This window comes from Pan troglodytes, chromosome 7, assembly GCF_028858775.2.
Source record: "Pan troglodytes isolate AG18354 chromosome 7, NHGRI_mPanTro3-v2.0_pri, whole genome shotgun sequence".
NCBI classification, from domain to species: Eukaryota; Metazoa; Chordata; class Mammalia; order Primates; family Hominidae; genus Pan; species Pan troglodytes.
The window spans coordinates 69,517,356-69,589,444 of NC_072405.2; the positions used below are offsets into that span (position 1 = coordinate 69,517,356).

General features: G+C 43.6%; 1 long non-coding RNA gene and 1 pseudogene across 1 annotated transcript; both read right to left on the bottom strand.

Moving 5' to 3' along the window:
- Positions 1-7,584: 7,584 nt before the first annotated feature.
- On the bottom strand, positions 7,585-9,898 carry LOC100610755 (nuclear autoantigenic sperm protein-like; annotated as a pseudogene).
- Positions 9,899-36,142: 26,244 nt separating this feature from the next.
- On the bottom strand, positions 36,143-37,772 carry LOC746743 (uncharacterized). Its single transcript, XR_010159585.1, has 2 exons — positions 37,597-37,772; positions 36,143-36,480 (listed from the first exon to the last, which is right to left on the bottom strand). It is a non-coding gene; the product is annotated as an uncharacterized LOC746743 (long non-coding RNA).
- Positions 37,773-72,089: the final 34,317 nt, after the last annotated feature.

Here is a 72,089-nt window from a genome sequence, read left to right on the forward strand (position 1 = left end):
TTTCCATTTCTTGTCTCTTCTCGGAATATGCAACTTTCCCCCTCTTGCCCTTACCTGCTTCTCCAGAACATACTCCCAGAACATAATTCCTTACTTCTACATTTATGCAAGTCTCAAAGTTTTTCTTTTTCTTGATTTGGGATAGCACAATTCGTCCCAAATCGCTTTTCGGGAGCAATTTTTAAAATTTGTGGTAAAATGTACATAACATAACATTTTATTTTAACCATTTTTTTTCTTTTATTTTAGGTTCATGATGTACATGTGCAGGTTTGTTACGTGGGTAATTATGAGGCTTGATGTACGAATGATCCCACCACCAAGGTAGTGAGCATAGTACTGAGTACGTTGCCTTCCCACACACACACTGTCTCACCCGCCACCCTCAAGCAGTCCTCCGTGTCTATTGTTTCCATCTTTGTGTCCATAAAACCTAGTTTTCTTTTGTTAATTTTTAATATTGAATTTTAATTCATTAATTAATTCATTATTTTTTAAACGTTTATTTTAGGTTCAGGGGTACATGTGCAGGTTTGTTCACAGGTACATTGCGTGTCACAGGAGTTTGTGTGCAGATTATTTCATCACCCAGCATAGTACATGATAGATAGTTTTTTGATCCTCACCCTCCCCCCACCCTTTACCCTCAAGTAGGCCCTGGTGTCTGCTGTTTCCTTTTTTGTGCCCACGTGGACTTAATATTTAGCTCCCACTTACAAGTGAGAACATGCAGGAAGAAATTGAATCCCTGAACAGGCCAATAATGTGTTCTGAAATTGAATCAGTAATAAAAAGCCTACCAGGCCAGGCGCGGTGCCTCATACCTGTAATCCCAACACTATGGGAGGCCGAGGCAGGTGGATCACCTGAGGTCAGGAGTTCAAGGCCAGCCTGGCCAACATGGTGAAACCCTGTCTCTACTAAAAATACAAAAATTAGCCAGGCGTGGTGGTGCATGTCTGTAATCCCAGCTACTCAGGAGGCTGAGGCAGGAGAATTGCTTGAACCTGGGAGGTGGAGGTTGCAGTGAGCTAAGATTGTGCCACTACACTCCAGCCTGGGTGACAGGGTGAGGCTCTATCTTTAAAAAAAAAAAAAAAAAAAACAGCCTACCAATCTGAAAAAGCCCAGGACCAGATGGATTCACAACTGAATTCTACCAGATATATAAAGAAGAGCTGGTACCATTCCTACTCAAATGATTCTAAAAAATTGAGAAGGAGGGACTCCTCCCCAGCTCATTCTATGAGGCCAACATCATCCTGATACCAAAACCTGACAGAGACACGACAAAAAAAGAAAGCTTCAGACCAATACCCTTGATAAAAATAGATGCAAAAATCCTCAACAAATCCAAATCCAGCAGCACATCAAAAACTAATCTACCACAATCAAGTAGGCTTCATCCCTGGGACACAGAGTTGGTTCAACATACACAGATCAGTATATGTCATTCATCACATAAACAGAACTAAAAACAAAAGCCACATGATCATCTCAATAGATTCAGAAAAGGCTTTTGATAAAATTCAACATCCCTTCATGTTAAAAACTCTCAATAAACTAAGCATTGAAGGAATATACCTCAAAATGAGAGCCATCTATGACAAACCCACAGCCAACATCATACTGGATGGGCAAAACCTGGAAGCATTTCCCTTCAGAATCAGAACAAGACAAGGATGCCCACTCTCAGCACTCTTTTTTTTTCTCGAGACAGGGTCTTGCTCTGTCACCCAGGCTGGAGTGCAATGGCATGATCATGGCCCATTGCAGCCTTGATCCCTTGGGCTCAAGCCACCCTCCCACCTCAGCCTCCTGAGTAACTGGAACTACAGGTATTACACCACCACACCTGGCTAATTTTAAAATTTTTGGTAAAGATGAGGTTGCACTATGTTGCCCAGGCTGGTCTTGAGCTCCTGTACTCAAGTGGTCCTCACACCTTCAGCCTCCCAAACTGCTGGGATTACTGGTGTGAGCCACCATGCCTGGCCCATTTTAGCCAGCTTTAAGTGTACATCTCAGTAGCATTAAGGACTTTCACAATGTTGTGCAACCATCATCACCATCCATCTCCACACATTTTCTGTCATCCCAAGTAGAAACTCTGCCTGTTAGACATGAGCTCCTCATTCTCCCGTCCCCAGTCCTTAGGAGCTTCTATTCTACTTTCTGTATGTATGACTTTGCTTAGTCTAGTTGCCTCATATAAATGGAATCATAAACATTTGTCCTTTTGTGACTGGCTTATTTCACTTAGCATAATGCTTTTAAGGTTTATCCATATTATACCATGTGTCAGAATTTCATTTCTTTTTAAGGTTGAATACCATTCCATTGTATGTCTATACATTTGTGCATTCATCTGTTGATGGACATTTCTATCAGTGATATTGTTTCTATCTTTTGGCTATGTACAAGGCTGCTATTAACATTAGTATACGAGTATCGGTTTGAGTCCTTGCATTTAATTCTTTGGGGTATATACTTAGAGGTCGAAATGCTGGATCATATGGTAATTCCACGTTTAACTTTTTGAAGTCCTTACAAAACCAGATTAGATTTAAACACCTCATCATAGTGCATGGTCACCAGTCATAGGGGCATTGTGTACTTATTTGTGAAAGCAGGACCATTTCCTCTTAGAGATAGGACATTAAGGGTCATCAGGTTCAGTTACCTCTCCTGATGGGGCTGAATAGGACAAGGGTTAGGTACTCCTTGGTGCCAGAAAGGCAGGGCTGAGTTCCAGCTCCCTTGCTTCCAATCTGTAATCTTGGGTTAGGTACCTAAACACTCAAAGCAACCATTTCCAATGAGAAAAATGATATCTACTTTTAAAAGCTATCATGAGAATTAAGTAAGACAATGTGGGAAAATGCTTGGCACAGTTCCTGTTACAGGGAAATCCTCAATAAGTGGTAGCCATTGTTGTTTTTGTGACCACATTTGTAGATGAGGATGCCGAGGCCCAGAAAACATAACAGTTCTGTGGTTGCTTCATCCCATAGCTGGTTTTGAAGTTTTGATGTATATTACCATGATATACAGTTTAAGGTCTAATCCTCCTGTGAATCTTGTTCATCTCCTCTCTGCTTTTCATGGAGGTTGGTGGTTCAATAGTTTGTTGATGATGCTGGTCCAGCTAAAATATTTCAGGAGGCAGCATGACTTTGCACTATCCCACTTGCTACTTACTAACCATGTGGCCTTCAGGAGGTCACTACATCTGTCTAATGCTTGTTTTCTGCCATAATAGAGGATATCGTATCAAATGCATGGAGCTGTGAGTGGAGTTAGGCAAAACAGAAAGTCCCTGTACCAAAGCATTTGCTGAAGGACAATTTCCACAGTCCATCAAAACAAAGACATTAATTGTAAGATGGGCCAACTTAGTTATTACACAAAGTTGAGGTGCCAGGGACTATAAAATGCATCTCCATATCAGAGATGTTAACAGGTGAAGAATACATGCATTAGAACTGATGAAATACGGTAACTGCCATTTGGTGACTTCCTAAGGAGAAGGCCATACAGGGAAAAACAGAAGCTTGGAAACTGCCTCACCTTTTGGAAAAGGAACAAAGGAACTGGAGCAGTTCTGCTTTTCCTGTGATTAAATTGGGACCACATCCGGGTCAGCACTTTTATGTACTCCTGTCCAAAGAATTCAAGGGGAAAAAACCCTTGGAAATGCAAGCTCAGCCTGGCACACAGAATGGAAGATGGAATGTTTTTGGGGAAAAAAAGCTCTGTTATCTTTTTGCTTACCTTGCAGAATGCAAGCAGCGTCATTCACCCAGCAGACTTGGCTGGTGGCTGGTGAACTGAGCTGGGGGGTGGGGGAGTCCCCTTCAGTCTCTCCAGGTTAGCTAAGGTCCCACTACCCCGACTCTTTTTATCCAGAGTATCTTACACGATCAATCCATCTGATGGTGTCAATTATAAGAAGGTGACTAATTTCTGAACCTCTGAAACACCAACTTGTTGGGTTTTGATGCAACTTTGCAGGTGACCTTAATAATGGCCTTGCCTACAAATCACTCACATTCCCATAGCTGGTGGTAGTTCAGGGGGTAGTAGAATCTGGGACTTTCTAATCCCTCCCCAGCATGCACATTGTCTCCCATAATTTTACAAATGAGGTTAACTATCTTGTGAGAATTTGAAGAGGGTTGCTAGTAATATTCCCCAGATTGCTTGGACTCTCAGCTGACTAGATTAACAAAGGTTCTCCTTCCTTTGGTAGAGTTTGTCTCTGATAGCTGCGACCTATTCGAAGTTCTATGGTTAACAGTCTGTACTTCAGATATTCTCTTCACTCCTTAAACTCTTCACTGGCAGTGAGCAAACACTGAGCATTTGCTGTGTTTCAGGCACAGCTGGAAAAACTTTTATGTTTGGAAAGGTCCTATAACATTCCCATTTCATAGACATTGATCAAGCACTGGAGAAACTTGTCCACTGTTATGCAGCAAATTTGAGCTCTGACTCCAGAGACTAACTTTGCAATCCAGGGTTTCAGTGCCTCCCTTGATTGACCTAGGACATCCTCCCCAGAACAAACAGAAGCCTGCAGATGAGAACACACTCAATTTCCCTCCACTAGACTTATAAACCTACCTACATCTGCACCCCATCTTCTTTCTTTGCACTCCTTGCCTGCCTTCTCAGGGACCTCACTCCATGACCATATTTTTTTCTCCTATAATTTCAACCTCTTGTTATCTACTAGCTCCTTTCCTAAGTTAAGTATCTCTCATATTGAAAAGGAAATGCAATGCTCCACCCAAACCCTTGTGCCTACCTCCCCATATGTGTCTTCTACGCTTACTGAATGGGTCATGTCAATTCCTGCATTTGTCTTCCCACCTTGCATCACCACTTCTCAGCAACCTGGCTCCACCTCTGCTACCCCTTTAAATCTGGTCTTTCCAAGGTCACAGTAGCCTCCTTGCTGCTAGATGTAGTGAACACACCTGAGTCCTTATCTCCTTTGCCTAACTGAGCATCCGACAGCATTCCCACTCCTTTCTTATAGAAACACTTCTTTTGCCTTCTCTAGTGCTCCTCCAAAGTCAGCATTGTTTTGGGCTACTGTCAGAGGCATTTGAACCAGAGTGACTCCATCTTGAACAGGGGCTGGGTAAAATGAGACTGAGACTACTGGACTGCATTCCCAGGAGGTTAGGCATTCTAAGTCAAAGGATGAGCCAGGAACTCAGCACAAGATACAGGTCACAAAGACCTTGCTGATAAAACGGATTGTGGTAAAGAAGCCAGCCAAAAGCCATCAAAACCAAGATGGTGAAAAAAGTGACCTCTGGTCGTCCTCACTGCTCATTATATACTAATTATAATACATTAGCATGCTACAAAACACTTCCACCAGTGCCATGACAGTTTACAAATGCCATGGCAACATCAGGAAGTTACCCTATATGGTCTAAAAAGGGTAGGAACCCTCAGTTGTGGGAGTTGCCCATGCCTTTTCAAGAAAACTCATGAATAATGCACCCCTGGTTTAGCATATAACCAAGAAGTAACTGTAAGTATGCTCAGTTGAGCAGCCCAGGCCACTGCTTTGCCTATGAAGTAGCCATTCTTTTTCATTCCTTTACTTTCTTAATAAACTTGCTTTCACTTTACTCTATGGACTTGCCTTGAATTCCTTCTTGCATGAGATCCAAGAACCCTCTCTTGGGGTCTGGATCAGGACTCTTTCCAGTACACTACAGTGACGGTTAATTTTATGTGTCAGCCTGACTGGGCCATGGGGTGCCCAGATATTTGGTTAAACATTATTTCTGGGTGTGTCTGTGAGGGTGTTTCTGGATGAAAGTAGCACTGGAATCAGTGGACTGAGTAAAGCAGGTTGTCGTCCCCAGTGTGGGTGAGGCTCCTCCAATCCATTGAGGGCCTTCACAGAATAAAAGGCCGAGTAAGGGAGAATTCACTCTCTGTGCCTGTCTTCAAGCTGGGACATCTGTCTTCTGCCTTCAGACTCAGACCTTGTCTGGAATTACAACATTGGCTCTGTCGGGTCTCCAGCTTGCCGACTGCAGATCTTGGACTTTTCAGCTTCCATAATCACATGAGCCCATTCCTTATAGTAAACCTCTCTTTCTCTGTATATCTATATCTACATCTGTATCTATCCTATTGTTTCTATTTCTCTGCGAACCCAGTCTAATACAGCTACTTATCTTCTGATCTTCCTCCTTTAGAAAACGAGCCCCTTTTCCTTTTGGAAACTTCCCCTGCCTTACTGGTGGGATTGTACATGAAAGCACTTATCTCCCTCACCAATCCACCACTTGCGCTGGACTGGCCCAAATGCCTGGTTAGGGAGGAATGCTTGTTTCTTGCTCTTTGTTTCCTGCTAATTGTTTCCATGTGGAGGGATTTCACTAGAGCACTGGTTTCCAAAGCATGGCCCCTGCACCAGTGCTGTCAGCATTCCTTGGGAATGTGCTAGAAATGAAAGTTCTCAGGCTTCACCCAAACTCACTGAATCACAATGATTCCCAGTCAGACTCAGCAGTCTGTTTTATCAAGCTCTTCAGGTGACTCTGATGCACATTAAAGTTTGAGAACCACTGCACTACCATAACACTCCTATTTTGTTTTTGTTTTGTTTTAGGTTTGTTGAAGTTTAACTTATAAATTGTAATATTCACCCTTTTAAGATACACAGTTCTATAAATTTTAACAAATGCATACAGTCACGTAATTGCTATTATTAATAAGCTATCTAATACTTCTATTACCCAAGAAGGTCTCTTCATCCCCCCTTGTATTAAATCTCCCACTCTACTCTCAGCCCCTGGCAAAGAGTGATCTGAGTTTTGTTCCTATAATTTTGCCATTTCCAGAATGTCATACAGATGCAATCATCCAGCATATAGCCCTTTAAGACTGGCTTCTTTTTTTTTTTTTTTTTTTTAATTTTTAGCATCTTTATTTGAGAAGTCAATTCTGCAGGTGGGTAACAATTCCAAGTGTTGATATATCTCAATCTTTCTATACAGAAAATAACAAATAAAACTCAACCAGCCAGTCTCCCCACTTATGCTTCCAACCACATCTGGAGTGTCCACCATCAGTCCCTTGGCTACTTTCAAACCAGAACTTAAATGCAGACCGTTTTCCTTATGAATCATTCCCCCGACACAGGTTTTCTTGAGTTCTTTTTCCAGGACAGGATTATAGCCCCAGTTGAAGACTAGGTGGATATAGGACAAGCACCATCCTAGGCCTGGATCACAGCCAAAGTCCATCATCCATTTTCAGCACCGAAGAGCAAGATCTTCACCAAGTCTCATTTTTGTAGCCCCCATCCAGGGACAGCACCACTGAAGGTTTGCAAGATAGCTAGGTTCAGTGAAGTATTTGAAAGCAGAATATAGCACCATTGGAAAACAAAGGCCTGCAGCCACACTTGATCACCTCCACATTAGACAGATAGGAATTAGGATCAGGAACACAGATCAGTACAGAGGCCAAAACAAAACCTTTGGCTACTGTATAAAACCAGGAGTGCTCCAAGGCAGATTCAGCCAATAATTAAGAAAAAAATCATCAAAGCCTCAACCTTTGCTTACAATCTTTATTGAAGTTATACAAAAAGAATCCTCCAAAAGTGAAAAAATACATTATATACAAAAACACTTTCCCTTGGGAGGAGGGCTGTGCCCCCTCTTTACATGCAGTGCTTTCAACTGTAGCTCCAGCCTCCACTGTCCCCTCCACTGCCGCCCGGCTTTCAACCCGATTCTCAGCCTCCTCCTCCATGTTTTCCAAAACTTCATTTCCACTGGGGACAGCATCTACACTGCCTCCGTTCACCTCCAGCTCTTGTTTGGCTTTCTTTGCATCATCTTTCCAGGGACTCTGTTCCTCTGGTTTCCTCTTCTTTCTGACAAAGTGAGAAATATCAGTCACACAATTGGATGAGGAAGCACCATCTGTTGGCTTTCTACTGGCAATCATGGAGACTGAAGGGCCTCCTCCACTAGGAGTGAAACCTGAAGTAGAGCTCTCCACCAGAGTAGCTTTCAGAGCCAGTTCAGCGACATTCCCAGTAGTCTGAGACTCCTTTGCATCTTCTGTCTTCTCTCTAATTTCGGGTAGCAGTTCCTTCAGTTCCTCAATTTCTTTCTTGTATTCAGCAGACGATCCTTCAGCCTCCTTCACCTGCTCGTTTAGTACAGCCATTCTCTTCTCAATGACTTAATAGATTTGCTGAACTGTGCCACTGCCTCATCATACTGAGAGTTGTACCCATAAACCAAGCCCAGCTGGTAGTGGGTCTCTGCAAGGAGATGGTCGTGGGCTTCCAGGTACTGTTCCTACAGGTTTAGGCAGGACTGGAACTCCTCCACAGCTTGCACATAGTTTTCAGATTCAACACCAACTTCGAGTTTAAGATGTGCCTGGGCAACATAAAGCTGGGCTTTTGTTTCTTGCCTTTTAAAAACGATCTTTGCTAAATCCAGCGTATCCCAGGCAAGCTCTAGGTTCCCAATCTCCTCCTCTTCATTTTCTTGAAGAGACTTGTTTTCAAGGACTGAATCATTTGGCATTTCTTCAGTCTTATCATTTTCTTTATCATCCTCTTCCGAGCTTTCAGTTTCTTCACCCTCTTTTATCTGTTCTTCTCTCTCTTTTGTCTCTTCATTAGCAGCTATCTGAACTTTGTCTTCAGGTCATTTCTCAGTAGCTCCCTGGGCTACCTTGGTATCAACCCCATCTCCAGCTGCCTCAGACTCTTCTACAGACAGCTTAGTCTCCTCCTGACTAGGAACCAGCTTTGCCCTGACCTTCTCCTCTAGTCCTGAGCCATCTTTTGTTTCTGTCAGTCTTTCTATAGAAGTCTGTGATTCAGTAGGAGTCTGATCTCCTACAGCTGACGGTCCATTGACCGCACCATCCTTAGGGAGAACTGTAGCCTCCTGCCCAGGCTTTTCAGAGACTTCTGATCCAGCCTCCACAGCTGAGGCCTCTGCAGCCTCTGTTGTCACCTCCGGTGACTCTTCAGCAGGTGGCACTTCTTGACCTACCAGTTGCTCAAGAACCACCTTTCCTGCCTTTTCAGAGGTAACTACCTTCTCCTCTGGCTCATCCCCACCCACATCTACTGACTTGACTGTTGGGTCTAAAGACTCTGCTTCTACCTCCACTGCAGTGCCCTGCTTTTCTAGAGTCACCCCAGGCTGCTCTTCTGAAACGTCTTTTGGCTTCTCCTCTATGCTCACAATTACCTCTCCGTGCTTCTCCCAACCTCCTTTTTCTCTGCACTCTTCTTGGACATCAGTTTCAGAAACTGATTTTTCTTCCTCAGCATCTGGTACTTCCTGTTCTGGCTTCCCAGAAGTGACCTCAGCTTCATTCGGTCCTTCTGGTGCTCCTCCTCCTTTTGTCCCTTCAGAGATTTCAGTTAACCAACCTAGAGTCAAGTCAACTTTTTCCTGTGGCTCCTCTGCAGATTCACTTATATCCATATCTTCTCTTGCACCCTTCTCCATTTCACTGTCCTGTTATCAGTTTCAGGCTTTGCCAAAGACTTGTCTTCTGTTTTTTTTGGCTTCTTCTTTTTCTCCCATGGAGTCATAAACCTGTTCTCTCAACTCTTTCCTTGCTTCCTCATCTATGCTATCATTATTTTCTACCAGAGATTCATCTTCTGTTTTTTCTCCTTCTTCCTCTTCCACATGCACACCATCCAAGGTGTTTCCCAACACACCATTCTCGATTCTCTCCACTTTATCTGCAGATGTAGAAGGAGCAGGAACATCTTCAATTTTGTTGGCAGAAACCAGCTCCGTGGCGATGGCGGCAGTGGCTGTGGACTCCGTGGCCATTGTTCCCCTGAGGTGGCGAATCAGTGAATGGAATAGAGCCTGTGAGAAAAACAGGCAATATGGGATGCCAGAGACTCACTCAGGGACAGAAAATGGCAGATTGAGACTGGCTTCTTTCACTTATCACCATGCTTTTGAGATTCATCTGTGTTGTTGCGTGTGTCTGTAATGTGTTTCTTTTTATTGCTGAGTAGTATTCCATTGTGTGGATACTAGAGTTTGTTTAATCATTCACCTGTTGATGGGATATTGGATGGTTTTCAGTTTTTGGTGACTATGAATACAACTTTTATAAATGTTCACTTACGGATCTTTGTGTGGACATAGATTTTCATTTCTTTTGGGTAAATAATTAGGAATGGGATTGCTGGGTTATATGGTAAAGTACATTTAACTTCATAAGAATAGTCTTTCAATGTGACTTTACTATTTTGTGTTCTTATCAGCAATGGATAAGACTTCCAGTTGCTCCATGTCCTCATCAGTGCTTGGTATTGTCAGGTTTTAAAATTTAAGTCATTCTAATGACAATGTATCTGGGATTCCCCCCCACCTCCATTATTCCGTAGGGGATGGTGGGAGTGGGCGGGAAGGAGGGTAAAGAGGTAGGTAAATTTAGGAGGAGGCATGTGTGGCTCAGCTTCATTCTCCTACTCTTCTGCCTGAAGAGAAGGTGCATTATGATGAGAAAATACGTTAGGATGCCACGTGGCCAGCATAGCTGGGTAGCCTGTGTTCCCAGGATGTGCCCCTGCTAGGGAAGCTGGCAGTTGTCCAGTGTGGCCTATGACTTGGGTAACTTTTATTCTTAGGTGCAATATTAGAAACCTAATTTTTTGCCAAACACCTAAGTCATGTCTCCACTATAGCTCCCCTCCCCATCACCTTTAAATCTGACATGTGGACTCTGTGGACTCTGTTTGCCTTCTACACTTATCTCTCAATTGATTCTAAATTTGGGGTAGGGGAGAGTTGTCCTGGTTTTTTCAGGCTGCTATAACAGAGTACTATAGGTTGGGTGGCTTATAAACAATAGAAATTTATTTCACACTATTCTGGAGGCTGGGACGTCCAAGACCAAGGTGCTGGCAGATGTGGCATCTGGCGATGGCCCACTTCCTGGTTTATAAACAGTATTTCAAACTGTGTTCTCATATGGAAGAAGGGCCATGGTGGCTCTTTGGAGTCTCTTTTATAAGGGCACTAATCTCATTCATAAGGGCTCCACCTTCATGATCTAATCACCTCCCAAAGGCCCCACCTCCCAATACCATCATATTAGAGATTAGGTTTCAACATATGAATTTTTTTTAAACATTAAAATTATTTATTATCAAGGGATTATTGATAACATTTTGGTATATAGTCTTCTAATCTTTTTTTTTATACTTTAAGTTTTAGGGTACATGTGGACAACATGCAGGTTAATTACATATGTATACATGTGCCATGTTGGTGTGCTTCACCCATTAACTCGTTATTTAACATTAGGTATATCTCCCAATGCTATCCCTCCCCCCTCCCCCCACCCCACAACAGGCCCCGGTGTGTGATGTCCGAATTTGGAGGACACACAAACAAAAGGAACTCATCTCCCTGGCCCCTAGGATTGGTGTAAGGTAAGTAAGCAACAGGCAAGGCTTCTTCCTTGAAGATAATATCAGGCTGGATGTGCCAGGAGTTGTCTTTGTCAATAGAGCTTGTCTGAGAATAAAGGCAATGCTAGGAAAGCTGATCTGAGAAATGGAGAGAGGCAGGGGTGAAGATGGCAAGGGCAGGAGAAAGGATGACATTGCACCAATTTCCCCAAGTGTGCCTGAAAGATTATATGTTGTTTGTTCCACCCCTCATCTTTTTAGTTATGGTGAACCTGTAAATTCTGTCTTATGGTTAAGTCAATTTGCACTGGGCTTCTGCTCCTATAACAGAAGGAGTTAATTTTGCTTAAGTGGGTAAGAATGTGGGCTTGGAGACAGCACCTGAGTTGCCATTTACTAGCTGCCTGGCCTCGGATAAGTTACTTATCCTCCCTTTGCCTTAGTTGCCTTATCTATAATAGAAGGATACTAACATAATAGTACTTACCTCAAAGGGGGGCTGTAATGATGAAATGAGTTAACACCTCTTATCCATTTAGAACAGTACTTAGCACAGGGAACATTTTAAGTAAATGTTGGCTACTATGAATACAACTGTATTTCTAGTTTTCCTCCTGTTTCTCTGGGCATTCTTACTCAGAATCTTTTGAGGCTTCTTATCTACTCATGTTGGTGAGTCCTCTAGTTTCTGTCCTAGACCTTCTCCTTGTCACTGCATGCTCTCCCATGGCTTTGGCTACTATCTCTGTGCGAATAATTGCCAATAAACTCCAAGACTGACCTCTGTCTTGAGGTCCAGAGACAATATCCAATTGCTTGTTGGCTATCTCCAATTAGATGCTGTGTTATTTTAAACCAACACATATCTATTATCTTATGGTGTCCATGGGCCAGAAGTCCAGACATGGCTTGACTGGGTCCTCTGCCTCTTCTCATGAGGCTGCAGTTGAGGTGTCATTTGGGCTGTGTGCTCATCTGGAGGCTTGACTGGAGAAGAATCTGCTTCCAAGCTCACTCAGGTTGTTGGTAGAATTAATTTCCTTGTGTCTATATGACCAAGGATCCCAGACTTTTGCTGGCTGTCAGCTGGGGCCATCTTCGGGTTCTGGAGGCTACTCACAGCCCCTTGCCACGTGGCTTTTTCCAATATAGCTTTTGCTTCATAAAGCTGTCAGTAGAGCCTCTAGTTTCAGCAGGCTAAGAAAAAGTCTTATAGGAGTTACATTCTATTGATTATAAAGAAATCACAAGTCCTGCCTCCACTCAAGGAAAAGGGATTATCCAAGGGGGTGAACACCAGGAGGATGGACCATGGGGCCACCCTAGAGTCTGAGTGACACAGATGTCCACCATCAACACCCCCCAAGTGGCACTTATCACCTCCTGACCACTCTGCTCTTCTTCCATGAGTCCCTGCAGGAGGGAATGGCATCACCATTCAAACCAAAGGCCAAGAGGTCATCCCCGATTGCTTTTTTTTTTTTTTTTTGAGACAGAGTCTTACTCTGTCATCCAGGTTGTGATCTCGGCTGACTGCAACCTCTGCCTTCCGGGTGCAAGTGATTCTTCTGCCTCAGCCTCCCGAGTAGCTGGGATTACAGGCATGTGCCACCTTGCCTCACTAATTTTTGTGTTTTTAGTACAGATGGGGTTTCACCATTTTGGCCAGGCTGGTCTTGAACTACTGACCTTAGGTGATGTACCTGCCTTGGCCTCCTTAAGTGCTGGGATTATAGGTGTGAGCCATCATGCCCAGCTTCCAATTCCTTCTTCTAGCCAGCCTTTCATACAATCAACCATCAAGCCCTAATGATTTGCCTCCTAAATGCTTCTTGATTCCTTCATTCTCTCCACTGTGGTTACTACAGCAGCCACCCACTTGCCTTCATTCTTTTCTTCCTACAGCTGAAGGGACATCTTGCTGAAATACAATTCTGATTACATTGTACCCTTACATTCTACTTAAAGTTCTGTGATTACTTTCCATTGATCTTGGGATGTGGTTCAAATTCCTTAACGTGGCCCATGAGATCCTTTGTCATGGGGCTTCCCTCTCCTTGCCAAACTCTCTCACGCTGGCCTTTACATGTTCTGTCCCTTCTGCCTGGAACACTCTTTCCCTCCCTTTGCTTGTTGTTTGCTTCCCTTTCCTTGTGTTTCCCTGAGTTCTGTGAGCTGCCTTCACCCATAGTCAGGCCCCAGCTTCCATGCTTCTTCCTTCAGGAGGCCCTTCCTGACTGCATACCTACATTAGCCACCGCTGGCCCCCACACTCAGCACCCTGGATTTCCATGTTCTCCACACTCAGCACACAGAGTGATCACCTCTTGTTCACTTGTCCTTATTCTCCTCTAAACCGTAAGCTCTGTGAGGCTGGGGGACATCCCCTGTCTCATACTTTCAACACTGTAAGTCTGCAAATAATTGTCAAGTGAAGAAAATGACAGATGAAGCCTTGGATCTCAGCCCACCCTTAAAAATATTTCCACCCTTGCCTTGCAGCAACGTCCAGGGTTCACTCTTGATGGGCTCTGTTCCAGTTGGCAGATCTTTTTAAGTAGAAAGTAATATATTAATAGAGGCACCTTTGTTTTGGGTAATATTTCCTTCCTATTATGGTCAGTCCAGGCTCAAGACCTTTACTTGCTACTGATACACTCCAGCGACATGAGAGCTGGGACATCATCTATTTCCTCCTTATGCAGTGTTTGTCCTTCTGCTGTGTAATTGGAATTTTGTAAAAATAGCTGACCAACTGCAGTACATATAGTTCTATAAACTCGCTGGGAACAGTCTCCTCTGTCCACCCTATGGAGGGGCCCACAGCTGCTCCCCGGACATTCCAAGAGATGCTCTCATCCACTGAGAACAGAGGGAGCATTTGTTCCCTCAGCCCACTTTGGAGGGACAGCTGAGGCTTGGCCTCATCCAGCCAGGTCGGCCTGCCCAGGGCTTCGGGTCTGGTTTCACGCAGCAAGCAATTGAGCTTAATTGACAGGTGTGAAGTGTGTCCTCTCTAACCCATCTCGACTTACTTCTGCCTTTAGGGGTGAGGCAAACTCACTTGGGAGCCCAATTAGCATGTCATGTTGGGGGGTGAGTGTGTGTGTGTGTATGTGTGTGTGTCTGTGTGCATGTGGGAAAGAGAGAGAGAGAAAGGGAGAGAGAGAAAAGAGAAAAAAGGGAGAGAAAAACCTCAGATGCAGAAAAACAGAGAAAGAGAGATGGAGGGAGAGACTCAGAAAGGGAGAGGTAGAGAAACAGAAGGAAACAAAGAGAGAAGCAGAGAGCTGGGAGCAGAGAGATGGGCAGATAAAAGGGCTTTGGAGCTGGTACAGACAGGCACCACTGGTGGCCTTTTAGTTGGGTTAAGTGCACACAAATGGAAAATGAGATAGTGTAGAATGTCAGTCCCATCTGGAGGACCATGTGTGAAATAATGACAAAATGAGCATCTATATGGTCATTAGTGTATTCCTAATGGGCCAGGAGTGAATTCCGGGAGGGAGTTGGGCTGGGGTGGGATTAGACTGGGAGACATGTGTGTCCATGGCAGGAAGCATTACCCTCAATCCCAGTCAGTTCTCGTGCGCACGTGTGAGGCTGAGTAGGTGAGACCACCAAGTCGTCATACTGGGGCCAGGATGGTCTCAGATGTGAGAGCCAGTTCTGCATGGAGTGAAATCATTCTCTGGAATGCTTAGGGGTGATGCTAGCATGCAGAGAGTCTGGATACCCAAACAAAGGCAAAGACAAGGTTTTTTTTGAGTGTTCATTGGCTTCAGAATGCCCTCTAAATGAGGCAAGTCTCCAAGTGTGCATAAAGCATGCACTATTCTGTGCACTTTTCGTTTTTTTTTTTTTCTTTTTTTGAGACAGAGTCTTGCTCTGTCATCCAGGCTGGAGTGCAGTGGTGTGATCTCGGCTCACTGCAACCTCTGCTTCCCGGGTTCAAGCGATTCTCCTGCCTCAGCCTCCCAAGTAGCTGGGATTACCCATGCACCACCATACCCAGCTACTTCTTGTATTTTCAGTAGAGAGGGGGTTTTGACATGTTGGCCAGGCTGGTCTCAAACTCCTGACCTCAAGTGATCCACTGCCTCAGCCTCCCAAAGTGCTGGGATTATAGGTGTGAGCCACTGTGCCTGGCCTCTGTGCGCTTTTCAAATATTGTCAGTTAGTGCTCACAAAACCCTTATGTGGTAGATACTATTATTGCCTCCACAGCGGAAGTTATGGGGTAGAGAAATTAACCAGCTTGCACAATACCCCTCTGCCAGTAAATGGTAGAGCTGGACTTTGAAGCCAGGAAATCTGGTTCCAGAGTCAGTGCTCTTCCCACTTTGCTATACTATGCACTGAGATTCAGCTCTCAAACTAAATCCAGTTCTTTGTTCAGGAGTCTTTCCAGAGAGGAAGAAGAGTAGCATGTAGTAGAAAGAACTGACTTCCTGCCTTGATTCTGCTGTCCCTAGCATTGAGATTTTGAGATAGGCTTTCTAAGCTTCAGTGGGGTGAAATGACTAGGTGCATAGACTCTGGAGCCAGACCCAGCTAGCCCACCTGCCACCACCCTGGCCCTTACCAACTGGGTGCTCTTGGTCTTTTACTTAGCCCATTGAGCCACAGATTCTTTCTCTGTAAAAGGAGGACAAAAACAGCTATCCTTATGGAATTGTGAGGGTTAAACAAGGTTGTGTATTTAATGCAGGTAGTAAGCCCTCCATAAATGTTACCTATCGTTATTATCTATTAAATGGTGGCCCTTCCTATTTGATATACTTATGGTAGGAATGATATAAGATGATGAATGTGAAGTGCTTTGTAAACATTTCTGCATTACTCAAATGACAGTATTATTGTTTTTATGCATGTAAGGTACATGTATAAGGTGGATGAATTAATAGCTTTAGCAGATAGCAAGTCGAGGAGGCTAGGATGGGCAGGGTGGGGGAGGGGCTGGGAGGAGGAGTAGACAAGTCACTGTAATACCAGATTGAACATGGAAGGTCCCACCAAAGAATTCCAGCACCATGCTCTGGAGTCCTGTAGAGGAAAGGATCAGAAAAGACTTAATTGAAAAACTAATATTGGAAAAGGCTGTGAAAATGCATTCATTCAATACATATTGAGTGTCTACCCCTTGCCAGACATTGTGTTGGCTGCTGGGAATATAGCCATGAATAAGGCATAGTCATGGCACTCAGGAAATGGTCTTTGGGATCAGGCTTCAGCTGGGATGGGGATAGTTTGGAAGATCATTTCAACAGGAGGAAATCGGGTGAGCAAAAACATAAAGAGGAAAAAGATAAGCAAGCTTTTTTTTTTTTTTTTTTGAGACAGAGTTTCACTCTTGTTTCCCAGGCTGGAGTGCAATGGCACGATCTCGGCTCACTGCAACCTCCGCCTCCTGGGTTCAAGCGATTCTCCTGCTTCAGCCCCCCGAGTAGCTGGGATTACAGGCACGAACCACCACGCCTGGCTAATTTTGTATTTTTAGTAGATATGAGGTTTCTCCATGTTAGTCAGGCTGGTCTTGAACTCCCAACCTCAGGTGGTTTCCGCCCACCTCGGCCTCCCAAAGTGCTGGGATTACAGGCATGAGCCACTGCGCCCGGCCAGATAAGCAAGCTTTATAGAGCACCCAGGAGTCCACTATCGCTGGTCTGAAGTTTGTTGAGTAATGGAAGGGGAATCCAGAAAAGGTGTTTGAGGTCATACTTGGGCAGTCTTGAAGGACAGTCTGCAATTAACGTGAATGGCAATGGGGAGCCTTTGCAGGGTGGTAGTATGCCTGCAGCCACACAAAGACCACTCTCAGCTAGGAATTCATAATAGTGCAATGTATTTTTACTATTGTAGAGATCATGTCTTAAATATACACGATAGCCTGTCCCAGAAGAGATCTACTCAAAACTTTTTCAGGGCATGAGAATGTACACTCAGTCTTTGAGAGTGATATTAAGTCAATTGCAATAAACCAGCAACTTGCACTTGTCATAGATTTAGTACACACACACTCATGCATACACAGTAATAGATCGAATTTTAAAGTCAGTTCTGAGTTTGAGGGTATTTACATGTGTCATTTTCTCTTTCAGTTTCAAAATTTAATGTGTCAATATATAAAATTTAAGAATAAATGTATATGGCAGGGTAATTGTTCAAGAATTAAACTATATGCCAACAGAACATTGGCAGGCTTTATTTTGTGACATTTAGGGATCTTGTCTTTGCAATTTTTCCTTGTGGAAAAAGAGGTAGATTGGAAATCATTGCAAATCAAAGTGATGCTTTCAACCTCTGAAACAAATGCTAGCTTGTCTTTTTCCACTTTTCATACATTTGCATAGATCTGTCAACTGAATCTGAATTTTTTTAAGGGTAAAGTGTAGTACAAAGTTATGAACACCCGCGTACCACAAAATTGCTTTGCCCCTCTCTTCTTCAGTTCACAGCCCCATGCCCTTCCCCTCACCCTCTCAAGAGCATGTTCCTCTCAGAAGATTTGGAAAGAGCTTAATGAGATGGAGTCAGAGCCTTAATAACAAACTAGTCACTGCCAAACAGAACAGAACTTTTAAGTAGGAGATGACCTCTCCCTGCCACTGTTCCTTACCTGTGAGTTGTTTGGTTTTGTTTTGTTTTTGAGATAGGGTCTCGCTTGCCCAGACTGGAATGCAGTGGTGGGATTTTGGCTCACTGCAGCCTCGACATCCTGGGCTCGAGCCATCGTCCCACCTTAGACTCCCGATTAGCTGGTACTACAGGCGCGTGCCAGCACGCCTGGCTAATTTTTGTATTTTTTTGTAGACACAGGGTTTGGCCACATTGCCCAGGCTGGTCTCGAACTCCTGGGCTCAAGCGATCTGCTGGCCTCAGCCTCCCAAAATGCTGGGATTACAGGGGTGAGCCACTATGCCTGGTCGAGTTTCTGTGTTTAATTGCAGTTCTACAGATAGTCAGAGAAATGTGTTTTCAGAGGTTTCCCAGTGAAACAACCAGGAGTATCTCCTGGCCAGATCCGAGTACTCAGGTGTGCATTCCCCTGGGGGAGAAAATCTGCTCCTGGCTTCAGCCGGGTCAAAAGGCCTCAGAAGTGGGAGGATGCAACCCCCACTGGCACATGCCACTAGCCCATCTCCTTCAACTGTCATTTATGGATCTGTACAGGGATCCAGTGATTCATTTGACTCCGATTGGCTGCCAGCTCTGTTCTACTGGTTGTCAGACACCACTGCAGTTTGCAAGAAAGTCAGCTCTGCTTGCATTTGGGTTACTAACCACAACTGCCAAGGACTTGAAAAGAAACAAAACCCCGGGGCAGGCAGGGTCTTGATTCTGTCTGTGTTTTGTTGTCTGTTATTTTTATTCCAAATTAATAGTGCAGATCAAGCCCACAGTTAAATAACACATCTGCCTGGGGTTTGGGTAGCAATTCACAATATGTTTTTATTCATTATTGCTTTAATTATGGCTCAGAATTCCTTTGAATCTCTCCCAAGTAACAGGTGGTTTTCTGACCATGATAAATGCTAAATGCTGCTCAGGATAAGGCAGCTAAGGCATTGTTTTCCTAGCTGTGGTTACACCTAGGCCCCAGGCAGCTTCTGAATTAGCAGCCTGCAACAGATTGGAATTCCTGGGGGACTTCACTTAACCCTTAGTTCTCCCAAACTTGTTTTCAATGCACTGTTGCGTGGGGGGCTCCTCGTTGCACCCAGCTGTGCGGCAGATGTGCTTTTTGTATTCTGGGAAGTAGCAGGAGGGTTTGGGGTAGGTCAAAAAGTTAATATGTCAATGTTCTGAAGGGAGATGGGAGTAGAAACTTGGTGATATTAAAGATGATTTGAATTTAGATTCTTAAAAAAAGAATAAAAGCATTCTTTTATATATCTGCAATAGATAACAATTAAATAAGTCACACATGAATCATCAAAATTAGAGTGAGGGCAACGACCTATTAGATCATCTAGCCAGTTCCCCAGTGAACACAGAATTATTCCCCGCAGTGTTTTCAGGGGTGCTTTGTACAGTGTCTTTTGAAAGACTTGAGCAATTGAGGCCTTCAATTATTTCCTTAGGGAGATACTTTCCCTTATAAAAGGCCATAGTGTTTTCCTCCTTTGCCTGATAGTCAAGCTAAAAAAATAAATGTCTGTATGGTACATGCAAAATCATTTGCACAATGACACTGATCAGAGGTAGAAATTATACCTATAGGTCTCCCAGAAAACAGTGAGCATGCAGTTGGCATTCTTCCCTGCACTCTCATTTCAGGTTTTTACACTTGAATTTGCATACTTCATGGAGGTGGCAGTACTGAAATATCCCCGGCAAGCCTCCCTGTTTCCGATACCACTATTGCAAACCGGTCAGAGGTAACATTGCACCTCTTAATTTGAAACTAGGGGGGAAAAGCTGTTTTGAATAAATTCTGTTCAGACTGTCCATGTTGTCAGGGTAGAGAATACTCAGTCATCCAGGAAGTAGCAACTGCTTAGAATTCCTCTCTCTTTGGAACAGACTGGTATTGTCTTTCCTGGGTTGTTTGTATTGGAGAGGTCGCCGATTGTACACACACGTGACGGGGGCTGTAGGATAGACAGCCCCCAGTTTTCAGCCTTTGAAACCTGGAGCTGCAGAGCCAGTGCCCGTAGGTGGGGTGCACACAAGGCTTCCTGCTGAGTTGCCATGGCTTGTGTCACAGTGCCCTTAAGGGCAGTTTTCAGTTCAAAGAGGTCAGATTTTGCAGAGTTATAGACAATGGAAGGGACAAACTGTCTCGATTTCCAGAACTCAAGAATGCTGTGACTTGAACACCCCTATCCTAGTCCCCTCCGCCTTCATTAGAGTCCAATGTGCCGGGCAGTGAGTTTGGAAATGGCAAACAAGGAATCAAATTTCCCACCTTGGAGGACCTCATGAGGCAGTCAGGGAGGCTTGGAAATAATTTTGAAGCATTGGAGTGAGGGCTATGAGATAGGTAAGCAGGGTGGCCACACAGTACAGGGAAATGGCACTCAGGAAATCCTGGGTGTTGGAAACTTCCCAGGGAAGCGGAACTGAAAGGACAGAAGGCAGGAAAAGCAGAGGAATGCAAACAAGAAAGGAAGTGACCAAAGCAAGGCAGAGGCATAGGGAGCAGTTCCAGTGGGCAGGGAAGTGGGAGGGTGTGGGGAGGTGGGGCTGAGGTAAAGCACCAGGAAGCCTTGCCTGCCATGCCAACTTCAACACTCTAGAGAGGGGGCTTGCCATCATCAGTTTGGAGGTGAGGACGCTGTGGTTCAGAGAAGTGAGGTGGCTTCTCCGAGGTCACACAGTCCAGTGAGAGAGCTACGATTTAAACCAGGTCCGTCTTAATCCACTGACTGTGCTATATCAGGAGAGAAAGGTATGCTGGAGTGCAAATTTGGGGTGGGCATATTTGTGGCCTCCTGAAGGAAACAAGTGGCTAGAGGAGCTGCAGAGCTCTGCGGGGCTTGAAAGGTGTCCATAACCTTCCATTATCCACCTTGACCAGGACAGAAGCATTAGTTCATGGGAGAGCAGAATTTGGTTCCTGCAGAGTTTATCAATTCTTATAATTATCCAGAATGACTCATGTTGCGGCCAAACCAAGTGCCTTCTGCAAACGGGCCATCCAGACCAGGGTTGAGTCAGCTGCGTCAGTGGGAGCCACACGGGGCTTGTGGCCATGGTCAAGGCAAATATGTAGCTTTGTGGTCAAGGCCTTCTAGCAGGCATGAGAAATATGGGGAAGTCATGGGAGCACTTCATGCTTCAGAACTAAAGGGAGGGATTAGGAAGACAGAGCAGCAGAAGCAGGAGGTGAGCACTGGGGCATATGCAGTGCGTGTGGGTGTTTGGGGTGCTTGTTTCCATGTGGGCACTACTTCTATTGGAATGATAGTTCCACCTCTTTCCTTATGCCTTGCTCATCCCTTACTCTGTTATTTCTGCCACACCTACTGAAATCTGCTCTTATAGTGCAAAAACAGCCTAGACTATATGTATATGAATGAGTATGGCTGTGTTCCAATAAAATTTTTATGGTATTGTTTTAGTCCTTTCCAGCTGCTATAACAAAACACCATCAACTGAGTGACTTATAAACAACCAAAATGTACTGTACAGTTCTGGAGGCTGGGAAGCCCAAGGTCAAGGAACAAGCAGGTTCAGTGTCTGACGACGGCCTGCTTCCTGGTTCATAGATGGTTGGTTTTTTTTCCTTGCTGTGTCCTCACATCATGGAACAGGAAAGGCAGCTCTCTGGGGCTTCTTTTATTTATTCATTTTGTTCGTTTTCCTTTTTAGAGATAGAGTCTTGTTCTTTCACCCAGGCTGGAGCACAGTGGTGTGATCATCACTCACTGTGGCCTCGAACTCCCAGGCTCAAGCAGTCCTCCTTCCTCAGCCTCCTGAGTAGCTGGGACTGCAGGTGTGCACCACCACACCTGGCTTGGGCCTTCTTTTATAAGGGCACTAATCTCATTTATGAGGGCTCCACTCTCATAACCTAATCATCTTCCAAAGACCCTACCTCTTAGTACCAACACAGAGGTGATTAGGTCTTCAACATGTGAATTTTCAGGGATACAAATATTCAGACCTAGGCCCCAGGCAGCTTCTGAATTAGCAGCCTGCAACAGATTGGAATTCCTGGGGGACTTCACTTAACCCTCAGTTCTCCCAAACCAGTTTTCAATGCACTGTTGCGTGGGGGCTCCTCATTGCACCCAGCTGTGTGGCAGATGTGCTTTTTGTATCCTGGGAAGTAGCAGGAGGGTTTGGGGTAGGTCAAAAAGTTAAAATGTCAATGTTCTGAAGGGTGATGGGAGTAGAAACTTGGTAATATTAAAGACGATTTGAATTTAGATTCTTAAAAAAAGAATAAAAGCATTCTTTTATATATCTGCAATAGATAACAATTAAATAAGTCACACATGAATCATCAAAATTAGAGTGAGGGCAACGACCTCTGGGGCTTGAAAGGTGGCCATAACCTTCCATTATCCATTCATTACCATAGCAGGTACTGAAATTTGAATTTTATATAATTTTCACTTGTCACAAAATAGTCTTCTTGTGGATTTTTTCAACCATTATAAACATATAAAAACCAATCTTAACTCATAGCTGTACAAAAACAGGTGGTAGGCTGGGTTTGGCCACAGGCTGTAGTTTGCTAACCCTTGATTTAGGCAATAGTCAGGTTGCCTCTAGCTAGAAAACTTCTTAGATCATTGATCTCATCAAATATGTATTGGTTTTAAATGTAATTATTAGGAACAAACTTATTTTCAATTGGTAAGGTGTATTACACTTTGTTGTCTCTCTTTTTCATGCCTCCTTCCCACTATGTAATAGCTATACCTACCTTGTAGTCCTATATACCTTATATGTGAGGGCTAAATGACATAACATAGTGCCTGGTGCCTAGTCATATGAGTTTTCACTTCCCTTTTCTTCTAAGGTTGTGCTTGGAATCTGCCATCAGCAATGCCGAGGCCTGGCCTTGGTGGAAATGGAGGTGCTGCTTAACTTTTCTTCCAAAACATAGTACAACCCTAGTCATCCTGGTGAGTAACAAGATTGCTCCATAATCCAACCTAGTGAGTAATCCCTTTTGCTGATGGTGAGTGGTATGGAGAGAAAAACATGAAAGTGCCCTGTGGAAATAATGCCAGTAGCTCCCACCAGAAATCCCTTAGGCTGTGCCTATTAGAGCTAGGGTACACATCTTTATCAGTACCCAACATATAGGACCTGTTAACCCTGCTCATGCTTTATGTACACATTGAACGTTTATCTGGCTCTTGATGCCATCTCAAGAAAAAGACTCAACACCACAAAATACTTAAGAGAAATGTATATGATATGGTTTGGCTGTGTCACCATCCAAATCTCATCTTGAATTGTAGCTCCCATAATTCCCACGTGTTGTGGGAGGGACTTGGTGGGAGATAATTGAATCATGGGGGCAGTTCCCCCATACTGTTCTCGTGGTAGTGAATAAGTCTCATGAGACCTGATGATTTTATAAGGGGTTTCCCCTTTCGCTTGGTCCTCATTCTGTCTTGCCTGCTGCCATGTAAGATGTGCCTTTTGCCTTCTGCCTTGATTGTGAGGCCTCTCCAGCTAGATGGAACTGTGAGTCCATTAAACCTCCTTTTCTTTATAAATTACCCAGTCTCAGGTATGTCTTTATTAGCAGTGTAAGAACAGACTAATACAATATATTTTACTGAAGATATTGTGAACATCAACAGGAAGAATCCACAATGCATTTCACACTGCAAAAATACAATAAAACACCCCCATTACACATATTTCTTGATTTTCAAAAAGCATTTTTCTTTACCAGCTTTCTTATCTCCCTTTCTTTTCTTGCTTCAAAACACTCTATTCTCTGAGCAATTCAGCTCAGTGTTTCTTGTTCTAACAGAGCATTCTGCAAGGATCATGTTCCTTCTTCCACATATTCATCCTTTAGATGTTTCTTTCATGAGAAGCTATGAGTGGTAAACTGTCTCGGTTATTGTTTCACCAAAATGTTTTTATTTTGCTGTCATTCTTGAAAGGTAACATTTCTGAGGACACAGTTCTAGATTGACAATTTTTTTTTCAGCCTTTGATGACATGATTCCATTGTCTTTGTGCTTTATTATTTCTGACAGAGGTCTGCTGTCAGACTATAGTCATTTTGTAGTAGATGAGCTATCTTTCATTTCATGTGACTTAAACCATTTTCTCTTTTGCTTTGGTGTTTTACAGCTTCACCTGATGTGCCTAGTGTGTGTGACTATTATTATTATTATTATTATTATCATTTTTTGAGATAGGGTCTCACTCTGTCACTCAGGCTGGAGTGCAGTGGCATGATCTAGGCTCACTGCAGCCTTGACCTCCTGGGCTCTAGTGATCCTCCCACCTTGACACCCTGAGTATATGGGACCACAGGCACATGCCATCACACCTAGCTAATTTTTAAATTTTTTTGTAGAGCTGAGATCTCATTATGTTGCCCAGGCTGATCACAAACTCCTGAGCTCAAGCAATCCTCCTGCCTCAGCCTCCCAAAGTGCTGAGATTACAGGTGTGAGCTGAGGTGCCTAGCTATATTTGGAAATTTGTCCTGCATTATACTTCCTGTCTCTGAGGATTCATGTCATTCATTAGTTCTAGAATTTCCTTAGCCATTATCTTTTTGGGATGTCTCTCCCATTTTTTCTGTTCTTTCTTCTAGGACTCTGGGTGTATGTTAGAACTTCTCATTCTTTCCTCCCTTTTTCTTACTCGTTGTATTCTCTCATCTTTTTCTTGCTGCATTCTGAGTGTTTTCTTAAGATCTGTCTTCAGTTCACAAATTCTTTAGTCATTCATGTTTATTTTGCTGCTTCACTTATCTATTAGTTTATTTATCTTTGCATTCATTCATCTATGTATCTTTCATCTACACATGTACATGCATATATATATATGTAGTTTAATGCATATTATTTTAATTAGATATAGTTTTATTTCTATAAATTCTATTTGGTTCTTTGTTAAATCTGATCATTTTTGATAGTCCTCTTTTTCTTATTAATTTTTTTCTATCATCTTTTATTTCTTTTAATATCTCTCTCTCTATATATAACCATAATAAAAACACAAACATATATATACAAATATATATATACAGATATACACATAAATATATATATACACAAATATATATACATATATTTGTGTTTTTATTATGGTAAAATATATATTTATATTTATGCTTATATTTATGAATGTTGAAGGAAATAAAAAGTCATAGAAAAAAATTGATACAAAAATACACAAGTATATTTGTGTTTTTATTATCGTAAAATATATATGCTATGGTTTGAATGTCTCCACCAAAACTTGGGTTGAAGTTTAATTGCCATTGTAACAGCATTAAGAGGTAGGGCCTTTAAGAGGTGTTAGGTTATGATGGCTCGCTCTCATGAAGAGGATTAATGCCATTATTGTGAGAGGAGGTTAGTTATGGAAGGAGTGGGTTTCTGTTAAAAAGAAATTTGGCCTGATTGGTCTCCATCTTGTGTGCTTGCTTCTGCCTTTTTCCGTGGGATGACCCTTGCCAAATGCCAGTGCTATGCTCTTGGACTTCCCAACCCCCAGACTGTGAGCCAAATAACTTTAAAAACCAAATTACCCAGTCCATGATATTCTGTTAGAGCAGCAGATAACAAACTAAGACAATACATAACATAAAATTTAATATGTTAGCCTTTAAGTATATAATTCAGTGGCATTAATTACCTTCACATCATACGTAGTTATATTCTATATCTGATAATTCTAATATTTGAAGTTGTTGGAGTTTCAATCACACTTGCTGTTTCTGTTGACTTCCACTTATAGTCATTGGCTGTCTTGAGGTTTGGTAAAATTTTTCTCTTTTTAAAACATATTTAATTGAACTTAAACTGTTGGGAATCCTCATGTAACTGTGTAATGAATGCTTTGTTCTGGAGATGTGCACTTCCCTCTGCCAGACATTTATTTTCTGTGTTTGGAGTTTTCAAGATTCACTAGACAGTAAAAATTTGAACCTGAGACCTATGTAAAAGTTGTAACTAGCAGTCTCATAGTTAAAACTTTTCAGGGGAGACCATCATTATTGTTTTTATTATTATTATTACTATTATTATTATTAATAATATTTTTTACTTGAAGCTGTGGTGAAGGTAGATTTCCCTCTGGATTGTTTTACCAACAGTTTTTTTTTTTTTTTCTAGTCCACTTTTTCCCTGGAGGGTGTGTCCCTTTGAAGATCTAAACTATATGTGAGTCTCGGGTTTCTCGTTTTCTTTGTACAGGCCCAAAAGACATCATTTCCCTGAACAACTATTAAAAGTTTTCAGAACGGGTAAGGTGGTAAATATTTTAGGCCTGTGAGCCATATGGTCTCTGTTGCAACTACTTAACTCTGCTGTTGCAGCACAAAAGCAGTCACTGACCATACATAGATGAATGGGCATGGCTATGTGCCAATAAAACTTTATTTACAAAAACAGGTGGTTGGCCTGTATGCTGTAGCTTGCCAACACTGCTCTAGAATCCTGATATTGCCTTTGTTTCCTAAGTAGCCCTGACTCCTGATTTTCTTACTTTTTTGCTCATGGCTTATCTTGTTTTGTCTTACTTTATGTTTCTGGGGATTTCCCTTATTATCTTGAGAGTTAACCAATTCACTTAATATTGCAATGTATCCAGCATTTTAATGCTTTGCAAGGGAGGGATTTTAAAAACAAATAGTTCTAGTAGCAAAACCCAACAATTTCTCTCTTTCTTTTGGCTTACATACCCTCTTAGCTAAACAAAACCTAACAATTAGCTAAATGACAACCATCTGTTTTTCTTTAAGCATCTTCTCTAGTCCTTTAGCATCCTGTCACACCAATTTATAGCTACTCTTCTCTCTGAGAGCTTATGGTCTCAGGGTAGCAAGATTTCAGAATAGAGATAGTAAGATTCTGACCTCCCTTCTGTCATGTCAGAGGATACACAGAAGAGACTTGGGTATTGTGTGTGAATGTGGCCATCTGAGAGCCTTTTCAGTTGTGTTCATTGAACCTCTTTTATATGTCTCTTACTGTCTTACGGCCTAGAATTCACAGGTGGAAACAACCAAAAAAAAAAAAAACAAAAAAAACCCCTGCTCTCTTGGACTTGTTTTTTTTTTTTTTTTTTCTTTTTTTGAGACGGAGTCTTGCTCTGTCACCCAGGCTGGAGTGCAGTGGCACGATCTCAGCTCACTGCGAGCTCCGCCTCCCGGGTTCACGCCATTTTCCTGCCTCAGCCTCCCGAGTAGCTGGGACTACAGGTGCCCACCACCGCACCTGGCTAATTTTTTATATTTTTAGTAGAGATGGGGTTTCACTGTGTTAGCCAGGATGGTCTCGATCTGCTGACCTCCTGATCTGCCCGCCTCGGCCTCCCAAAGTACTGGGATTACAGGCATGAGCCACCGCGCCCAGCCTGGACTTGGTATTTTAATTGAAAGGGACATAAAATAAATAGGCCAGGCGCGATGGCTCATGCCTATAATCCCAGCACTTTGGGAGGCCAAGGCGGGTGGGTCACCTGAGGTTGGGAGTTTGAAACAAGCCTGACCAACATGGAGAAACCCCATCTCTACTAAAAATACAAAAATTAGCTGGGTGTGGTCACACATGCCTGTAATCCCAGCTACTCGGGAGGCTGAGGCAGGAGAATTGCTGGAACCTGGGAGGTGGAGGTTGCAGTGAGCCGAGATCGCACCATTGCACTCCAGCCTGGGCAACAAAAATGAAACTCTGTCTTAAAAAAAAAAAAAAAAAAACCAAAAGAAAACCACGAATAAAATTATAAAAATATTAGATAATGAGAGTGTTATGTTGAAGATGAAAGAAGTTGTTTTAATAGGGAATGACAAACAGGTTTTTTTTTTTTTATTGTTGTGGTTTTAGATGGATAGAGGGCTGGATGAGGAGGCAACATTTAAACCTGACTTGAATGATATAAAGGAACAAGCTATGGAAAGATCTGAGGCAGGGGAGGGGAACATTTTTGGTATTTTCAGAAGTCAGAGAGAATGTGAGTGTGGCTGAGATATGGCATAGCAAAATTGAAACGAAAAGGTCTCAACGAAAAAAGAAAATGAGAATCTGAGAAACAGTGGGACTAGCCTAGGAGTGCAATGAAAAGGAGCCCGGGGATGACAGCTGTGCAGCAGTCTTAGGAAACAATTGGTCCAAATTACAACAGGAGAGCTGAGGGCCCAAGAATGGGTTGAATGAGAAAGGGGATTACATGGCACACCTGATATAATGAAGAACCTGGGAGATTTTCATGATAAGATGGGGACATATGTCTTCTGTTAATCAGAAAATAGTAAGGTAATGGCAATCGTGGGAAAAATAAATATTCAGAAGAAATTTATAGTTTAAATATGAAGTAAGCTGAAATGTGGCATGACAGCAGTTGATTTAATTTAATTAAACAGAAAGTATTTGATCTTGATGTCTGGTACTTCTTTCTATAGACAGTACAGGCTTAGTGATATATGGTATGGTTACTATATTGAAGTTTTTTAAAAACAGCTTTATTAAGATATTGACATATAAAATTGTATATACTTAAGATGTATGACTTGATGTTTTGATACATGTATACATCGTGAAATGGCCACCACAATGAAGCCAATTAATGTATCCATTACTTCTAATTGTTACCATTTGTGTGTGTGTTATGTACTGACTTTCCTATGAGAAAAAGCACACTCCTAAGCACTGCAGTAGATTATATTTATGCAATAAAGGTAGTATTATAGATGTGGTTTCCAACTTCAAAGTTTTAGAGTCAATCTATGCTAACAAAACAATAAAGGCCCAAATATAGTTATAAATAATACAGCATATGGACAAATATAGTTATAAATCTTGATGCTGTAGAAGTGAGCACACAGGTGACCAAGGATGGGAGAATGATGAGCCCTAGGGACGATTATCTCCTCATCTTATGTGGTGGGTCTGAGGGGCAAAGGTTTGAGGGAGAATTTAAATCTTCAATTTTTGGGTATGCTTTAAAACTTTTAAAACTCTTCTTGTATCATTTTTACATGTTTATTTTAGAAAGCATTTTCCTTTAGTTCTTTTATTCTACAATATTTATGGATCATTTTCTATGTCCCATATGTCATGCACTGGGAAATAAGAGGAGAACAAGAGAAAAAAATCCTTGTCCTCATGTAGCTTGTATTCCAGTGGGGGAGAGTGTGCCTTTCTATAGCATCACAAAAAATGCAAGTTAAAGGAATGGGGTATTAGTGATGTTTTTGTCGCATTAAGGAACAAGGTTCTCATTGAGCAATAGGTCATATTGATGGCTCCTAAATCTCTATCTTCAGACCAGATCTTGTTCTTGAGCTTCAGATCTGCATGTCTGAGTGCTTAATGGGCACCTCCAAACCTGATCTTCTTCCAGCATCCTGCAGCTCCATCAGAAAACATCTTTCTCCCTCTTCCACCTTCCTTCTTCTCTCACCCTCACACCACTTCAGGTCCAATCCATGACCAAGACCTGCAGATTCTACCTCCTGCATAGAGCTTGACTTCCTGTGTTGGTAGTGTACTCACCACTCCTTTTCAATTCTGGCCATCATCCCTCAGTTGAATTATTGCAAACACACCCTTCACTGCTCTCCAACCCATTTTCCACATGGCAGCCAGAGCCATGTTTCAAACAAGTCTGAACATCATGTTAATGTGCCTAAAGTACTTCAATGATGTCTTATTCTGTTTTGTGCTCCTATAACAGAATATCTGAGAGTGGGTAATTTATAGTGAGCAGAAATTTATTGGCTCACAATTCTAGAGGCTGAGAAGTCCAAGATCAAGGTGCTGGCATCTGGTGAGGCCCTTCTTGCTGTGTCATTTCATGGTGGAAGGGCCAGAGCACAAGAGAGTGCACCCACTTCCATTTGTATAATGGCATTAATCTATTCATGACCTAAACACCTCCCTTTAGGCCCCACTTCCCAACACTGTCACATTGGGGATTAAGTTTCCAACACGTGAACTTTTGGGACACATTCAACCCATAGCAAACAATTTGCCATGACCCTTAGGAGAAATTTCAAATTCTTTGGTATGCTTGCAAAATCTCTCTGTCTTTCAATCTTATGCACACATGTGTATGCACACTCATGCACACACACACATATACACACACACATAAAATACCCTCCCCATCATCTAGCTCTCCTCTGCCAGGGTCTCCCCTCCCTGCCTGCCTGCCTGCCCAGCTGCCTCTGTTGCTGGTAGGGCACCAGCCCCATGCGTGGCTATGAGAGTCTGCTTGTTTTTGTGTCCCTTTGATAGTGTTTGGGGTGGAGTGATTCTGGAGTGCAGGCTCTGGGGTCTCACCCTCTTGGTTCAAATCCTGATTCTACTACTTCCTCAGGCAAGTTACTTAACTTCTTGTAAGCTCCATGAGCACTGTAAAATGGGGATCACAGTGACCTCACTTCACAGAATTGTTACAAGGTGTGTGATGTGCCCTGTAACACCCAGCACTGAGAAACCCCTAACCCCTTGTGAATGTTAGCTAGCCTCTCCACTGCTGCTGTGACTCTTACTGTGACTCTCTTGATCTGGTCTCAACTTAATAAGGTTCTCTGGCTGGCCTCCCCATGCCCTCTGCCTCTGTGGCTCCCACATTTCCCCTCCATGACACATGTGCCCCTCTATTGTAAGCATTCCTAGACTGTCTGTTAGCATGTGACCTTCTGTTTTCTACAACATTCCCAGGGATTTCTACAGTGTTGGGTACCTGGTAGGGCTCAGTATAAAAGAAATAAATAAGGAATACATGAGATAGATGCCAAATTTAGTTAATCCAATTTGACCCTGGAAAGAACATTCTGACCTTGAGAAGTACAGGACCCTGGAACCATTGAGCAGGACTGTTCCACCTCTGGAAATGCATCTGTCATTCTATAGTTGTTTAGAAGATCTTTAATACGTGAATTTCTTTATTGATTTTTTAAAAAATGCTTGTTTCCCAAGCACGTTTCTAACTTAGAGACTATTAGGAGGTGTGTCTAGATGTTAGAAAGGTGGACCCACCTCCACCGGGTGAGTGAAGAGAGGTGGAGCACTATACTTGCAGAGTGCTGTACGGGCCTCAGTGCAGTGTCTTTCTGCCTGGGAAAGCTTTTCTTTCATGGGGCTGTGTTATTTATACATGCATGCCCTCATGCACACCTTCCACAGGGCCAGCCAGCCCTCCTCTTGCAGGAACCTTGCTCTCAACTGAGGCTGGGAGACTGATGTCCGGGTAGGTGTGACATGAGCTTAGGCAGTAATTTGGCTCTTTTAAGAGTGCAGACAGTCTCCTGGAGTCCCGCAGCTCCCATCACTCTGCAGCCAGGAGCAGAGTCCAGCCGTCCTCAGGTCCCACGGGGACCTCGCTGTGTTTACACGACTCGTCATATGGTAACCTCTTACAGCTCTTGGGCAGGCTGCACTGTTACCTCATCTGCAGTCCCGTGACCTCATCCATGTAGAATGTAGTGAGTGCAAGCTGGGAGTGGAGCAGGCTCAGCCTCTCACTTCAAGCCCAGGAGAAGCTGTCCTCCACGTGGACTCAGGGAATCCACCAGGTGGAGATCTGTCCACTTAGTAATTATTCCCAGCAGGGATCCGATTGGGAGCCAAGAAGATGTGTTTTCCAGGGGCTGGGGCTGGGAGGTGCCGGTGCAGACATGTGTGCCCACACCTGGAAGTTAGTTATCTCATGTGAATTTTGTCGCCTCCAAGAAGGGCTACTGACTCCCAGCATGGCAGAGTTGCTGTCCCTCTCAGCCTGTCAGGTAGGAGCCTCCAAGATGGTGGTGTGCAAACAGGCTGTGAAACGCACCACAAAAGGGACTAGGAAGGCACAGTCTCAGAACGGGGGTGGAAGCATCACTAGGTACTGTTTTTATTGTTTATCACTTTCTTTGAATTATATTTGCTCTCCCCCTGCAAAAAATATTGCACGTGATGACTAGGAATATAAAATAAATTACCTTTGCCATAGGCTGCTGGGTTTATTAGCCTCTTTCAAACTCTTCACAATGTAAAGGACAGGCTGACCTACAGTGGCCTCCTCCTTCCAACAGGCTCTCCCTCTCTCCCCCTCACTCCCTCCCTCCCTCCCTCTCTCTCCCCCCTCTCTCTCCCCTCTCCTCTCTCTGTGTAACAGGAGCTCTATTTGTGCATTTAACTGCTTAACCTTTTGAGTTACTTCAGAGCTCTGTATTTCTTCTAAGATTTCTTTGGGATACAATTAAAATTTTTCCACCTTTATTAAGGTATAATTGACAATTAAAAATTGTATATATTTACGGTGTACAACATCATGTTTTGATATATGTATACCTTGTGAAGTGATGACCAGAGTGAAGTTAATTAACATAGCCATTGCCTCATGTCGTTATCGTTTTGTGAGTGTGGGGTGAGAACATTGAAGATCTACCCTCTTAGCAATTTTTAAGGATACAATACAATACGATTAACTATAGTCATCATGCTGTCCAATAGACCTCCAGAACTTAGTCATCCTGTCTTACTGAAACTTGGTACCCTTTGGTTAGTCATTTTAAATTTTAGGTGCTGATTTAGCTAATATATATATATATATATATATTTAAATTTAGCTACCTTACATATTTATATTTAGAAAAAAGGCAAAGATTAAAAAACAAGCTTAGGAAACAAAAATGGCAGAAACAACACAAAAGTTAAATACCTCCAGAGGTCAAGAATTTATTTGGGGGCTGGGTGCAGTGGCTCGCGCCTGTAATCCCAGCACTTTGGGAGGCCAAGGGGGCGGTGGATCATCTGAGGTCAGGAGTTCAAGAACAGCCTGGCCAACATGGTGCAACCCCGTCTCTACTAAAAATACAACAATTAGCCCATTGTCGTGATGGGTGCCTGTAGTCCCAGCTACTCAGGAGGCTGAGGCAGGAGAATTGTTTGAACCCAGGAGGCAGAGGTTGCAGTGAGTTGAGATCACATCACTGCACTCCAGCCTGGACAACAGGGTGAGACTCCACCTCAAAAAAAAAAAAATGTATTTGGAAAAGCTCTGGCAATGAAAATACTCCTGAGGGGGAGAATGCTAATTTTAAGGAGCAAATGTTAGTAAACTGACAGAGTCAGTCATCCCCCTGACTACGTGGACATCAGTGAGGAATATAGGACTCGTTGCTCCTGGTCTGTAAATGTGGAACAAAACCCATTCTTAAGAGTGGGATCTTAGTCTTCTTGGGGTGAGAGGCAAATGCTTGGCTATAATGAGCAAAAGAGCTGGGGTCATTATTTTGATAGTGTGTTTGCTGCCTACTTTTAGTCATGCACCTGAGACATTCTTATTAGCAAGCTTGGAGCAGCAGTGGAGTGTTGAAAAAATTTCTCTCAAACCTGGGCTCTAGGACAGTCCTCCTGCACACAGATGAATGCCCCTGTGAGCAAATTGCCTCCCCAGCCTGTTCAGAGTCACCTACACTGCTGGCAAATGGTTTTTCAGAGCAAGGTAAGCCCTGCAGAGACCCAGAGGCCTGTATATTTAAACAATTATGGCCTGTGTGTGTCTCAGCCTCCTGCTGCATGCTCCTGAGCAAGATGGTGTAATATGTGCATTTTACATATCAATAGCAGAGGAGGCTGTTTCCAGATGGCTGTACCTATTTCAAAGCCACCTTTTTATGCAGAAGGAAGACTGTGTGACCTCCCTCCAAGTAAATGTGTTTTGTAAGTCCTGGGAATGAATGCTTAAAAAATGGTCGTGGGCTATATTTCATGTCCAGTCCAACATGTTGTGTGTGCACAGCTGTTCGGGGCTGGCATGTGGTAGCATATTAAAAGGAAGATTACCATTTCCAATTTTTTCCCCTTCTGAAAGCTTGATATGCATATATGAAACTTGTGGAAAAAAATATGCATAATGAGACAGGGATGCTGGGTCTCAAGGCACTAGTCGGTGCACATCTGGAGTTTCTAGCATTCTAGAGATAGTTACTTATTCCCAGGAGCCGCTGCCGGAGTGGGAATGGTAGCCCGGTATCCATGGTGAGCTTCCCTATCTCACCGTGCCAGGTGTGCGTGTGTGTGTTATTTCTTGGAAAGGCTGTCCTCTGAGGGGGTGGGGAGGGAAGAAGGCAAGAGAGGAGAGGAGGGAAAAAACAGAAGGGAGGTAATTAGGCGCCACCTTGCCCAATGGAGCCTGCTCAGGTGTCTGAAATCAAGGATGGGGATTGGAAGGGAGCTGATGGAGTCTGATGATTCCTCCTGCCTGCCAAGTCCACGCTTGTTTCTATGGGTACAAGACCAGGGGAAAGAAACCCTGGGGTCAGAAAAGAGGCATGGATCACAATACCAAGCAGGATGGGCCTTGCTACTTGCCTCTTCTGCAATGTGGTATTAGTCTTGAACTGACAATCTGAATTCATGCCGATTTTTCCCCCCAGTTTAGACATTGGAAGTGTTTCAAACTTCGTAGGCTGTTATTTAGAAAAAGCCTTCATGGGATAGCATTTTTTTTTTTTTTGAGATGGAGTCTCCCTCTTTCGCCCAGGCTGGAGTGCAGTGGTGCGATCTCAGCTCACTGCAAGCTCCGCCTCCCGGGTTCACGCCATTCTCCTGCCTCAGCCTCCCAAGTAGCTGTGACTACAGGCACCTGCCACCACACCGGGCTAATTTTTTTTTTTTGTATTTTTAGTAGAGACGGGGTTTCACCGTGTTAGCCAGGATGGTCTTGATCTCCTGACCTCGTGATCTGCCCGCCTCGGTCTCCCAAAGTGCTGGGATTACAGGTATGAGCCACCGCGCCCGGCCGGGATAGCATTTTAACTGGATAGCTGACTGGCTGATTTTATATTCCCACTTAATGGATAGAGAAATTGAGGCATTAGGAACCATATGGACCTGCCTTACTCTGAGAGGGAAATAGGAGCAGGCCTGGGAAGTTCTCCCAGGAAAGAGAGTTTGTTATAGCTTCATAGATTCATGGGATGCATGAATTTTCTTTTTCTTTTTTTTTGAGTTGCAAGATTGTGAGGTTGCAGATGCTCTGTGTAAAACAATGCCCCACAGGGAGGGAAGTGTGAGGTCCGGCCCGAGGCCACCCTTAAAAAGGGCTATAAACAGCAGCTGCTTCTATTGTGCGTGCCAAGTGCTGCCTATTAGTTTAGGTTTCCAGACTCCTTGTTTCTTTCTCTTGAACCAGATGTGACCAAGCAAGAGTTTGTCAATTCAGAGGTAGACCCCAGATGGTGGGAATCAAGGGAGGGAAGTGAGGGGCACACGGGCCTCTGGGGGCTGAGGCAGGAGACAGCTCTCTGCCTTTCTCAGGTACTCTGTTTTTCTGTCTTGGTGTCTGATCAATCCTTCCTTCTCCTCCGGGTTTGGCAGCTGAGGCAGAGTGGGGAAGAGTGTCTGTGGTGTCTGATCTTCAAGCTCACACATGAGCTCGTGGAGGGCTCAGGACACAATGGAGGGGGATAGATGACAGCGGAAGAGCACTCAGGAACCCCATTAGGCACCCCTGATGGAGGGCAGGGAAGGGGCAAACAAAAGAGCCCCAGGCCGCTGGGCCACACAGAACCTGGATGATGAAACAGGAGGATGCAGGCAGGAAGACAGAGCCACCTCCCTCTGCTGCCCCTGGTGAAGGGGTGCATTCGTTCCCTGGTTGGTGGGGGAGAGACGCCAACCCAGAGCCACGTTATTTCTCATTCGTGGTGCGTGGCATTTTTATTTACCATTTATGAAACTGCGGGTTCAGATGTGTGTTTTTGTTTTTTTGTTTTTTGTTTTTATTTTTGAGACAGAGTCTCTTGTCACTCAGGCTGGAGTGCAATGGCATGATCTCGGCTCACTGCAACCTCTGCCTCCCAGGTTCAAGCCATCCTCCTGCCTCAGCCTCCAAAGTAACTGGGATTACAGGTACCCACCACCATGCCTGGCTAAGTTTTGTATTTTTAGTAGAGATGGGGTTTTGCCATGTTGGCCAGGCTGGTCTCCAACTCCTGACCTCAGGTGATCCGCCTGCCTCAGCCTCCCAAAGTGCTGGGATTACAGGCGTGAGCCACTGCGCCTGGCCCCAGTGTTCTTAATTAATCTTTTTTATTTCTCTTTCCCTCTTTCTTTCTTCTTCTAAGGTAGAGGACCTTTGGAGATGTGAATGAAAACAGCTGTCTGAACAAGTTGTACCCTAACTAGCACAGCTGTGAATCTGAAGCTTGAAATGGGGAAGTTGGTCAGCATGGGTGAAGCTATGCAGCCCAGGTGAAGGGATCCTCAAGCAGCAGCCTCTGCCTTTTTGTCTTCTCCTTTTCATGGAGATGACAAGAATCACCCCAGGACTTATCTTCTGAGGTGCTCAGCTGTGGTCCCAGAGCTGCTTTGGTCACTGCTATGGCAGGTGGAAGCAGGATGGGTGAAGTCATTCTGGAGAACAAGGTAAATTATAGCCAAATTATATATTTGCATATGCCATGACCCAGCATCCCAATATATGCCAGAGAAACTCTTGCACAGATTCATGTGGAAATAAACATAGTAAAGATGTCCTACATATCTTTCTGGGTCCCAGGGAGTTGGAGGGAACTTAGGTACCCATCATTTGGGGAATAGAGAAAATGTGGTGGGAACTTATGCTGGAATACCATGCAGCAGCTGAAGTAATGAATGAACACAAATCTTTAGCAAGACTGTTGAATGAACATGTAAGAAATAGGACAGTATCTATAGCACGATGTCATTTTAATAATGTTAACAGAAGCATACACATACAAACAATATTGTATTTTTACGTTTCCAGGCACAAATTTCTTATACATGACATTGGGTGGAGAGAGAGGAAGGAGACATGCCATGGGGATCAAGGTTAGAGGGAAAAAATTCAAATAAAATTAAAGAATAGAGGGGGTTTAAAATGCCCAGTTATGATAATTAACATGCCATGAACTGAAGAAACGACTCAGTTTTGCACTTAAATTCCTATGTATGGAAATGGAAATTCTCTTTGTCTCTTTCTCATCTATCTACATATCTATAACATACCATAGTTTCTGTGATAAAAAGTATCACAGAAATGCATAAATGCATATGAAATCTCACTGTCAATAATCGACCATCAAATACTCTTTAAACCTATACTATGGACGTAGTCCTGCGCTAGGTCTGATGGAACATGCAAGAGCATAGGGTATTGTCCTTGTTACCATGCAGATTGGAACTTACATATGAAACAAGAGCATGCAATTTAAAATAGCATATAATGAATGCCCAAACTGTGTAAGACATACACAAAGAGGTGCATGAGAATGAAAAACAAAGATGGCTGGTGAGGACAGGAGTGGTCAGAGAAAACTCACTGGAGAAAGAAGCTCTGCACTGGGCGGTGAAGGATGGTGGTACTGGCTTGGCAGAGGGAAGGGGAACGGAAGCCGCATAGAGACATAAATCGTGAAGCTACCAAGGGGACGACGAGTGCAGTAGCCAGACCCCAGCAGAAGGGGACGGCTTGAGGTGTGGGTGAAGCAGGGTGCAGTGCATACTTACCCTGTCGTCTGCGCAGCATTCAGCTTCTGGGAACCATGTGTGGCTGCCTCTGGCTCCTTTATCCCCAGGGCTTCTCGGAAGCTATTTGTACAGACGTTTTCAGGCCTCTCCTGCCCACGGCTCAGGGTGTGGGTGCTGAGGGTGGGATTTGGGATTTGGCCAGGAGGAAGCATCTGCCACCACTGGCATCCCTTTTGCTTTCTTTTCCCTCTTATGAGTACTCAGGGCTGCCTCCTAGCTTTGCCTAATTGCTCTGTCCATGGACCAATGAGAGCGGGTGATGTTTTAAAGTGACAATCCTACATTGATAGTATTTTCTAGAAAATTCTCCACACACCCGTGGACTAATCTGCCAGAGATCATTTAATTTAATTTATTTATTTAGAGACAGGGTCTTGTTCTGTCGCCCAGGCTGGAGTGCAGTGGTGTGATCTCTGCTTACTGCAGCATCAAATTCTCGGGCCCAAGCGATTCTCCCACCTCAGTCCCCCAAATCGCTGGGACCACAGGCCTGCCCCTGGCGAATTGTTATGTATTTTTTTGTGGGATGGTGTCTCACTATGTTGCTCAGGCTGGTCTCAAACTCCTGGGGTCAAGTGACCTCCCACCTTGACCTCCCAAATTGCGGGGCTTATAGGTGTGACCCACTGTGCAAGGCCGGGCGCAGTGGCTCACGCCTGTAATCGCAGCACTTTGGGAGGCCGAGGCCGAGGCCGGCGGATCACCTGAGGTTGGGAGTTCGAGACCAGCCTGACCAACATGGTGAAACCCTGTCTCTACTAAAATACAAAAAATTAGCTTGGCGTGGTGGTGTGCGCCTGTAGTCCCAGCTACTAGGGAGGCTGAGGCAGGAGAATCTCTTGAACCCGGGAGGCAGAGGTTGCGGTGAGCTGACATTGCCCCACTGCACTCCAGCCTGGCCACAGAACAAGACTCCATTTCAAAAAAAAAAAAAAATCAGATTCATAACCTGTATGAGTTTAATCAATATTATTAACAATAACTAATATTGTTATGTTTGTTAAGAAAACTAGGGCTGGCATGGTGGTGCACACCTATAATCCCAGCACTTTGGGAGGCTGAGGTAGGCAGATCACTTGAGGCCAGGGGTTCGAGACCAGCCTGGGCAACATGGCAAAACCCCGTCTCTACAAAAAATACAAAAATTAGCTGAGTGTGGGGTCATGTGCCTGTAGTCCCAGCTACTTGGGAGGCTGAGGTGGGAGAATCACTTGAGCCTGGCAGGTTAAGGCTGCAGTGAGCTGCAGTCATGCCACTGCACTCCAGCCTAGGTAATAGGACAAGACCCTGTTTCAAAAAAAATAAATAAATAAAATTTAAAAAAAAATGAAAGAAAAGAAAAAGAAAACTAGGAGGCCAGGCATGGTGCTATGGATGTTCACAAAGGGGGTCCTAATGCATGTGTTCTGAACAAACATGTATATTACATACAAGCCATGTTCACCTTGTGGTGGAGACAACAATGAAGTGTATCACAATCAAGCTCTATACGTCAAAAGGTGAAGCAGGGACACCAAGGCACTCAGTGTACAGCCTCTGTAATCCAGCCAGAACCAGTCTATAGTCAGTGGTCTCTTATCAGGAGAAAGTTACTGAAATAAGGCTCTTGTCCAATCAAAGCTGTAGTTATGGCTGTAGAACAGGGGTTGGGTGTTAGTCAGGCAGTGTCTGGTGGCTGGTGAGCTGCAGTTGTTTCAATATTGCTTATCTCAGGGCCACTGCTTGTTTGGCTGCCAGAGAAAAAGAAAAACCCTGTAGCCATTAGGACATAGTATACTCTTTAAGTGTAGGGGTGCATGACTTAACCCTTGCCTAGCATGGCCTTAGGTTCTGTTTCGAATTCGGTATCTTACTGCCACAAAGAGTCTGTTCTGTCAGCCTTATGATCTCTGTTTTAACATTAGTGCTTGTCAGTGGTTGTGTCTAAACCGTAAAAGAAAGGGGATATACGTGTTTGACGTCCTATCCCATCATGGCCAGGAACTCAGTTTTTAAGTTTTCTCTGGGATCCCCTTGGCCAAGAGGGGGTCAGTTCAGTCAGTTGGCAGGGGCGGGGGCTGTTAGGATTTTATTTTTAGTTCTTATTGATTTTATGTTGACATATTTTGGATATATTGAATTAAATATAACGCACAGTCAGCCCTCCCCGTCCATGGATTCAGCATCCATGAGTTTAACCAACCTAGGATCAAAAACATCCAAGAAAAAAATTAAAAATAAAACAAATAAAAAAGCAATACAGTATAACAACTATCTATAGAGCCTTTACATTGCATTAGATATTATAAGTAATCTAGAGATGATTTAAAATATACAACAGGATGTGCATGGGTTCTATGCAATTACTACACCATTTTATGTAAGGGGCTTGAGCATTCATGGATATTGGTATTTGAGGGGGTCCTGGAACCCGATATATCAAAGTCCCCTCCCCCGATATATCAAGGAGCAACTGTATTATTAAAATGAATTTGCATTCTTTTAAAAACTGTGATTACAAAACATTTAAAATTACACACGGAGCTCACATTCTGGTTCTGCTGGGGAGGGCTGCTCTGGATTAAAGTTGTTCTTGGTTTATTTATTTGGTTTTCCATGCACTTTTCAACTCTGATTCTATGCCTGTGATCTGGATCTCCTCTTGAGATGTGGATTCACATCCGCCATTCTGTCTCCTCATCTTCTGAGAGGTCTGCCCTGGAGCCCTCTGCTGAGCTCTCCTCAGGACCGGCTGCTGGTCATCCTGAGATCCCTCTTCACTAATGTCCTGGGAATTTCCTTTATTGTTCTACTGTGTTGAAGCCTGTTTCCTGGATCTCATTTCTTCCTCCTTGGTTAATTCCTTTGTTTTATGAAACATGTTCTCCAGTTTCCTAAGAAAAGTGTGTGGGAGGTTAATTTTTTGCAACCTTATGTGTCTGAAAATTTGTGTGAAAATCACGTGCCCTTGATGCACAGTTTGGGTAGGTGAGTCCAGGATGGAAATAATTTCTCTAAATTTGGAAGGCATTGCACCCATGTCTTCTATCTCCCTGTATTGACATTGAGAAGTTCTAAGTCATTTGACTTCTTAACCTCTGTACATGACCTTTCCTTTGAAATCTCCATTCCCTCTTGCAGAATCTTCTTTTTCTCACCAATGCTGTGAACTTTCATGATGATGTGACTTGGTATATATCATGCCATTCAATTCTGGGAAATTTCCTTGAATTATTTTATTGGTGATTTCATCCCCTCTATTTCTTTAGTTCTCTCTCTTTGGAACTCTATTATTTGGATGAAACAGATAATTGTTAGTCTGCACTGGTCTTCTAATTTTTTTATCTTTTCTCTTTTATTTTCCATCTCAGTCCTTTGCTCCTCTTTCTAAAAAGTTTCCTCAACTTATCTTCCATCTCTTCAGCTGAGTTATTTATTTATATTATTATATTTTAAATGTCTAACAATCTAGCAACTTTTTTTTTTTTGTTCTTTGATGACTTGTCCTTTTTTTTTTTTTTTTTTGAGACAGAATCTGACTCTGTCACCCATGCTGGAGTGCAGTGGCACAATCACAGCTCACTGCAGCCTCGACCTCCTTAGCTCAGGTGATCCTCCCACCTCAGCCTTGCGAGTAGCTGGGACTACATGCGCCCACCACCACACCCAGCCAATTTTTCTGTATTTTTTGTAGCGATAGGGTTTCGCCATGTTGCCCAGGCTGGCCTGGAGCTCCTGGGCTCAAGCCATCCTCCTGCCTTGGCCTTCCGAAGTGCTGGGATTACAGATGAGAGCCACTGTGCCCGGCCTACTTTTCCTTTTTAATAGCATCCTGCTCTTCTTTGTTTTGTGGGTGCAGTATCTTCTACATCTTTGTCCCCAAGGACAGTAATGCTCACTTTGATTTTAACTTTTCTCTTGCCTGCATAGTGTCTGTTTCTTCCAAATCCCCTTTTTTTCTGTGTATTTGGTCTCTCTCTTTCATGATAAAGGCTTCCTGAGGTGCAGAGTAAACCTGGGTTGTTTACACATGTTTATTGGCATGGGGGTTGCCTGCCTATAGCTGGGGTCCTGTGAAAATGAGCCTCTCAGCAGGGTGGCTGTGAGGAATCCCTGAGTGAGTTGCTTTAGGTCTTCTAGAGCTGTTCATATTTCCCAGAGGAGAATTTGCCAGTCTCCTGCCCAGAGGGTAATACCTTGGCTGCCAGCATTCTGAGAACTGAATCGAGAAGACAGTTTGGGATTTCAACATTCAGGAAGTATACATCACTCCCACCCCCACCTTCCCCCTTTTCTCTTTAAGATACCCCAGGCTGCTACTGGCTGCCTCTCTCAGTTTTCTATTTTTGTGTAACAAACTACCCCAAAACATTATGGCTTGCAAGCAATTGTATTTGCTCATGATTCTTAGGGTCAGGAATTTGGTAAGCTCGGCTGGGTGGTGGGTCTGATCACGTGGCCTCAACTGGTGCAGCTGGGATGGAGGGTTCACTTCTATGCTGGCTTTGTCATTCTCATGGCTGGTGTGCCTTGGCCTCTCTGTCTCTGTCTTTGTAACTGTCTTTCTCTCTCTCTCTGTATGCTGTCTCACCCATTAGGGCCTCTCTGTGTGACTTGGGCTTCTCACAGCATGGTGGTCTCAGTGTGGTCATGAAACTGCCTTTGCAAAAATCATAACAGTGAAAAAATTATGACAGTGAAGGAGATCTGACCAACTCCATCTTGCCTTTAACCTCCAAAGTACCCATGGTCATTCCTGGGCATGGGCCAAACTAACCCTGGGAAAAATTTAGTGCATAGTTTAAATAATAATAGCCCTCTTCAAACTAAACTTAAAAACTTAAAATTAATAAGTTTATTAATTTTAAAACTCATGAAAAGACACCAGGTTAGGAGGATGAGAGAGGCCTGAATTCCCTTAAGATATAGGTATAGTTAAGTGATTACCAGCCATTATTCTGGAGGTCGTGAGATTAGCAACTTCTCCAATTATTCCTGTAAATAACATTATTATTGTAGACCTAAGGTTGGCCTTTTGAGATGTCTTTTCAGGCTTTTGCATTTTTGATGACCAGATGGCCCTACCTGGACCAGCAACTCCTTTGTGGCCCCCACCCATAAGTGGACTCAGTGCAGGAGGACCGTTTTCCACAACACTGTGATTGCAGCCCCAACCAATCAGCATTTCCTCTTCACTAGCCCCATGCCCATCAAGCAATCCTTGAAAAACTCTAGCCTCCAAAAATTCAGGGAGGCAGATTTGAATAATAATAAAACTCTGGTTTCCCTTTTAGCTGGCTCTATGTGTATTAAACTCTCTGTATTGCAATTCCTCATCTTGATAAATCGGCTGTGTTTGGGCAGTGGGCAAGATGAACCCATTGGGTTCTGACTTCCAGCTGCTGACTTCCAGTGGGCAGGAGGCGAATGCTGCCAGTGCTGGGGTGGTTGAGGGCTATGCCCAGAGCTGGCACAGTGTTGCTTCTGTTGGTCAGAGAAGTCATGGGGGTCTTTCCAGATTCAAGGGTATGAAGAAAGAGATTCCTCCTTGGGTTGGAAGAGAAAGGACCCATTGCAAATGAGCATGTGGGTTGAAAGATTGGCCATCTTTAGAAAATTTAACCTGCCACACTGCGCAAGTTAAAGTTGATTTAAGAAAATGTTTAGTGAGCATGATTTTCATTGGTTAGGAATATTTATCAGTTGTTTTCTCCTTATGCAAAATTAAAGGTTGTGTTAAACTTACCTTCTGCTTTTGGAAATAAGTATATTTCAGAGATAAACATTTGCTATGAGTTTCCAAAATTTTTTTCTGTTTGTGTACTTGATCTTTTCATATTGTCATTGATGATGGGTATCTGAGTTACTGGTGGCTAATCTGTATGGGTCTGTAGCAACCTCAATTCTTGCCTCCTCAGAAGAAAGAATTCAACTGAGGGGCATAAGGCAGAAGAAGAGACCGAAGCAAGTTTTAGAGCAGGAGTGAACATTTATTAAAAAGCTTTAAAGCAGGAATGAAAAGAAAGTAAAGTACAGTTGGAAGAGGGCCAAGGGAGCATCTTGCAGGTCAAGTGTGGGGTTGCCTTTTGACTTGGGGTTTTATATGTTGGCATGCTTCTGCTGTCTTGCATCCCTTTTCCCATGGAATGCCCCCGGAAGGTCATATACCAGTTAAACTCTTTTGCCTCATAATGCTCATGCTCGAGCTCACTCGCCCAGCTCCTGAGATCTTACTGGGAAGCTGCTGATCGCCAGTTTCAGGTGTTTCCTGTCACCTGATGGTCACCTGACTCTCCTGGGTGGGGGAGGTGGAGGGTGGAGGCCCTCTCCTGTCCTGTTCATGTCTGACTAGCTGCCCACTGTAACAAGATGATCTGTAATTTTATTTTTATTCTTTTGATTTGCTTTTTCCTTTGGAAGGAGATCTATATTTATTCAGTTTGGAGACTTGAGATGGTTTTGTCAGTGATTGTGTTGGTTCCTGTTCTCTTACTCCCGAAGGGGAAATTTTATGTTTTTATTTATTTGGCAGTTTTATTTTCCTTGTGTAGGGATATATTCAGCTGGGAGAAGTTGTTGGAAGGCAGTTTTCCCTGAGGAATTCACTGCTTTTTTTCAAATAGTTTTTTTTAAGCCTCTGTGGGGAGGTGAGATGGGGGCACTCCCCAAGTCTCCCGCCTCCACGAGTCCCTCCCGGAGGCCAGCAGCTCTGTTTGTGAAGCCCTGGTGGAGCTGCCAAACTGCTCTCATTTGCCACCCTCCAGAGTCCCATCCTCTTCCATTTCAAGTTTGAGAACTTCCCAGATCTTTGGGGAATCACCTACTTGATTCCCACAGGTACTTCCTTTGTGAGTATTGAACAGGGCTGTCAGTACTTTGATCCATCCCTTCACAGGCACCAAATTACACAAACATTGACTTCCTCAAAGTTTCTAGCCCATTGATACCATGCTTATTTTACCTTGATGTGATACAGTTTTCTCCCCACTTAGTATGACTCTCTGATTCTTTCAGTGGAATTTGGGAAGGGAAGGACACTAAACATGTCAGCTTAAGTGTCATTGGCCACTTTGTTTTTGGTTTTAGTCAACTGGTTTATTAAGAATTGCTCCAAAGAGAATGGCATGAACCTGGGAGGCGGAGCTTGCAGTGAGCCGAGATCGCGCCACTGCACTCCAGCCTGGGCAACAGAGCAAGACTCCATCTCAAAAAAAAAAAAAAAAAAAAAAAGAATTGCTCCAAAAATTTGTTGATATTTGAAAGAGTGAATATTTTATTTGTTATGGCTTAGAAGAGAGACAAACATCTACAGCAGTAGCTCTCAATCCTGGCTGCACATGAGGATCAGCTGGAGGGGGCTTGGATGAACTGCTGATGTCCAGGGCACACCCTCAGAGGTTATGATTTGATTGGCCTGGACTGGAACCCAGTCATCAGCTTTGAGAAAAGCTCCCTGGATGGTTTTGGTACTCAGAGTGCTGAGAACCATGGATCACAGGGTAATGGGTGCATATCCTAAGCCTGTGAGTGCCCTTGGAATGGGGAAAAAGGAGGAAAAGGAAATAGCAGGAGTAAAAAGGAAGACATCATAGATGAGAGAAAAAAGCACAGGATTTAGAACCTGTGTCTGATTCCCAGTGCCACAGTTGAATGCCTGCATAATCCTGCATTACTTTTTTGAGCCCCATTTCACTCTTTGTAAAAGAGCACTAATGTTGCCTACTTCATGGCACTGATGCAAGACAAAATTGCATTTCTGGGAAAGCAAGTGTTTGTTATTATTTTTAAAAACTAGGGTTTTGTAGTGGCATTTAAGTATAGGATCTTGAGATGAGATTATCTTGGTTTTAGGGTGGGTCTAAATCCAACGACTGATATCCCTATCAATCAGAGACTGGAACTGGCAAACAGACACACAGACACACAGAGGAACAGGTCAGGTGAAGATGGAGGCAGAGGTTGGAGTTATGCTGCCACAAGACAAAAATTTCCTGGAGCCCCCAGATGCGGGAAGAGGCAAGGCAGTATCTGGAGCTTCAAAGGGACCATGGCCCTGCTGACACCTTAATTTTGGACTTCTGGTCTCTAAAACTGTGAGAACATAATTTCTTGTTTTGAGCTGCCAAGTTCGTGTTAATTTTTTATGACAGCTCTAGAAAACTAAGACATCCTTCCCCACCCCCTCTTCCTGCATTGTCTTCTTCCTCTTTCACATTAATTATAATATTTAAGAAATAATTATTGTTCTTAAGAGGGAGCTAGTTGTGCTGGAGTAAAGAACCCATGTCCCAGCAGAACTTAAATGATGTGAAAGTTAAATGGTCAAGGAGGACCATAATATGGAGATGCCACAAGCCACCAGGAGCCAAGCGCTAAGTGAAGAGTACATACAATAAGTACAAGGAGGCCGGGGGCTTCTCTGCCCTGAGACCCAATGTTTCTCTTGATCAAACTTTCCTTAATTTTGAAAACTCATTTTCTCTTTTGATTCCCTAGAAGATGTACCTCACTGAGTGCCATCACTTTGATCTTTCAATTCTGACCTTCTAGCTTTAAATTTTTTTCCAATTCAAGTTACCAGCATATTTCATACTTTTCCTGCCTCCTAAAGGAATTTTTAAAGAATATCTGTGACTTAAAGATGGCAGACAAAAGTCACTGGGTTGTTTAATCCCTGATGAGAGACTATGAAAAAGTGAAGACCCACATTGAAAAAATGCTTTTTCATGTTTGGGAAAACATGTACTTTGAACTTGGAATTAATAATTACTTTCTCTATCTTGTTTCTTTTCTTTCTTTCTTTTTTTTTTTTTAGAGACAAGTTCTCACTCTGTTGCTCAGGCTGGAGTGCAGTGGCATAATCATGGCTCACTGCAGCCTCCACCTCTTGGGCTCAAGCAATTTTCCTGCCTCAGCCTCCTGAGTAGCTGGGACTACAGGTGTTTGCCACCAGCCCTGCTGTCTATCTTGTTTCTAAATCAAAATTAAGCACTACTGGGTAATGTCATGGGAAGACGGTGGAGTAGGAAGCTTTAGGAATTTAGGACTTGAGCATCAGCTAGGAACGGTCTGAATCAACTATTTTGGAACTCTGAAGTCTAATAGAACAATTGAACATTCAGGTGAGAGCTTGATAAAGAGACTGGCAATTTTCAGTGAATTTCAGCTCTTTGTCTAGCAGTGGCTACCGCCCTCATCCCCTAGCCCTGCATCTGCTTGCCATGGGGGCGGTGGTATGCATTCCTGATGCGGCTTTCTGCCGCCCAGTGGGGCAATAGAAACTTTATCCTCCAAAAATTGGGGTTGTGTGTTTTGATTGCTGATCACTGCTTTTGATTGTGGAGGGGCTGGCACAGAGGTTGGCCATTGTTTCAACCCCCATGGGCTAAAGCAGCTCCCGAGGGGATTTAAAGAGACAGGATCTATTCCCTACCTGCTAGTTTCACTCCTCCATCCCCTCAGACACTTTTGGGAGGTAGACAGTCTGGAAATATCTGTCAGTCATTGGCTGACTGCAGAGGCAATGGAGCAGAAACTTCACTGACCACAAAAAACAAGTAATATACAATTGCAAAATTTGTTTAGAAAAGTTCAAAATGGTTGACCCTAGTCCTCCAAAAGCAAGATTTAGCAATTCCTGAGATGTGGGAGAATTAAATCTCTGGAGTTACCATAACATAACACTCAAAATATTCAGTTGCTAACAACAAAAATTCAAAATATACAAAGAAATAGGAAAATATGGTTCATTCACAGGAAAAAAATAATTTGACAGAAATCATCCCTGAGGAATCTGAGACACAGGAATGATTAGTCAAAGACAGTAAATCGACAGTCTTAAATATGTGAAATCAGTTAAAGAAAACCATGCCAAAGGAACAAAGGAAATCAGAAAAATAATGTATGAACAAAATGAGAATATCAACAAAGAGATAGAAATTATAAAAAGGAACCAAATAGAAAAGTTGAAAAGTGCAAAAACTAAATGAAAAACTCACTAGAGGTGCTCAACGGCAGATCTGAGCAGGCAAAATGAACTTGAGACAATTGAGACTATCCAGTCTAAGGAGCAGAAAGAAAAAAGAATGAAGAAAAATGAACTGAGTATGAGTGAGGTGTTGGGCATCATTAAACACACCAACATACAAATTAGGATTTCCAGATGTAGAAGAAAGAAATATTTGAATAAATAATGGCTGAAAACTTTCCTAATCTGAGGAAATACATGAATACATAAATCCAAGAAGTTCAATGAACTCCAAGAGGCATAAACTCAAAGAAATCTACACAGAGACACATTATAGTCAAATTCTTGAAACCAAAGACAGAGAACTTTGAAAGCAACAAGAGAAAAGCAACTTGTTCTGTACAAGGAATTTGCAATAAGATTAACAGCCAATTGCTCCTCAGGAATCATGGAGACCAGAATTCCTTATGTAAAGTCCTGGAAGAAAAAACTGGAAACCAAGAATTGTATATCTAGCAAAACTATCTTTTAAGAATAAAGGGAAAACTAAATATTTCCAGATAAACAAAAGCTGAGGGAGCTCATTACCAGTAGGCCTGGTACAGAAATGTTAAAGGGAATCTTTCAGGCTGAAAAGAAAGGACAGTAGATCTTAATAGTAAATTGAAGCCATAAGAAAAAGAAAGAGCACTGGCTAAGGTAGCTACATAGGTAAATATAAAGTCCAACATCATGCTTTTGATATGGTATGTATCTTCTTTTCTTTTCCTAGATAATTGAATAGGCAAATGCATAAAACAATGATTATATGTTAATGGGCATGCAATGTATAAAGGTGTAATCTGTGAGAAAAACAATATAAACAAGAAAGAATGGAAATATATATGAGCAGAATATTTGTATATTATTGAAATTAAGTTGGTTTGTTGAAACTAGGTTGTAATAAGTTTAAGATGTTAATTGTAATCCCAAGGTAACCACTAAGAAATAACTAAAAAAGGCCAGGTGCAGTGGCTCATGCCTGTAATCCCAGCACTTCGGAAGGCCGAGGCAGGCGGATCACCTGAGATAGGGATTTTGAGACCATCCTGGCCAACATGGTGAAACCCCGTCTCTACTAAAAATGCAAAAATTAGCCAGGGGTGATGGCACCTGCCTGTAATGCCAGCTACTCAGGAGGCTGAGGCAGGAGAATTGCTTGAACCCGGGAGGTGGAGGTTGCAGTGAGCCCAGACCACTGCACTCCAGCCTGGGTGACAGAGCGAGACTCCATCTCAAAAAAAAAAAAAAAAAAAAAAGAAATAACTAAAAAAATACAGGGAAAGAAAGGAATAAAAATGGTACACTATAACACTATAAAATCAAGCAAACTAAAACCATTCCAAACTGTTTCAGAGTATCTTCTAATGGTTTTATTAGTGGATTCTCACAATCCAGCCTGTGTGAGAGGAGTCACCTACATACTCTATATTTTGACAACTTGAAAAACTTAGCTGTGAGGTAGCACATTGAGCTAGTTTTACAAGGCCAAGTGTAGACCTTATGTTAAAGAAAGAACATAACAGAGTGGAGACAGCATTGGACTAGAAGCCAATAGGACTGGGTTCTAGTTGCCTGAGTTATTTGTGCTAGCAAGCCAGGTGACATTGAACAACTCTGTTTTCTTATCTATAAAGGGGGGTTGTTGAACTAGACAGTCTCAAAGGTCCCTTCCAGTCAGAAGATGAGCATCAAGGTTTGCACACAGCTCCCCTCGATGGGGCCTGCCCTCTGAATTGAAGAGTCTGTGTAATCAAGACCTCTTTCTACTCATTTCCAGCACAGATGAGCACTCTCTGAGGCTAATTTTAAAAGAGACAAAAATATCGTATGGCTGGAGGGAACCTTGAGAAATGACTTAGTAGAAGAGCGACAACATCTGCAGCAATACTGATTCCTCCTGTCTTATGGAGAGTTTCAGAATTATCTCTAGAGGCATCCCTCCTGGTATCTGCTTTGAGTGTTGAGTCAGGTAAGGCAGACATTCAACTGAAGTAAACAACTATGTATTGAGGGTTTTGTGTGTGTGCCAGGCAATGTGCTCAAATCTGCACACAGAAAAATAAGAGTGAGTCCTGCATTTAAGGAGCCCACATGGTCCACCAGCCCCAGGTGAGGAAGTGGTGCTTAGAAAGACAGTTTTGTGAATAAAATTACACAAGAAGAGTTGTAGCTGGGGTGGGAAGGCAGGTCTGATTTCTAGGGAGAGGTTGTCACACTGTCAGCCTGCCTGGGTTCAACCCATGCACCCTTTTCATGAGGTCCAGAAGAGGTGATTGTAGAACTCTTTTGGAAAATAAACTCTGGTCCAGTGCAGTTTACTATAGGGATTTTGTTCTAATCACTATCAGGTCGAAGTTAGCACTTACTTCCTCTTGTTCTATTTAATTGAAAAAGACATGATCTCTGCCCCTTTTCACTTCTGGTCAGCAGCGTAAGTTCCTCATTCAACACTTTGTAGAAGACATAAATACAACACCCTTGGGGCAGGATGAGAGGCTTAGGAGGGAGAAGTAGAACTGCTGACCCAAGCCCTGTGAGATCTTCAGGGCTCAAGAACTGCACAAGTTCTAATGGCCGGGTTTGCAAAGCATGTATTTTATTCATCTAGAGGCAAACAAACAGTCCTGTGTCCTCTTCTAGGTCTTGGTGAAAACTTATAAGGCTTTGCCTTTTCTTTTACCATTACCTCAATCCTTAACTAATTATTTTAATGAGCTTTGGCATGGATGTGTATTTAATTTAATTTGGTATCAATCTTGTCACATCTTTGAAAGCATTTTATGTCTCTATGTCATAAGACTCAGGGCTAGAATTGTATGGTCAATAAAGAATTAAGCATAGAAACGGTTGTGGGTTCAATGCTGGCCCCAAAGATATCTGGTTCTAATTCCTGGAACCCATAAATGTTACTTTATTTGGAATAAGGGGCCGGGTGGGGTAGCTCACGCCTGTAGTCCCAGCACTTTGGGTGGCCAAGGCTGGCGAATCACCTGAGGTCAGGATTTTGAGACCAGCTTGGCCAACATGGTGAAACCCAGCCTCCACTAAAAATACAAAAATTAGCTGGTATGGTGGCACATGCCTGTAATCCCTGCTACTGGGGAGGCTGAGGCATGAGAAATTGCTTGAACTCGGGAGGTGGAGGTTGCAGTGAGCCGAGATTGCACCACTGCACTCCAGCCTGGGTGACAGAGTGAGACTCCATCTCAAAAAAAGAAAAAGAGAAAGGGTCTTTGCAGATGTGATTAAATTAAGGACCTTGAGATGAGATCATCCTTTTGATGGACCTTAAATGCCCATCCAAAAGACTCAAGAAAGCACCCTCATAAGAGAGAGGCTGAGGGAGAGGACACACAGAAGAGGAGGAGGCCATGTGGGCACAGAGGCAGAGACTGGAGTGACACGGCCACAGGGGGAGGGATGCAGAAACCACCAGCAGCTGGAAGAGGCTGGGGATGGCTTCTCTAGAGCCTCCAAATGGAGGAGGGCCCTTAATTTCAGCCCAGTGATGCTGATGTTGAATTTAAGAGAATATATTTCTGTTGTTTGAAGCCACCAAGGTTGTAGTAATAGTTGCAGCAGCCACAGGAAATTAACACAGGAACAAAAAAGCTTAGGTCTCTACTGTTAGAGCCATCTGGCAAAGCCTATGGATTCCTTCTCAGAACAATGGTTTTAAATCACACAATAAAATACATAGGAGTATGCCACAAGCCAAATATATTGAAATACAGATGCTAGAACATAAGAAAATGAATTTATGTAGCTTTGAGCACATGAATCAAGATGGTGCATTTCACATATAGGCAAGTTAAAGATGATTTTATTTGTGAAAGATATCAGCATGTTTCAAAACAGGCTGCTGCTCAGCTTGACTCAGCACACTGAACTGTGTGGAGTGGCCTGCAGGAAGAAACGTGGGGATCACGTGTTGTCCACGGAGGGGACTCATACTCGCTGTTGCTTTGCAGGCATGAAGATAGACAGTGTTCCAGGATAGTTATAGTAACTGCAATGTCATTGTGCAAATATCTGGTGTTCCCTGGTGGCTAAGATCTGGGGATTGCTGATGCTCTGTGGTTTGTTCTATATTCATAATTGGAGGAGATGCTAAATTTTAGTTCATGAACCTCTGAGTGGCAGAAAGTACAGAGGAACAGCAGCTTGAGCGGCCAGGGTGGGTGTGGAGTCCGGTCTGCAGGGAGGCCGAGGATGGCAAGCCTTGGTGTTTGTAAGGATGGAGGCCTGTGCAGGAGCGGGACCCCTCATGAGGGCACCCTGCGAAGCAGGAGGCGCGACGAATTAGACGGGGTGTCAGGCTGACTGTGAAATATGACAGATTAACAGCCAAGGCTGGTGGTGTGACCTGCTTTCAGACACTTCATTTAGAAGTTATCATTTTGCTGGATGCTTCCTATAATTTGTGATGATGCTGATTGTGATAAATCATGAGTTTCTGGCAAACTCCGCCAGCCTGCTCCAATGGCTGAACAGAGAAAATGTGTAATTCTGTCGGAACATTCATGCCACGAATGAGAGCAAGGGTCTGGCCGTAACAACAGAATGCTCAGTCAGTGAGCAAAGTAATTAAATCAAGCTAATTAAATCACAATAAAAATAATTTTAATTTAATTAATTTCTTTGCACTGATTGAACATTATGTTGAAACCAAGAGGCTTTCTGAACACTAATAGAATTTAGGAGCTGGGACACCAAAGTTGTGGTCACTGGTGTGGTACATGGGTTATTGTTGAGGGAATGAAATTAAATACATTTAACCAGATGCTGGAATGTTGACTGAAGCACAAATAGAAAATGATTTTGGAATCAAGATAATAGGGTCTCTTCCTTTCTCAGTTAGATTTCTGTACTAACTGGGCCAATAAATGTCAAATTTGGTAATCCTTTAAAAGGCCTATGTAAAGTAGACAGCATATAATTGCCTCACTGTGCTGGAATTGGTGAGAACCTTTAGGTCAGGATCTTGGTGGTGAGTGGAAGTTCTAGGACACTTGCCTATTGTCACCACTGCCCCCAGCCCCTGATACCTAATAAAGACCCTAGAAGCATTAGAACTGGAATCCTTGACTAAACAAGTGGCAGTGAGGTTTTTAACTGCAGCCTGAAAGATCTAGGTGAGGCATCTAGAAGAACTTCCTGTCTGGGACAGATATTACCCAATAACCAGTTACTACTCCTTGAAAATGTGATGCTGGGCATGGTGGCTCATGCCTGTAATCCCCAGTGACTCAGGAGGCTGAGACGGGAGGATGGCTTGAGACCAGGAGTTTAAGGCTGCAGTGAACCACAATCACATCCACTGTACTTAGCCTGGGTGACAGAGTAAGAACTAGATTCAAAAAACAAACAAACCCCCCACGCCCCAAACTGAATCATGCTCTGCCTACCCCATCCCCAGGGCTAAGCAGAAAGACTTACGCTAGCTGGTACTCATATAATTATTATTAAATTGAATTATTGAGGTCTCTTAAGGAATTTCTTCCCTGAGGGCTTGAAAATTAGGATGGATACTCTGTTTCCGGGGATATTTAAACATCGTACAGTCTATGAGCAGGAGGATGCTCACACAAGACACCTCTCAAGGTCACCTCTCTGAGACTAATTTTGTCACATAAGCAACACTGGAATTCTGAGTGTGTGTTAGCAGGCGCTCACATAATTACCAACTGCGATTTCAGAGGAGTTCTGTGCTTTGGATCCCAATATTATTTATCATGCATGTTATTTTAATTAATATGTTGTATGTGTGCCAACATTTGAACCAGACCTCATTATGAGTATTCGGGGCACTGCATTGTTTGTTGAGTGGAATTGTTTTCCGGGATGCAGCTGGTTTCCCTCCCCAGCAGCCAGGGAGGGCAAGGGAACCAAGGAGCCAGCATTTGCAAAAAGGCTTTGCTGCCACAGAGGTTTTCAATGATCATCTGTCCTAGACACTAACCAGCAAGGAATTATTTCTCCATCCAAAGGATAGGGTGTGAGGTGCCCCCAGGGAAGACTCTGGAAGCTCAGTGAGGTTTTGCAGGGAGAAGGGAGGGAGCATCAAGGTTTTTGATGTCTGAGTGCTGCACCCAGTCCCAGGAAAGAAGCATATCCAGGTGCCTTGGCAGAGGGAATTGGCACCTTTGCTGTGTTGTCTGTTGTTACGTAATTGTGCACACAGTGTGAAATCCGTGGAAGCACAATGACCATGAGCTGCAGCTGGCAGTTCATCTCTGCCTGAACAATAACCAGAGACCCCCACTTCCTCCTACAGCCTGGTAGGACTTTTGGGCAGGTCTTCCTTTTCCTGGTAGAGCTACCCTCCCACAGCCCCCACCAACACCTGCCCTGCCCTGAGGTTCAGAACATGAACATTTTCCAGAAGAAGGATTTTCCTTTTTGGAAAGGAGAACTTCTGGCTTGACCTGCATTCCAGCCAGTTGGGTTGGCTGCAGCCCCAGCCTAGCCTGTACCCTGACCCTGCCCCCAGCACCTCCTGGGTCCCTCCCTCCCCTGCTCCTTCCTCACCAGTGGGAAAGGGTGGTGAGGATGACCCTGGAGGAATCCCTTTCTCCCTAGGATATCTTTCTCATTCCAGCACCTGCTTTCCACCTGTATGTAGCTTCTTGTCCCAGTATTTGCTAATGAGAATTAAGACCCTATTGTCTTTAACTGCTTGTCCTCACTTACAAAGAGTCAAAAGGTCTAGTTTTTTTTCTTTTTTTCCTCTTCTTTTTTTTTTTTTTTTGAGACAGAGTTCCGCTTTTGTCACCCAGGCTGGAGTGCAATGGCGGGATCTCAGCTCACTGCAATCTTTGCCTCCCAGGTTCAAGTGATTCTCCAGCCTCAGCCTCCTGAGTAGCTGAGATCTGAGATTACAGGCGTCCGCCAGCATGCTCCGCTAATTTTTGTATTTTTACCAGACATGGGGTTTCGCCATGTTGGCCAGGCTGGTCTCGAACTCCTGACCTCAGGTGATCCATCCACCTCAGCCTCCCAAAGTGCTAGGATTTCAGGCGTGAGCCACCGTGCCTGGCCCATAAAGTCTAGTTCTATTCACACCATTAAAAATGCTTCAACTAATACTACCTTTCATCCAAGGTCAAATATGTGCCCAGCAGTGTGCTAAGCATGGTACCCAGATCATCACATTTAATTTTCCTAGGGACTCTATGAGGTAGATGCTATTTTTATTTTCTTCTTGTAGATGAGGAAATGGTGGCTTCAGAAGTTAAATAACTTCCCCTAGGTCACAGCTAGGAAGTGACAGAGCTGCTCCTGGAATCGAGGTTCCTTTCTTTCCCAAATCCCTCCTCTTAACCCCCTTGCTGCCTCTGGAATGAATCAGTGGTGGAGAAATATTCTGTAAGTGTTCTGCAAGCCTCTCAACACAGCGCTGCCCACCCATACACATGAGTTCATTTGCACCCTTTGCCCAAGCGAAGTCCTCTCCAAATCCTCTTTTCCAACCCTGAAAGCTATTTTACAGAAGGAAGATTTCGGACCAACTAAGAATGTTAAGGCTATTTTTTCTTCTCTCAGAAAGTCAATTAACTACACACTGTGCATCTATATTGGTCCAAGGATTCTGTCACGGGAGGAAATCTCTTTAAAAGGTTCTACTCAGAGACCTCAGGACACCTCCAACATGGGGCTTTCAATCCGCTGTGAGTCCCCAGCTCCTGCGCATGCCCAATGTCCACGGCACACAGCTGTGCCAGACCCTGCTGTTGGGATAACTGGCACCAGCCACAGGCAATAGATGACCTCAATCTACCAGCCTGAGAGCTCCACCTTGATCGCCACTGGCCCTCCTCTTTGATCTCTTTCTCTCTTTCTGCTCATTGTTTCTCTTTTTCCCTCCAAATGGACTTTGTCCACTCTGGTTCCCATCCTTCTGCCGGCCCCTCCCTTTCCTGTCATCTTGACTCTGTGCAGTTGGCTCCACACTACGCTCGTTCAGGTGGCCTTTGCCTGCCTCATAATTCTCTGCTGAAACAGAGTAATAATAAAAAACCCAAGAAAAGAAAATATTTACCAGTTCTGAAATGGCTTGAATTAATGAAATAATGTTTTGGGGCATTTAGATTGAACCCGTGTAATTGTAGGTTGCAAAGTATAATAGTAGCTCATGCAGGGATATCATTTTGTGCTGTTTTACTTTCAGGTTTTTGTTAATCCAGTGGGTTTGGTGGAATTAGAGGGCTGCTGTGAAAAAAAAAAAAAAAAAGCCTGAGCAACCTGCTGGCGAGAGAACAGCTTTGTCAAACTAGCAGGTAGCTGCACGTTTAGCCTTTATCCGGCATACAATAAGGGCAATCACCAGGGCCTGTAGAAAGAGTATTGAACTGTCGACACAGGACATTTTTGTTGAAAGTAGTCCTTTTGATTTCATCTTCCCAGACTAATGTAATAAAAACAGACATTATGGAACACATTCATCTCAGTTTGATAGGGACCATCCTGAATACCCAGCAATGTGTGCAGTCATAAAGGTTATCCAACTGCTGTAAGTAACTTGGAAGACGATTGTAGATGCAAAGGTTATGAAAACCTCTTCCTAGATAAGGATGGACAGCTGTCACAGGGGCAGGCCAGTGTGCAGATAGACTTGCCACTTTGTTTCTACTAGAATGTTAAACTTTGAAAAGATTCTAAATTTCAGCCACAAGCCCATTTTCTCTAATTAACAAAACCTTGAGTAGTTATCTCCAAGGAAGAAGAAAGGAAAACAAAGTGAAGAATCTTGAACTTATTTTTGCTGATCGGATGGCTGTTTCTATGGAAACAGAAACAGAGGCAGGAACCAGCCATGAACAGCCAGGGTCAGAGGCCTGGCTTGTGTCAGCTTCTCCCACTCTCTATATTCCCGAATTCCATACTCTTTGACTTTTGGAGTTTATGACCTCAGTGGGGACCATTTGCAAAGCAAAGAGCTTCACATAACTTAAGAACTTAGGAGTTTTCTCTCAAGCAAAAAGCTCGCAGGAATTGAGCCAACTCTGGAACTGCGGAAGATTAGAATTTATGTAACCTTCTGATTAACTACCTGAAGCGTTCCAAATTTGTTGTTAACATGGTAAACATCACTCCCAACATTTATGTGTATGCTTGCTAAGGTGCTATTTTTCATGCACTCACTAAAGGGCACTGAAAGGAACTGCTTATCCTCCATCAGTTATATCCTGCCATAAGCTTATGGGTAACATCGTACTGGGCATTAGAATGAGAACAGGTGGGTAATTGCAGATTGAATTTGAAACAGTATAGTAGTATCGTTCCTCAAACTGAATAAGAGGCATGACTTGATATTTCTTTGAGACTAGAAAGGCTTACGTGTCATTGTACTCATCATTGCTGTTGAGTTCACTGTAGTTTAACCTATTCATTTGCTCATGCATTCATTCAGTAAGCTGCCATTGAGTAGCCACTGTGTGCTAGATATCAGATTCTGGGAGTTCAGACAGAAGACACAGTCCCTGCTCTCAGGCAAATGACAGTCCAGAGGCATTTCTAAGACAAAGCAGATGATTACAATGGAACGTGATGAGCGCTGTGATAGGGAGATACCCAGGGTACCGGAGGAGCCGGGAGGGGAGCCACATACCCAGCTTTGTGTGTGTGCATGCTCATGTGTCTGGAAGTGCATAGTTAAGAGTGGCTTCCTGATGGAAATGATGTCTAAAATAAATCTTGAAGGATAAATAGAAGCTAGAAAATGAAATGGAAATGGGTTACGTTGCAGACAAGAGCAAATGACATCCCAAGAACTACCAGTCACTCTGTGAGAGCTACAGTTACTTGAGTTGTGATGGTTGAGTCTGGAGAGATTGGCAGTGCTCTTGAGTTTCATGCTAAGTTGCCCGTTTGTTGGAGGAAGGAAGGAAGGAAAGAAGGAATGATAGCAGGGAGTCACTGAAGAATAGGAAAGGATCTAAGATTTACTTTCTGCTTGGGCCTGGTGATTTAAACAAATAAATGATATCTTTCAATAGTTAACCTCTGAACCTCCATTTCCTCATTTATGAAAAAAATGTATCCTTACTTTACAGGGATGTTATGAGGGTTAAATGAGATACCGATATCAGGCACTGAGCACAGTTCCTGACACTTCATTCATGCCCAGTAACAATGGTCATCATTATCGTGATAAGCATGGAGGAAAGAGGATGTAATAAAAGTGCCAATGAGAGCCAGTGTGGTGGCTCGAGCCTGTGGTCCCAGCTACTCAGAGGCTGAGGTGGGAGGATTGCTTGAGCCAGGAGTTCAAGACTACAGTGAACCGTGATCATGCCCTCCAGCCTGGTGATAGAGCAAGACCAAATCTCTTAAAAAAACTTAAAAAATAATAAAAGTGCTAGTGAGAGATGATGGTAGTCTGAAATGGGGTGGGGAGTGAGCCAGGAATCTGAGAGACATCTGGGAAGGTAGGATTTGCAGGGCTGGTGAGTGGCAGATGTGAGGGAGAGGAGAGCCAAGAATGACTTCTGATTCCTGGTTGAGTGTGTGGCTGTCCCCTCACTGAGATGGATGCAGAGTGAGCAGAGAATGTTCACTAAGAGAAAGACCATCCAACATCAAAACCCAACTCCATTCTTGAACTGGAGAGCTTTTCAAAAAAGGACCCTGTAGAGACTGGGGGGTGCAGAGACATCTCCATGCGAGTGGTAGGGGGAGAAGTAAGTAGCAACCCAGATGACCTCTCCTCAATGCTGAGAAGAGGAGGTGCAGGTAGTCTTCCCGGCCTGCCCACCTGCCAGATACTGGTGCCTGGGCCAGCTTCTCTCCAGCTCCCAGACAACCTGTAAGAATCAAGCTGCTCCCGTGGGCCCGGGTTCCTCATTAGGACATATGACCTGTGATGCCGGTGACCTTTGATATTCCCTGCACACCAGAACCAGAGTCATTCTATGTAAAACAGCTGCTGAAAAAAAAAAGAGTTATGAATTCTACTTCTTAATGTGCTAGCCAGAGCAATAAAATTTATTCTCAATATTAATTCTGCAATTTAAATTTATTATCTTTGTGCTTTACAGTATCCATAGCAGTAAAATCTATTCCCAAGAGTATGATTACAATTTCCAACTACTTAAGAAGGAATTTTTTTTGTTTATGTTTTAAAACCACAGCAATAAAATTTAACACCAACAATACTACTCCAACTTTGTATGCCTTAAAACTTGCCATAAATGATAATTGTGAAAAGAATGTAGGGAAACATGTAAATGTTTTTTCCAGGAGAAAGTAGCTTTTTTGGTTTGTCTTATAGAGGTTCAGATTCTTTTTTGCAAAAGAGTCTTGCTCTGTCATCCAGGCTGGAGTGCAGTGGCATGATCAAAGTTCACCACAGCCTTGATCTCCCAGCCTCAAATGATCCTCCTGCTTCAGCCTCCCAAGTAGGTGAGACTACAGGTGTGGGCCACCATGCCAGCTAATTACAAACAATTTTTTTTTAGTAGAGATGGGGGTCTCCCTATGTTGCTCAGGCTGGCCTTGCCTGAGCTCAAATGATCCTCCTGCTTTGGCCTCCCAAAGTGTTGGGATTACAGGCGTGAGCCACTGCCCTAGCCCCAGATTCTTTTTTTTTGTTTTCTTTTGTTTTGAGATGGAGTTTTGCTCTTGTTGCCCAGGCTGGAGTGCAATGGCGTGATCTCGGCTCACTGCAATCTCCACCTCCCGGGTTCAAGCGATTCTCCTGCCTCAGCCTCCCAAGTAGCTGGGATTGCAGGCATGTGCCACCATGCCCAGCTAATTTTTTATATTTAGTAGAGATGGAGTTTCACCATGTTAGTCAGGCTGGTCTTGAATTCCTGACAGGCGATCCACCCACCTCGGCCTCCCAAAGTGCAGATTCTTAACAGAGCATTGGAAACACACTCCTTTCCACTTAGTCCACAAGTTTTGTTGATTCCACCTCCTAAACATTTCTTGAATTGGCCCATTTCTTTGTCTACGTGACCCCTGAAGCTATGTGCTATTGCTCTAGTCTGGGGGCTACTATCTTGTGCCAGGGCAAGTAACGTGGGCGTTTCAATGTCCACTCTCCCACTGTATAATCAAATCTCCACAAAGCGGCTAAGAAAAAATTTTCAAAACAAATCTTGCCAGTTTTCAGGAAAACCTGGGAAATAGAAAACAAGTTATATGATACTGCAAGAAAGCAGTCAACTAAGTGCAGAATGTGGACAGTGTTCAGGACAGATGACTTGGTTTCTCTACTAAATCTATGGCATAAAAGAGGCAGAGGAGGCTGGGTGCGGTGACTCATGCCTGTAATACCAGCACTTTGGGAGGCCGAGGCGGGCGGATCATGAGGTCAGGAGATCGAGACCATCCTGGCTAACACAGTGAAACCCCATCTTTACTAAAAATACAAAAAATTAGCCTGGTGTGTTGGCAGGCACCTGTAGTCCCAGCTACTCTGGAGGCTGAGGCAGGAGAATTGCTTGAACCCGGGAGGTGGAGGTTGCAGTGAGCCGAGATCGCGTCACTGCTCTCCAGCCTGGGTGACAGAGCAAGACTCCATCTCAAAAAAAAAAAAAAAAAAGCAGGAGGAGGAAACGATGGAATGAGAGAGAACTAAGAACTATGAACACAATGTTCAGGTATCATCGGTGGATTTGTGTGGCTCCTGCTAATTCCAACAAGCTAACTGTGTAAAGACAGTTTTGCCAAAATCAGGGAGGTCTGATTATGGTCTGGACAATAGATGCTGCTAAAGAACTGCTGTTAATTTTGACGGCACACGTTTATGTTATTAAAACAAAGCCTTTATCCATTAGAGGTGCTCGTTTGGGTATTTACAGATAAAATGACATGATGTCTTGCATTTGTACTAAAATACCTCAGCCTCTTCTTCCCCAGGGTGGATGGGTGGTGGGGATGGGCAAGGATCAAGATCACCAAAATGTGGAAATTTGTTGAAGCTGGGATGAGTACCCAGGAGTCTATTATGTCTACTCTGGTGAATGTTGGAAAAGTGGCAAAATTAAAAGTAAAAAATTTGAGAGAATAGGATAGATGAACCATTTGTTCTTTTTAATGGTAACTGATGTTTTCAACAAAGATGCTTATTCATCACCTATATTAATTAACAGGGTTTTTTTTGTTTTTTTTTTTTTGAGACAGAGTCTCATTCTATCACCCAGACTGGAGTGCAGTGGCATAATCTTGGCTCACTGCAAGCTCCGCCTCCTGGTTTCAAGCGATTCTCCTGTCTCAGCCTCCCGAATAGCTGGGATTACAGGCACCCACCACCACGCTTGGCTAATTTATTTTTGCATTTTAGTAGAGACGGGTTTTCACCATGTTGGCCAGGCTGGTCTTGAACTCCTGACCTCAAGTGATCCACCTGCCTTGGCCTCCAAAGTGCTGAGATTACAGGCATGAGCCAACGTGCCCAACTAATTAACAGATTTTTTTACTGAATACCTATCTTATGCAAAATTGAGTAAGATGCAGCTTGTGTTTCCCAGAAGCTTACCATCTGGTAGGAAAGGAAAGACCTACATTGGTGAAAAGCTAAGTAATATTAATAATAACAATAATAATACTACTACAAGACATAAGTCAACAACATGCAAAATAGTCAAGAGCTAGCACAAAAAAAATTGAAGTTACAGAACACTGTGCATGGTATGCTACTTTTTGTATATGTAAAGAGGAAAAAAAATCTCTAGTCTTGTTTGCTCTAGTCATATGTGTATAGGCAGAAAGGGCACATGTAAAACTGAAAAATTGTTATCTATTTAGGAGAGAGGAGAACCAAGCCAGAAAATACTTTGTACTGAATAGCTTTTATACTTTCTGGTTTTGGAAAACATGTGAATGTGTTGCATATTCACAAATTTAAAGTGAAAAATACTCTCATCTCCTTCCTCACAGCAGATCCTTATCAGATCCAGATCCTATTACCCTTGGTATATAATCAGAAGTCCTTTTCCTGGCTTTTCAGGACGGCCACAGTCTGCTTCTGTGTCCTCTTGTCTCGTGCCTGTCAGCCCTTGAGCTCTGAGCTCCCCAATGCTGGACTCTGAGACTCTGAGCTCTGCCATGCTCCCTCTAATGTGGAATTCAGCAAACCAGGACCTCTGCTTGGCTTGTTCTCTTTCACCCTTTGGCCTGATCAAGCCCCACTCTTTTTTTTTTTTTTTTTTTTTGATATGGAGTCTTGTTCCGTTGCCCAGGCTGGAGTGCAGTGGCATGATCTGGGCTCACTGTAACCTCCATCTCCCGGGTTCAAGAGATTCTTTTGCCTCAGCCACCTGAGGAGTTGGGATTATAGGAGTGCATCACTGCACCCGGCTAATTTTTGTATTTTTAAGTAGAGATGGGGTTTCACCATGTTGGCCGGGCTGGTCTTGAACTCCTGATCTCAAGTGATCCACCCGCCTTGGCCTCCCAAGGTGCTGGGATTACAGGCGTGAGCCACCACACCCGGCCTCCTGCTGCTTCTTTAGGTTCCTGTTGAGATGCCACTTTCTCAGAGCAGCCTTCCCATGCCATCCCCTGGGCCCAGTCAGCTCCTTGCTTAAGTCCCTTTACTATATGCTCTCAAAGAATGGCCCATGTCTCTTCTGGTAAGGTAATATGTCCAATTTGTAAGAATTGTCTGACTTTATATTTTTTACTCATCTGTAAACTCCATGAGAGCACAGTTATGTCTCGTTTTTTTTCCTGTGTTCCATCACCTATTTCCAAGCTTCGTATTGAGTGGAGTTTAATATAGAATGCTTAGGAGAGGGAGCCGCAGTTATAGGAAATAAAGAGAAGATCATTTTGCCTGTGCATGATACATAGACTTCAGGAGGAGATGGAGTTTCCCTGAGAAACAAAGAAAGAGAAAGACTGCTGGAATGATCAGAAAGAGGTGGATGAGACGTAAACAAGAGGAGCCATCTGAAGCAGAGGTCTCCCTCGAATCAATGTAATGGAGACAAACATTTGTACTGGAGAGAAAAAAGCTTCAGGAGTTTATTCAAAAGGAAAAGGAAACAACTAGGATAGGGGTTCTTAGAGAGTGTCCCTGTTTGGGAGGTCAGTGAAGCTCTGGCAACTGCACAAAAGCTCCATGGAGGTATCTACAAGCATTTTTTTTTCCTGAGTAAACTCGATTGCTTTTTGAGGATTCTAAAAGTCTGGAGATTTAAGAACTAAAGATCTTGTCAGGCTTAGGCAAATTAAGAAGAGCAAAACATGACCCGTGAGACAGGGAGAAGTGGGAGGTGAATTTGAGAAGTGTTTCAGAGGAAAGAGCAGCAGTGAAGGAAGGGGAGGTGGTCTGGAGGGCATTAGGGAAGGTCATGGAAGGACAGTGAAACTCAGTGGAGGAGCCCTGTCAGGGCCTGGATTGCCAGCAGGTCATTCGTTTCCTTGAACCTTGCTTTTACTGTGAGGAAGAAGAAAGGGGGCTGGAGCACTAAAAAGCCACCTCCTTATCAGCCTCCTGATGTGGCCATGAAGGGATGAGAAAGAGCCCTAACACCTGGAAAACAGTGGGGCTTGTTCTTGCTTTAATTTGTTCTGTCTGTCATTTCCACCACACGTGGTGTACAGATGATGACGGTCACCACTGATTGGTGGGAGGGGCTGCCCCCAGCCCAGCTTGCTCTCTAGATCTCAATACATTTCTGGAACTGTGAAGAGAGACTTCCAGCCTCTCCCCACCCTACACAATCTAGTCTCAGTTAATGTCTATACTGCCAGTGTGGAATGGCTCTATACTTCATTTCTGTCATGTCTCCAGTGTGGAATTTGGCTCTAGCACCCGGCACTCTAGAAGTGGTTTCAGACAGTGGGAAGGAAACCTGTGGGCCCCCCTGTGTTCTCATCTGTGCTTCTCTTGCTGGCTGGTGTCTCTGAGCCAATCGCTTCACCTCTGTGCCTCAGGCTTCTCATCTATTAGATGGGCATAACAATCATCCTGAGCCCAGTGGGCTGTGGTGAGGATGATCTGGTTTAATACACAGGAAACCCTTAGGGGAGCCCTAACCACATAAGCTGCTTGATAGTTGGCCCTTCTGACTGCCTCCCAGCCTGGTGGAAAGGCAGCTCCTCCTGAATAGCCAAGATGGGTCAGCCCTAACGTGACCCATTGCACAGCGGCTAGCACCGCCTCTTACTGACCTCCCCCATCAACCATTTCTCTAGAGCTACCATCGGGTGGCAGGTTTAAGGTGATGCCTGCCTGTCCCTGGGGCAGGCAAGTTTTTGTCCAGTGCTTCTCCTGTCTTTAGGGAGCTGGGAGATGCCATTTTCTTTTCAAGGCCATGGAGTGAAAGTCAGAAGATGTGTTTTTATTCTTTCTCTGCCCCCTTGTGATTTTGAGATTCTGAACTAGTTCCTTTCTGTCATGGAGCCTTTCTGTCCTTGCTCCTAAACTGAATATGTAGGCTGTTGGGAAGGTGCATTAGTCTGCGAGGGCTACCATTATGACGTGTCATAGACCAGGTGGCTTAAACAGCAGAAATGTGTTTCTTCACAGTTTCGAAGGCTGGAAGTCCAAGGTCAAGGTGTCAGCAGCATTGGTGTCTCCTGAGGCCTCTCTCCTTGGCTTGCAGTTGGCCATCTTCTCCCTGTATCTTCACGTGGTCCTTCCTCTGTGTATGTCTGTGTCCTAATTTCTTCTTATAAGGACACCAGTTGTATTGGATGAGGACCCACCCTAATGACCTTGTTTTAACACAGTTATCTCTTTAAAAGCCCTATCTCCAAATACAGTCACACTCTGAGGGGGTTAGGACTTCAATATATAAATTTGAGGGGGACATAACATAACAAAGGGTTGAACCAGAAACTGTATGTTAAAACTTGGCATAAAGCAAGCATTTGGTAAACAGCAGTTAAAAATATTGATGCATGTCCCCGCACTGTGTTTTGCTAAGCAAACCTGTGGTCTGTGAAGGAGGATGAAGCTGCTACTCTGACTTGGCTGAATTAGCAGTCAGGCCCTATTTTCTTCTGTTTCACAGGGCAGATCTCTTACAACAATGCCTCTCTACCTGATGGGCTACCACTGGCAAGGGGTAAATGAGTGGTGAGCTGATAACATTAAAAAAAATTTATTTTGGCTTAGGATTGACTTGGCGATGCGGGCTCTTTTTTGGTTCCATATGAACTTTAAAGTAGTTTTTTCCAATTCTGTGAAGAAAGGCATTGGTAGCTTGAGGCTACAGTAACCAAAACAGCATGGTACCAAAACAGAGATATAGATCAATGGAACAGAACAGAGCCCTCAGAAATAATGCCGCATATCTACAACTATCTGATCTTTGACAAACCTGAGAAAAACAAGCAATGGGGAAACGATTCCCTATTTAATAAATGGTGCTGGGAAAACTGGCTAGCCATATGTAGAAAGCTGAAACTGGATCCCTTCCTTACACCTTATACAAAAATCAATTCAAGATGGATTAAAGACTTAAACGTTAGACCTAAAACCATAAAACCCTAGAAGAAAACCTAGGCATTACCATTCAGGACATAGGCATGGGCAAGGACTTCATGTCTAAAACACCAAGCAATGGCAACAAAAGACAAAATTGACAAATGGGATCTAATTAAACTAAAGAGCTTCTGCACAGCAAAAGAAACTACCATCAGAGTGAACAGGCAACCTACAAAATGGGAGAAAATTTTCTCAACCTACTCATCTGACAAAGGGCTAATATCCAGAATCTACAATGAACTCAAACAAATTTACAAGAAAAAAACAAACAACCCCATCAAAAAGTGGGCGAAGGACATGAACAGACACTTCTTAAAAGAAGACATTTATGCAGCCAAAAAACACATGAAAAAATGCTCACCATCACTGGCCATCAGAGAAATGCAAATCAAAACCACAATGAGATACCATCTCACACCAGTTAGAATGGCAATCATTAAAAAGTCAGGAAACAACAGGTGCTGGAGAGGATGTGGAGAAATAGGAATACCTTTGCACTGTTGGTGGGACTGTCAACTAGTTCAACCATTGTGGAAGTCAGAGTGGCGATTCCTCAGGGATCTAGAACTAGAAATACCATTTGACCCAGCCATCCCATTACTGGGTATATACCCAAAGGACTATAAATCATGCTGCTATAAAGACACACACACACGTATGTTTACTGCGGCATTATTCACAATAGCAAAGACTTGGAACCAACCCAAATGTCTGACAATGATAGACTGGATTAAGAAAATGTGGCACATATACACCATGGAATACTATGCAGCCATAAAAAATGATGAGTTCATGTCCTTTGTAGGGACATGGATGAAATTGGAAATCATCATTCTCAGTAAACTATCACAAGAACAAAAAACCAAACACCACATATTCTCACTCATAGGTGGGAATTGAACAATGAGATCACATGGACACAGGAAGGGGAATATCACACTCTGGGAACTGTTGTGGAGTGGGGGTAGGGGGGAGGGATAGCATTGGGAGATATACCTAATGCTAGATGACGAGTTAGTGGGTGCAGTGCACCAGCATGGCACATGTATACATATGTAACTAACCTGCACAATGTGCACATGTACCCTAAAACTTAAAGTATAGTAAAAAAAAAATTCTTTTTTGGCTGCAATGCTATTGAATGGAAAAATCTATTTGGTAAATCTCCTTAGCCTACATATTATTAGGGTTATTATGACATCATCTCTTTTGTCTGGATTTTGCTTTTACTGGTCACATGCCCTGTGTCACTGGAGCACGAGCTCACAGTTGGCATCTTATGAATAAAGGAAAGTCTGCCTGAGCCATTTGGGTTGCATGCAATATCTTTACAAAATGGCTTTTCAGTATCTCTTCAATTAAAACAAAAGCAAGCCAACAGCAGCTATCACAACAACAAGAGAATGAAGACAGTGGGAGAAGGAGCTACTTGGTTCCAGATATAAGAAAAGTGGAAATTTCTCTTTTAGCTGGATCATTCTCTTGGACCCTCTACCACCAGGCCCACCTTGGACAGTTTCAGAACGGTAGCTGAGACTGCTATTGGGCCTCTATTCTCTTTCTTCTTGTTCCCAGGTTCCCAGGTGATGAATGCCACCACCAGTTATGTATTCCTTTGTGTGGTTCTCTGGTGGCTCTCTGTCACTCAAAATGTCCCTCTAGCTGAGGTTAATGACTGTGAGCAAGGACTTGCTCATTGGCACCTACCCTTCTTCAGGAGAGAAGAACACAGAGGCTTTCAAGCCCTGCGCGATTGCCTGCAACCTCTGACTCTCCAAGGCCTCTACATCCTGACCTTCTCTGCTCTTTTAGTTAATGACAATTATAATGTTCAAGAGGCACACCACTGAGGCAAGAGGCCTCAGCTAATTGGACTACATGATTAAATGGAGGTAGATTCCCACCCTCACCCCTGTCCCCACCTTAGTACACAGCAATGTATATTTCAAGAGTATAAATAATGAAATTTAAAAAAAAAGATCTGAAACCTAATAGAGGTTTAAAAGAAAAAAATTTAAATTTGGATTTTGGGAAAAAATATTCCTGGTTGCAATTTTTGATTTTCTTGATGGATGGATTTGCTTCAGGTGGGGGATGTCAAAGGCTCAGGTGTGTGTGGCGGGGGATGGTGGACTGCAGCTGCAGTGCGGAGAGGCCAGATGGCTTGTAAGGAAGGAGCGAAAACTCGGGGAATTCTAATGATGAGAAGCCCTCAAAGAGCTTTCAGAGAGCGGGCAGACATGCTGGGAATCCTGGGAGCTGTCGCAATTAGCATCTAGAAATGATTGTAGGACATCCTTGCCTAAAATACAGGTTTACAGCACAACACAGCCTCAGCATCTGGAGTGTGTGCTGAGAACAAATACACAGACCAGCCAACTATATACATATTTAGCATCTATATGCATGCACATATATTTATAGATCATATACAAATCATATATATACACATATAAAGGTTGTACACATTGTTAAATCTATGCTGATTAGAATGGAGTCAAATAGGGGGAGGGTGGCTGACCACAAGGGTTCACAGTCTCCATCTGTCATGAACTCTCCTATGTCGCTATCAGGAATGAGTCCCTGGCTGCCTTTCTGGGAAGGGACTGGCTTCCTGTGGTGATGAACGATGCCAGCCAAGTGCAGGTCGAGGCATGCTCTCCACCCTCCCTAGAAGCTGTGCCACCAACGAAAGGTGAGGCTGCCACCATCACTCAGGCTGCAGTGCAGCTCTCTCTTGAGCTGAGAAGAGCCTAAGACTTTTTTCTTTTAAACAGTACAGGATCACCTTGAATAACCAATGTTCTAAGATTCAAGTGGAGTTCACTCAAAAAGGTCATAGCCCTCTTGGGACTCTTTCTAGTCCTTAAGGTGCTTGTGTGTGTGTGTGTGTGTGTGTGTGTGTTTGTGTGTATGTGTGTGTTTGTGGAGGACGGTGGGAAGGTTGGGAACAGGTTGGAAGGAAGGCGTCATCTTCCTCTTTTTAAGAAAAACAGATGCACCGAGTTTGTGATTTGCCCGTTGTCTCTCAGAAGAAAGGAACCCATGTGTGGACTCGTATTTGAGTGCTCCCTCAAGGAGGATGTAAGACAAAAGGAGAAAAGCGCCTCGTCCCACTCTTTTACTGACAGTGCTGGGGCTGGTAGTTGGCAGCGATTTGAGAGCAGGACATGCAGAGGGAAAGGAGGGGTGCTGAGTCAATGCTGGAGGGCTGGCTGGCAAGTCCTTACCCACACCCTACCTACTTCCTGCCTATCCCACTATCATCTGCCACTTCAGCCCCCTCAGCCTTATTCAGTGAACTTATTTGACCTTGATTCCACTGCCACAATGTCACACCGGAATACCCGACTTAAGTTGCATATGAAGTGTTTGCCCTGGTGGTGAGGGGTAAGGGGTGAGGGTGGGGGCGTCCTGTCTTCTCTGTGGCCATGAGAGCCTGCCTGCCTGTTTGGCTACCGTCACACTTGGTGACACAGGAGATGGATTAGGGGACAAAAAGAATTCCTGCTGAGCTTGGGGGTACTGTAGGAATTCCATTTACTTCCCCCACCCCCTGCCTCTGGCTAATTTGTGCCTTTTAGAGCAATGCTGCATTTTCTGCTATTTGGATTTGTTCCGGGTCTTTGGAGGGGAATAAATATGACCCTGAAAGTCTCAGTTTAAAAAGGAAGAATCCACAGCAAAGCAGTGTATTTGTATTTGTATTTTTTGCAGCTTTTCCCTGCACCTGTAGTAGAGGTTTGCTGAGCATCTCACCCAGTGTCAGCTGAGTTGCAGGTAAAGTGGCTTGGGCTGCCGGACTCTGTCTGCTGGGATTTTCTTTCTTCTTTTTCTTTTTTCAGTATTTATTTGCCCCCAGGGAGTGCTACAAAACACATTGAGGATGAGAAAAAAAGAAGCACAGAGATGAGCCTCCCAGGTTTTACAGCCCAGAGTGGTTTGAGAACCCAGGAGACAGTCCTGCCATTGAGGGCCAGTGTCTTGGGGTGTGATGGGCATGTGTGGGATCAAGGCGACAGAGGATGGAGTGCAGGGTGGGAGAGGACTAGTGATAGCATTTGAGATCCAAATCTCACTCTAAAGCCAGCTCAGAGCCAAACCAGGGTGTTTAGCTCTAAGACGGAGCAAGACTTCTAGCTGGTTAATTCCCTTCAGCTTAGCGTGCAGTGCTACTACTGGCTGGCAGTTACTGTGCAAAGGAACATGGGCAGAGAGCCAAGAGAAGAGGAAGCGACCTGGGTAAAGCTGAACTGAGCAGAGGCCTGGGGAGAGGTGTGACAGGCCAGAAATCAGAATGAGAACATGGAATAGTATTTGATGAGGAAGTGAAACAGTGGGGTATGGTAGAAAGGCATTGCTCTCTGGGGGCAGAAGACCTGGCTCTGACCTCTGCACTTTATGAACTGGGAAGCCTTATGAAAGAGATTTACCATCTGTAAAATGGAGCCAGTGATCATCTCCACCCTGCCTACCTCACAAGGATATTGTGAGAATTAAATGAAAACATTAAAGCCCCACAACCCCAAATCCATGCCAACATACCACCTGGCCAACTGTGATCACCTAACAAATTTGTTTGAATAAGTAAGCAGTATAAAACAGAAAATAGATAAAAGGTGATTAATAAAGCAAGAGGGAGCTAGGTGGAGAAGGTAAGAAAGAACCAAATGGTGATGGTGTTGGCAAAGGCATCAGACTCACTCAAAAATGGCGGAAGAGAGTGGCAGTGTCCAATGGCTGTATAGCAGTACTCTTGCTGTGAACACCTGGAGTACCAGCTACTGTGCTGATGGGTGGGAGGGAGGTACAGGGAGAAAGGTTCACAGGGGAGAAACGACTGGGTGAAAGCGGGTAAGAGAAAGTCTAACAACTTTCTGTTGTCTGTTTTAGGGAGGCTGAAGGGATAGGCAGGAAGTTGCATAATAATCAGACAGATGGAGTTGGCTTGGATGGGTTAGAGTTGAAAGTGAGGAAGAGCTGCATCTGAAGCCTGAGGCAGGTCACCTTATTTGAAATTCAAGATACAGGAGTTCTTTATTCAAAATGGCAATCTAAGGAAGAGACTAACAATTTTCTCAGGAGAGACAGTATTCACTGATTTGCTCGGAATCCAATGATTTGGTTCAAATTGGAAGTTAAAGCAAACATAAAAGAGACCAGAGAAAGAGAGTCCCATCTCTAACTGAAGAGAGGGCAAGTCAAGCTTCTGTAATTCAGTGTCATGAGACGAAAAGGAAAGGATTTCTGGAAGGAGGTGACAACACTGTTTCTCCTTTCAGGAAGGGAGCCAGTGAACATGGAATGATTGTAGTTGATTTAAGGGGTAAAAGTTGAGAGGCAAAGGACAGCTAAGGTTGAAAGGGCTTCTCTGAGTAGTTCTTTTGTTCATGGGCAAGATGTTGCTGCTGACGGGTTCAAGGGGAGTGGGAGGGCACAGGAGATGTGAGAGGGATGATGGATTGCCGACGAACCTATGAAGAATGAGGCAAAGCAGCATGAAACCATTTGTTTGGGCTTTATAGATTTTCTAATAAAAACGTCAAAGATTTTTCACACCATTTTGAAAATGTCATCTAATGCAAAACAGTTCTCCTCATGCTTGTGACAAAGGCTGAATTTCCAATGGTAAATTCCAGCTCAAGATGTAATAACAAACCTTGTGAGGTTTTCCTGCAAGTCAAGCCAGGGGTCAGGTTTGGTCCAGGGTCCTTCATCAGGGTGACCTTTGACCCTTCACAGTGACTGAACCCTCCCAGTAGAACCCAGAACTTTCCTAGTTGTGAGGTATTTGGCAAGTGATTGAGGGTTGGTGTTAGCCCAGTGGGAGCATCAGGGAGTCCACTTCTGAACCATATTTGGGGAGTGGAGTTCAAATCTCTGAGCCTCTGACTCAGTCAGGTTCTTCCTGGTGCAGCCATTAAAAACACCTTTCAATGGACTTTCTTGTCTGTAGTCTCCCCAACTTGCAGTCTACCTCACACACCCCCTTAAAGTTATTATCATTATTATTTTAGAGCATCTCTCATCAAGTAACTTCCCAGCTCAAAAACCTTCAATGACTCTCCTGTGGCGCCTTTTGCTGTTTCCATTTCATTACATTTTTTGGTCTTATTTTTGAGTTAGGGTCTTGCTATATTGCTCAGGCTGGTCTCACTTGAACTCCTGGGCTCAAGTGATCTTCCTGCTTCAGCCTTCCGAGTAGCTGGGACTACAGGTGCACACTGCCATGCCTGGCTCCCATAACATTTTTATTTAACCCAAGAGATCCAAAATGCTATCATTTCAAAACATAATCCACATCAGAATGATGACTAAGATATTTTCTATCCTTTCTTCATACTGAGCTTCAGCATCCAGTGTGTGTTTCACCAGTTACAGCACATCTCAATGTGGAGATTACATACTTAATCTGTATTTTGCTTTCATAAGATTTACAGGTGAAAGAGAAGATTCGCAAACCAAGTTGTCCAAACACACCTTACAGTTTTCTAATAACTGAATCAAATATTAGTCTTTAGAGCTGAATTAAATTTGAATCAAATGACAAATCCTTGTCTTACTGCAGAGTAGTTTCCCATTGTATGGATGGACCACTCCCCTTTGCCTTTTAAATCAAGGGCAAACTCCTTTGACTGGCTTTCTGCATCCTAATTCCTTTGCAGCTTTATCTTCTTTCATTCCTTGGCATGTATCCCAAGCTCCGGCTAAACTCAATTACTTTTCCCCAACCCGCAGTGCTTTGCCCCTCTGGCTCTGCACTGCTGGGACATTCTTTCTTTACACCATCGTTGCCTATTGAAATCCCACCATTCCTTCAAGATTTGTCTCAGAAGCCACTTTCATGAAATCTTTCCTGACTCTCTCAATCTGTCGACTGTAATTTCTCCTTTCTTTTGAACCCTCTTTAAAGCATGTTGTGCCTTCAATCAACCCACTTTTTTTTTTTTTTGAGACAGGGTCTTGCTCTGTTGCCCAGGCTGCAGTGCAATGGTGCAATCTTGGTTCACTGCAGCCTCCGCCTCTCAGGCTCAA